This window comes from Lygodium microphyllum, chromosome 5 (assembly GCF_053477565.2).
Source record: "Lygodium microphyllum isolate KBCC chromosome 5, Lygodium_microphyllum_v1.1.10, whole genome shotgun sequence".
Classification (NCBI taxonomy): domain Eukaryota; kingdom Viridiplantae; phylum Streptophyta; class Polypodiopsida; order Schizaeales; family Lygodiaceae; genus Lygodium; species Lygodium microphyllum.
Window position 1 is genome coordinate 155,388,588 of NC_141139.1, and position 72,089 is coordinate 155,460,676.

Here is a 72,089-nt window from a genome sequence, read left to right on the forward strand (position 1 = left end):
ACGTACTAAGCCACATTGGCACATGGATGTACTACAGAGCATTTGGTTTATGTAATTGAGCTTGAACTTATCATAGTGAGACAGTGAGATTCATTGTGACATGTACATGCTCTCTTAATATTTATTGGATGTAGTTACCCTATCATGGGCTGATTTGATCTCTTGGCTTGGACATGGTACTTGTATCTGTTAGGGTAGTGTCAGTGGTATTTATATGCTTCTAGGTTATATATTGAGATTTTGCTCAATGGGTTATACATGTGGCAGTTCTTTTCATTTACCCTTGAGACCTACCATGTACATGACGTCTATGCCTACTGCATATATGGTTTCTGGCACATTGTACTTGTGACAGTCTTCAATGTTGCCCATGTCTTCTTCCTTCTTGGTTGTTCATAGTTGGTTGTTGGTATATTATTGCACTTTATTACAACAGCCTGTCATTTTAGATTTATGCATGCTATTTGAGGGTAGTCACTTGGACTTGACAATCTTTTGCTTACAATTTGTGGATAGCTCATTACTTTGGTAGTATCTCATGTATCCTACTTGATTTAGTAGAGGTTTTAGGGCTGATTTGCAAAGTATTACAATAGCCACATCTTAAACTAGATGGGATTGATTATAGTTATTGGAAGACCCAAATAATGATAGGGTTTAATGCAAAAATCGTAGGTTAAACCACTCAAAAATAGGGGTGCCAAACTCAAAAACATTGCAAACAAGGATTGGGATGAACTAAATGAGCTATGTAAGTCTACAATCATTTTACCACTCTCTAAGCAGGTTCATTACAATGTTGTAACTAGAAATCTGATTACATATGAGCTTTGGACACAGATTAGGAATCTTTATTACCAGCAGAGTCCTACATCTCAAATGTATTGGCTGAAATAGTTGATGGACCTTCGCATGAAGGAAGGGACTTCTATGTCTACACACTTGAATGAGTTTCACTCTATCATTGGCCATTTAGCTTCACGGGAGATTTAGTTCAAAGATACTTTACATCCTTTATTTTTGCTTGGTACTATACACCTGATTCATGGGACACTTTCTGTATGGCTCTTTGGATGTTAAGAGTGCCCTCTTGACTGAAGAGGTGAATAGAAAGAATGTGAATGCTTCCCATACATCACATACATTGCCTATAAGAGGCCAGCAGGATGAAAATGGCTGTGGTAGAGTCTCTAACAGGTCTTAGTCTAGGACATGTAGATAGTCTCGTAATAAGTCACATGGCCATAAGTCCATTCTTACTTGTCATTATTGTGGGAAAACAGGTCATATTCAGCCACTATGCCATAAAATGTGTGAAGACAAGTGCAAGGAAAAGGGAAAGGGTAAAGTGCAAGACAAGAATGATAATCAGAGCATTGTGCCTAGCAAGTCCAGTGTCAATATTGAGAATATTAATGTGGTGCATCTTGATATATCTGATGATCTTATCTTGGCAACTTCTTCTTTGGATGCTTCATAGCTGACTTATGCTTTGTCAGAATATATTCGGTGTCAGTTAATAGATGCAAGGGCTTCCTTTCATGTGACTCCTCATAGAGAGTGGTTTCACTCTTATCATAGTATGACTAGATCTGTCCATTTGGATAATGACCTAACATTGGAGATCATTGGTATTGGTGATATCTAGCTACATTTTAGTTCAGGCAGCAACATGTTCATTGTTCATGATATACATCATGTACTGGCTCTCACGAAGAGCTTTATCTCTGTGATGCACCTTTGGCACCTTGGATGATGTAGGTTATGTTGTCTCGTTTGGTGATTTCTCATGGAAGATTTCCCGTGGGAATCTTGTTATTGCACATGGTGCTAAGTCTAGTACCCTCTATCCTTTGCTTGTATCAAGGTCTGTTGACCATGTTTTGGCTATTGCTGCAATTCCACATGTATCTCTTTGGTATCCTCACCTTGGGCACATGTCTTTGAAAGGAATGAAAATGCTTACCAATTTGCAATATCTTTTGCCCCTAGACTATAAGTGTTTTGAGTCTTGTGATCATTGTTTATATAGTAGGCAAACACATAGTATGCATAAGAAGTTTGGCATGAAGTGCATGGGTGAGCCTTTAACTCTTATTCATTCGGATATATGTGGTGACATGCCCTATAGGTGGTACGAAGTACTTTGTCACATTCATTGATAATTACTCACATAAGGTTTGGGCTTTCCCTATCAAGCAAAAATCAGATGTCTTGTCTATCTTTCAACATTAGCTTGCTCTTGTCGAGAACCAATCTAGGTATAGGATGAAATGCCTAAGGTCAGATAATGGGGAGGAGTATGTCTCAAAAGCTTTTGAGTAATTTTGTGATGAGTGGGGTATTAACCGTCAATTGACTGCCCCCTACAACCCTCCCCAAAATGGTATTGCCGAATGCATGAACATGACAATTTAGGAGAGAGTCTACAATATGCTTAGCTAGATAGGCTTGCCCCAATACTTTTGGGCTGAGGTAGATACTACTGCTATACACTTGATTAACATGTCCCCTTACACTACTATTGATTGCCAGGTTACTAAGGAGGTATAAATTGGAAAACCCCCATCATATTCTCATTTGCGCATCTTTGGTTGTGAGATATTTTGCCATGTTCCCAAGGACAAGCACAATAAGCCAAATTCTAAGTCCATGAAATGCATCTTTCTTGGTTATAAGGATGCAGGAGGTGAGATGGGCTATTACCTATGGGATCTGCAAACTCACAAGGTTATCCGCAGCCATGATATCATTTTTCATGAGAAAAATATGCATAAGCAGCTTGATAGGTGGTTGAGGTACATAGGGTGATCTTTTAAGAGGAGCCTCCTGCTCTCGTATAGCAAGCTAGATAGCCTGCATCGCGGCTAATGCTCTAGTGGCCCAACTCCCACCTATTGCGCAGGATCGGCTTGCTTTGAGATGATCTAGACATACACTAGAGCACTTTATACCCTCCATAGATTATGTTATGGTGATACATGTAGGTGAGCCTCTCTCGTATGTTGAGGCCATGCAGAGAGATGATAATCACTCATGGGGCATGGCTATGTAGTTAGAGTTTGACTCCTTACAAACTAACCATACATGGAATTTCATTCCTTTGCCTAGTGGCAAAAGGCACTGCCATGCAAGTGGGTATACAAGCTGAAAAATATCCCTGGACGCTCCAAGCTTGCTTATAAGGCCAGATTGGTAGCTAAGCATTTCAAGTAGGAATATAGTGTTGACTTTGATGAAGTCTTTTCTCCTCTGCTCAAAATGATGACCCTACGCTTAATGCTAGCATCAGTTGCTCATCTAGATCTGGACCTTTATCAAATGGATGTAAAGACAACCTTTTTGTATGGGGACTTGTATAATGAGATCTATAGGTAGCAACCTAGGGGCTTTGAAAAAAAAAGACAGGGAACACCTAGTATACAACTTGAGAAAGAGCCTTTATGGCCTTAAGCAAGTACCTAGGGAATGGTACCACAAGTTTGATGATTTTATGCATTCATTGGGATATAGCCATAGTGCTATGGATCCGTGCTTATACATGAAGAAGGGTCGTGATGGCAGTCTTATGATTTTGGTACTCTATGTGGACGATATGCTTATTGTTGGGAGAGCTGATGATGAGCTAGATGCCTTGAAAACTCAGCTCAAGAAGAGCTTTGAGATGAAGGACATGGGACAGCAAGCCTCGCATATTCTTGGGATGTGTATCACGTGCAATCGCTCTAAGGGGCTCCTTTATCTACACAAGAGTATATCTAGAAAGTCATTGAGCAGTTTCATATGCAAGGTGGTAAGCCTATTGGCTATCCTTTACCCTCTCATGTGAAGGTTAGTCATGCTGATTGTCCACAGTCTAATTAGTAGAAGGCCGAGATGGCCAAGATCTCGTATGCATGTGCCATGGACATTTTGATGTATACCATGATAGCCACTCACATTGACATAGTATTTGCAATGGGAGTTGTGGCATGCTATATGGCTACACCTAGCAGACAGCATTGGGATGCCATCAAGGGTATTAGGAGGTATCTAACGGGCACAGCAACCATGTGCATATGTTATGGTAGCGAGGATACGGGAGTCGTGGGGTACACTGACTTTGATTATGTAGGACATGTAGAGAGTAGGAAGTCCACCTCTGGCTATGTCTTCACCTTTGTTGGAGGTGATGTTTCTTGGATATCCAAGGTGCAGAAATGCACAACTCTCTCTACTATTGAGGCTGAGTATGTTACAGCCACCACTGAGGCTTACAAGGAGGCTCTTTGGTTACTAGGCCATTTGGTGGTGGCGGACCTTGGTATTACTGATGTGATCTCTACATTGCATTCAAATTCTAAAAGTGCTATCCAACTAGCTAAGAATTTGGTATTTTGTGTGAAGACAACACACATTGAGACATGTTACCATTTTATCAGAGAGGTCATTGAGGACAAGTCTATTTACCTTGTCAAGATCTCAACTGACTAAAATCCTCTAGATCTGCTCACAAAAAATCTCTAGCGGAGCATTTTGCCCCCTTCAGAAGTTATGGGTATTGGATGAGATGACGTCTTTTCTCATCCTATTGTACTTATGTACATTTGAACTTTGTCACCTTTTTCTTGTTCTCTCCTCACTAGGGGTACATTTGCCTTTAAGTGGGAGGTTGTTAGGGGTAAGGGCGCATGTGCCTAACCGCTTGTATATTAGTATACTAATAGTACCTATACACCTATACATTGCAAATGGTAGGCTCCTATTATTGTCACTTCATTCTTTATTCTTTCAGTGACATTTGAATAAAGGGAAGGCCAATCACACATTGTGACGGTTGGAGTTCCCACATCTTGTGTCTCTCTCTCTCTTGCTCTTGCTCCTTCCACCATAGTGTGCGTCCACTCCAAGCTCACTCCCTTTACAACCACAACCAATCAACATTTTTATTGCTAGAAAAGCAATCAATAACTTTCATCTTCGAGTTCATTGTGTGCTCAAAACTTACAAAATTGGCTGGTAAATTTCATCTTCCATGTGCTTAAAACCTGAAAAATCAATTGGTAAACATCATTTTCCATTTGCAATTTCACTTAATAGCCATAGAACCTCACATGCTAAGGCTCTCTCTCTCTCTCTCTACCATGACTATGAATATCTAAGGAATTCATCAATCATATTTACTCATAGAATGTTACACTATGTACTTTTATCTACATGCATAGGTGCACATACACACACTCTCTCAAAATTTTCCCTCTTTTCTTTCTTAAAATTCACCTCTCTCTCTCTCTCTCTCTCTCTCTCTCTCTCTCTCTCTCTCTCTCTCTCTCTCTCTCTCTCTCTCTCTCTCTCTCTCTCTACATATACATAGGTATATATATATATATATATATATATATATATATATATATATATATATATATATATATATATATATATATATATATACATATATATGCCTATGGCCCAATTTCAATGCATCTCCTCTCTTCCATGCCTATGCATGTTGTCATTCGCCATTTCTCATTATTTGCATGTTGGTCTTTGTCTATTACTCTACCCCCAATGCTTTTGCACTATTTGGTTGGAGAGAGAGAGAGAGAGAGAGAGAGAGAGAGAGAGAGAGAGAGAGAGAGAGAGAGAGAGAGAGAGAGATGTGTGTGTGTGTGTGTGTGTGTGTGTGTGTGTGTGTGTGTTTCATTGCTTTCATTGTGACAAGGTCTCAAAACTCACACACTCTCTCTTTTTTTAATAAGACATGCAAATTGAATATCTATCATTGTTGAAAAGCTACAATTTGATGCCATAACCAAAATATATATAGTGTACTTGCACCCTCTTGCCTCCAAAACATGCCCTACACTAAGCTCTCACATTATTTAATAGGGTATTGCTTGCAGTAGCAAAAAATGAGCTCCACTACCTAGTTTGAAAATACTCATGATGACTCACATCTTGCGATCTCTTCTACCTCCCTATTCCTTGTGCTATTAGTTGGTATGAGTGTCACATCCTCTATGTGGCCAATCTTCATGCCATATCAATCTAGAACTTAGAGAGAAAACTGGCCACTTGGTCCTAGAGTCTTAGTTTTATTACCACCAATTGCATGAAGCTTAATGTTAATGTGTAAAGCATTGATATCAACATCCTTGCACTTCTCAGTCATGTCTTGGGTAGCAAACATTTATGGTTCTATCAACATTCACCTTCATGCCTCCCATCACTCGGACAATAGTCTCCTTCTAGAGAGATTAGTCATGTGCACAAATGTATCATTGAAAGAAGCAAAAATGTGTGCAACTCCAAATTAGAGTTTCCCCTCCCCTAAGATTAGGGCCATTGAGGGCGATAGTCTCCTCCTTCACCTCTTTGGTCTTCCTCTTCAATATTTTAGTAGAAGAAGGGAGAGGTAGGACCTTGGCAACTAGGGCAAAGATGAAGAAGATGTAGAATGCTTACACATAGTGCACCCCCCCCCCCCCCCCCCCAACATCATGTAAGATGGAGGGAGGGACATTTCAGTGTGTGACTTGGAAAGGGTCTCCTCCTGCAAATTGTTGATGAAAGGGAAAAGACCTCCAAAAGGCTGACAACAATCACGATTTGAACCTTCCTACATCATGCAAGAGAGAAAGAGAGAGAAGAGATAGAGAGGGGAGGAGACTATGGTCATTGTTCCAACCCAAAGATGGAGGTCACAATTCCAACCTTCTTGTGCCATGGAATAAAAACAAAGATGGAGGAGAGGGAGGAGGTAATGCCTAGAGAGAGAGGGGGGGTAATGTCTCATGAGCCATTATGTGGGGAGAGAGCAAAGAAAAGAGAGAGATAGGCCTCTCTTTTTAGTAAAAATTTTAAACTATTCATTTTAATGAAATAAAAAGTACAAAAATTTGTGAGAACTTCCTCAAGTTCAAGAGAGGTTTTGATGCTTTGGTGAAGAGAGGTTCAATAAACTTTTTAATAATATATAGAATAGATGAGCTCCCAAGCCTAGCTTTATTAAACCTTTTTCCAATCTCACACACATGCATGAGTATGCATGCACACACACACACACACACACACTCTCTCTCTCTCTCTCTCTCTCTCTCTCTCTCTCTCTCTCTCTCTCTCTCTCTCTCTCTCTCTCTCTCTCTCTCTCTCTCAAGTGAAGCTTGAAAGATTTTAGCTAGGGGAGAGAGGTCAAGAAAGCAACATCTCATCAAGGAAGGATATAGGAATATTATGGTGCATGAGAGGGAGGTATAAGTAGTATTGGGAACCATGACTTTGAACTTGACATTCCTTCACCCCTTGTGTTGTTATTTGTTGCCAATAGCCTACCTACCACATCACCTTTCATTCCCACCCTTTGCATTTTTGTGTTGCCCCGAAGTCATCATGCAACTCCACCCACCCCTATGTTATCCTCCCTCTTTGTTGCATGCATCCTTACTACTGCATGCTAGCCCCCCCTTAACGCTAGGTTTTTGCTACCAATCCCCCTTGTTGGGAGCTTCCCAACAATCATCATGTTTTGTCGGCCCATCCACCTATGCCACTTACTCTCACTCCATGTACTCTCCTAACCACACTGTTTAAAAAGGTGCTTGGTCTGTTGCCTTCAACTCACCAATGGAATTGCTCCAATTAGTACCTTTATTATTTTACATCACTCCCCCCTTCTTCTCTCCCTTATCATGAGCTTCCCGACAATCATCTTATTACCACCACATTCACCTATGCCACCTACTCTCACTCCATCCCCTCTCCAATCCACACAATTTAGAAAGGTGACTGGTTTGTTGCTTCAACTCGCCAATGGCAATTGCTCCAATCAGTACCTATATCCTTTTATATTGCTCCCCCTTTCTTCTCTCCCTTGGCTATGCAAAAGGTCACCATCAATTGCTTCCTTTCTTTGCACTAGCATTCTTTTCGAAAGAATATAGATCTCTAGAGCAGACATACAATGGAAACCTCTGGTGTGACAACAAAGCACTCCATGGGCACCCCTAGTCAAAAGCCTTGCATGTCATCAAAAGCCTAGCTCTAGAGAAGACACACAATGAAAACATCTGGTCCAATGTCAATGGTCCAATGTCAAAGCACTCCATAGGTGCCCCTAGTAAAAATCCTCACATGCCATTATCAGCTAAAAGGTAGAGCCCAAGTGGAAGCACGTAAGAGAAAGCAAGAGAAAAGCAAGAGCTATGGTGGATGAAGCAAGAGAACAAGAGAGGAAGAGATGAATAAAGTGATAGTGATGGGCACCTACCACCTGTAGTGTATAGATGTACACTCATGGTGTGTGAAGTAAATACAAGGTGATGTAGGCACAGGTGCCTTTACCCCCAATAACCTCCCACTTAAAAGCAAATGTGTCTCTAATTAGGAGAGAACAAGAAAAAGTGATCAAATTCAAAGTACATAAAGTATAACAGGATGAGGAATAGATATCATCTCATCCTACATTCATCATCTTCCTAAGAAAGGCAAAATATTCAACTTAGAAACTTTTAGTCACTAGATTTGTAGGATTCTCATTAGTGGAGATCTTAAGAAGCTCAATAGAATTGTCATCTACCACCTCCTTGATGAAGTGATAGAGCATCCCAATGTGCTTTGTCTTCACATGGAATACTAGACTCTTGGTCAATTGAATAGCACTCATAGAATCAAAATGCACTGTAGGAGTAACTATAATATCAAGGTCTACCACTAGAGGCCTAACCATAAGGCCTCCTTGTAAGCCTCAATGGCTACAATATACTCTATCTTAGTAGTACATAAGGTCATTCATTTCTACACCTTAGACATCCAAGAAACAACACCTCCAGCAAAAGTGAACTTCCTACAATCTACATGTCTTGCATAGCTAGAGTCTGTGTAACCCATGACTATGGTATCCTAATCACCATAGAAAATGCTCATATCTATAGTTCCTTTCAAGTACCTCATGATACTCTTCACAATGTCCCAATATTGCCAACTAGGTGTAACCATATAGCATGCCACAACTCCCACTACAAATGCTATATCATGGTGAGTGGCTATCATAGCATACATCAAACTTTCCATTGTAGATCCATAAGGGATCTTGGTCATCTCAACCTTTTACTCATTTGACTAGGGACACTTGACTTGACTAATCTTTACATGGAAAGGTAAAGGACAACCCATAAGAGGCTTAACATCTTGCATATGAAATCACTCAAGCACCTCCTATATGTATGCCTACTATGATAGGTAATGGAGTCCCTTAGAGCATTCACGTGATGCGCATACCAACAATATGAGATGCCTACCCCATGTCCTTCATCTTAAAGCTCTTCTTGAGATGAATCTTCAAAGCATCTAGCTCATCATGAGCTCTCCTAGTAATCAACATATCATCCACATAAAGTATCAAGATAGTAAGGCTATCATTGTGAGCCTTCTTCCTATAGAGACATGGATCTATATCACTATGGGAGTAAGACTGTGATAGCATAAATGCATTAAACTTATGATACCATTTCCTAGGTGTCTTCTTAAGACCAAAAAGGCTCTTTCTCAACTTTTGCACACTCGATGTTCCTTGCCCTTATCGTGAAAGCCCTTAGGTTGCTACATATAAATCTCATCATGCAAGTCCCCATGTAAGAAAGCCATCTTAACATCCATTCGATAGAGATCTAGATATAACTAAGCAACCAAGGCAAACACCAGTCATATTGACTACAAGAGAAAAGACCTCATGAAATTTAGCATCATGCTCTTGTTTGAAACCCTCAACAACCAATCTGGCCTTACATGTTAGCTTGAGGCATCCAAGGGTAACTCTTCAACTTGTACAGCACTTTCTTAATTGCTTAGGAAATAGTTTGGGGACTGGAAGGAAGAAAATTATCTGTGTAAATTCATGCATCCATATGGGTAATGCATATTTTCCATTGGGCAAAGGAATCAAATCCCATATATGGTTTTTCTGCAATGAGTCATACTCTGATTGCATGGCCCTCTCCGTGAGAGTGATTATCACATATGCACATGGCCTCCTCATAGGTAAGGGGCTTACCAAAATCTGTCACTATAACATAGTCCATGGAGGGCTCAAACTGATCATATCTCTATTTGACTATCTCAAAACAGGCTATGGGGCATGTGTATCATGTCCAATATCATGATCATGGGCCATTGGAACATGAAGTATAGGCTATCTAGTTGGTTGTATAGTAACAATAGGCTCCTCATGAAATATCACCCTACATACTTCAACTACTTGCTTAGACTACTTATGCATCTTCTCCTTATGAAAAGAAATATCATGGATCAAATGACCTTCTAGCCCCTACGGATCCCATAGGCAATAGCCCAGCTCACTGAAATCCCCATAACCAAGAAAGATTCATTTCATTGACTTAAGATCTAGCTTACTGCATTTTTCATTGGATACATGGCAAAAAGCCTCACATCCAAAGACTCTACGATGTGCATATGAGGAAGGTTTTCCAAACCATATTTCCTTTGCAATCTAACGACCGATAGCATTGCATGGGGATCTATTGATCAAGTCTATGGCAGTAGTAACTAGCTCAACCTAAAAAAGTTATGATAAGCTTGCGTGGCTAAGCATACTATGGGCTCTATCCTGAATTGGCATGTTCATGTACTCTACAATACTAATCTGGGGTGGCGTATGAGGGGCAATTTTATATCTTACTCATCACTAAATTACTCAAATTCTTTAGAGAAATATTCATCCCGATTATCTGAACTTAGGCATTTCAACTTCAAATTGGTTCTAAACAAGAGCAAGTCAATGTTGAAAGGTATCCAATACATATGATTTTTTCTTTATGAGATATGCCCAAACCTTATGTAAATAATCATCAATGAAAGTCACAAAATACTCTACACCACATTGTGACTGATAGAGCATGGGACCACAGATATCAAAATGAACAAGAGCCAGAGGCTCACCCATGTGTATAATGCCATACTTTTTATGAGAACTGTGTGTCTACCTCCCATAAAGACAATAATAACATGAATCGAAACATTTGTAGTCAAGGGGCAAAAGATACTGCAAACAAGAAAGCATTTTCATTCCTTTTAAGGACACATGCCCAAGGAGACGATACCATAAAGATATATGTGGTATGTCAACCACCATGGCAAAACATGGTTAATAGACTCAAATACAAGCAAGAGATAAAGGCTACCAACCTTGGCACCTCAAGCAAAGATGAGATTCCCATGGATAATCTTCTGTGCGGAATCACCAAAAGATACATGATATCCCACATCATTCAATTGTCCATAGCCAAAAGCAGGCTTTTGATCAAAGCCGAAACATGGCATACATCATACAAAATAAAATTGTTTCCTAGAAGCAAACTATAGTCTAGCATTACCAATGTCAATAATATACAATGCCAAGTAATTTCCTAGTCTCATAGAGCTTATTATGTTGCAATAGGAATGAAACCAATCCCTATGTGAGCAGTGATTTTTGACTCCGAGAAGCACTTAAAAATAGCCAAAAAATCAAAATTTCAACGGAAAAATAGACTTCGTCGAAGGAAGGCGGTAGCTACAATCAGTACGATTTTAAGCGGCAAGCCCCTAAAGTTCTTTAAAGACCCACTGAGCGACGGTTGGGAAATTTTCATAATTTCTCAGCATGTCATATGAGATTCTAGGAGATGCAACAGTGCGGGACTTCGAGACGAGTGTGCAAAAATTTTAAGCTTGCAAAACAGACACCGGACGCGAGAATGGGAGTGCCCGGGGTCCAAAGCCCAAAAGGAACTTAAGTGAAAAAGGACTTAAGGGATAGGGGGGTGTGACACTTGGGGTCTCCACCCCCCAAATCGATTTCGTGAGGGAAGGGGGGGTTTGTATACATGGCAGAAAAATGGCACCATACTCCCCTCAATGGAAAAAAAATGAGATGGGGGGCTGAAGGACAACCCCCCCACTGATTACAGCAATGATCTTGTGCTTCTTTACGCTCTCCATCACCGTCTCTCACGCTTCTAATGGCTGCCTGGATATGGAGAACTAGATCTACTCTTTCTCTCTCCTCCCTCTCTCTCCCCTCTACGGGTTGTTCATGCACATCATCTTGAAGGAGGAATTGGGAAGGAGATTGAAGCAAATGATGATGGAGATTAATGGAGATGCTAAAGATTGATGTGTAGCATGGAGTTGAGAGCAATGGAGGCTCTGTTCTCTGGTCACACAGTCATTTAATGCATCTCGGGTTTCATAAAAACACGGTATGACTATTTTTTATGAAGGAAATGAAACTTTTTTGGCATTTTATTATGGAAATGATGTTCTTATGCGATGAAAATTTGTGTGAGTGCTACTTACATTATGTTTAATTGATGTACATCGGAAAACTCTGATTTCATAATGATTTACATGCGCCATTTAAATCCTGCAAACCCGAAATGAGGTCTTTAAGGGTAAAATGATGATTTTGTCATTTTGGGTGGGTGAAATGTGTTCCTATGGGGAAAAATAGAAAATAAAATTGAATTGTAGTACATAAAATGATTGGCATGAGAAAATCAAAAAATAATAGTGATTATTATCAAATAAATGCATAAAAATAAGAGAAAATAGAAAAAAAAAATAGAAATACACTTCATAAAAATAAGAAAAAATACAATGAGTGTTTATGAATGTATGGTAGTGGCGGAGCATGAGGTTTAGCCTCATTTTCCCTTATCTTTTTGTCAAAGTTCGTGATTTATCACTTTTCTTACATCAAAACATGAGAAAATGAACCCGTACACCTATGCAACGGAACCAATACCTAAACATAGGGGGTGGGGTGTTTGAGTGATGCAATTTAGGTGTTGTTTATTGCTAATTTTACTGATGCATATCATAATATAGAGTTTGTTGTATTTTGATTAAGAGGATAGTAGCATGAGCGTTGTCTCGGTGCTATCCTTACATTGTCGCAACGAGTTACTGAATGAGCATTGGAAAGCCTGGTTATGCACGACGCATTTCTGATTGAAAATTATATTTGATCACATTAGGATCATCCATTTTTGCATGTGCATATCAACCATGGTATCAGAATATGAAGAACTGGATGCTTAGCACCTGTTTTTCGTTATGATGACCTACACTCGAGAGTGTGAGAGACAACCTAATCCGTAGGCTAGTCGATTGGGTTTCTTGGGGAATTATTTGGTAAGGGCACATGGTATCTCCTGACAAGAGGGAGACTGGTGGTATTTTACAAAATTTTATAAGCGCCTTTGCATTATAAAATGCACCTTTGCCTTCAACTTGACTTTTGCGATCGCCCTCGCACTTTTGGCATTTCCTCTTTTATTCCTTGCATGGCTGCATTTTTTTGCATTATTCAATATTTTTTCATTTTCTTTTTCCTATCTTGTATTGGAGTTAGCATTACCCCCTCCTAGAGGAGTGCCAGTCCCATGGCATTTGCAGGCCTTGAAGGGTGGCCGTGTGAATCAATGATGATGGGCCTCTTGGAGATTGGTCATGGAGAGAAGCTAATTAAATGATTGAGGTGGTGGAGACTGAGAGCGAATTGAGTGGACATCGGGGCCTTCGAAGTTGGTGGTTTGAAACATTTGTATTTACCTAAAAAGAAAAGAAGGTGCACTACCTAGGGGGTATGTCTACCTTAATGTGCGGTGGTCGACTAATCCAAAAACATGTCACAAGATTAAAAAAATAGCGTCACCTAAAGCAGCTCGTCATCATGATCAAGATTATGGATAGTAAATGGGCGATCACTTCATTAATAAAGTGTGTGCCTTGATTACTAACTAGCTTGATGGGATAGCCGAATCACAAGATCACTTGCTCGCAAAGGAACTTAGTCATAGTCCTAGCATCATTTTTCATGGTGCCCCACCTTCAACCCATTTTGTGAGATAATCCATCAATACAATGGTGTACTCTGGATGTAAATAGTATGTTATAGGGCTGATTGGCCCAATAAAATCAATCCCCCACTTTTCAAAGGGCTCTCATACTATTATTAGGGTCAACTCCATCTTGTCCTTTGACATTCATCGCAATGCTTCATGAACATAGCAACATCACAAAATAGGGTGGCCACCACAGCTGAGATTGCACACCTTGCATAGTATAGCACCTTTGGTGAAGTGTCCTCCAATAATTCCACCATGTGCTTCAACAAGCACATCATGCATTTCATGCTCACACACACATCTTCGCAATAACTTATCCTATCCTAGTTTCTATAGAGTTGGTCGAAAATTAACTAATAGGGCTAAATCTTAAGGATAAGGTGCTTTAGCCTAGCTTTCTCTATAGGTCTCTCAGCAAGCCATGCTCTAGGACTTGGACTATGTCATCTACCCAATATGGCATTAGATCAGCCCTGAATAGGTCTCTCTCACTAGACATGCCAAACATGTGCACATGAGGCAAGTTGTCTACAATGCCCTATCTAGCAACTTCTTCTATGGGTATACGCGACATATGGTCTGACATGTAATGTTTCTTAATCTTACATATAACCACATAGAAGTCGAATTCTAGAGGCAAAAGTACCCATCTAGCTATGTCTCCTGTAGTGCAAGGTTTGTTTACTAGATAAAGCAAAGCTTGATAGTCAACAAACAAGATAAAGGGCATAGCCAAAAGATAATGATGAAAATTCTTTATAGCAACTACCATGGCTAGGCCTTCCCTTTCCATTGTGGAGTAATTCATCTCTGTATCTGTGAATTGTCTACTCTCAAAGCTCATAGGATAATCAGGATTATGTTCACTAGGTTGGCACAATACAACTCCCACGGCAAACTTTGAGACATCAATGTGCACATCGAATGTTATGTTCCAATCATGGGCTCGTAGGATTGTGTGGTCATGAAAACCTCTTTTTAGTTCCTCATAGACACATTAGCATTCCTCAATCCACTCGAGTACGATCAGCAATTTGTAAACAAGTCTAGCAATCAACGCATAGTTAAAAATAAATCGTTGATAGTATCATGTGTGTTCCAGTAAGCACTAAACTCCCTTACAACTCATGGGTGGTGGTAAATCAATAATGACTCTAACTTTGGAGAAGTCAGTGGCAATGTCATTCTTAGACACCATGTCTGCTAGGATACATCCATGTTTTACCTAGAACTGGCACTTCAAGGCATTCAAGGAGATATCATATAGCCTACACTATTGAAAGACTACACGAATTTTATCCAAGTGTTCCCTCCAACTAGAGTGAATGCATAGGTCATCAACAAACACCTCCAATTCTAGCCTAAGCATATCTTTGAAGATGGCACACATGAGGCACTAAAAGGTATTTCGTGCATTCGTCAACCCAAATGGCATGACTATGTAGGCAAACCTACCCCATTTTGTTGCAAATGTTATCTTATGCCTATCATCAAGGTGTACATATACACCTAGTTATAACTTGAGAAGCCATCCAAGAAACTATAGGCCTCTTCTACCACTACTCTCTCAAGCATGTGCTCTGTGTAAGGTAGTGGATAGTTATCTCTCTTTGTCACAACATTGGCATTTTTATAGTTTACGCACACTAAAAATTTTTCATTCTTCTTTAGGACAATCACTATGGGTGATACCCAATCCATGTGCTTGATTTCATAGATAAATCCAGCCTTCAACAGCTTATTTATCTCCTCCTTGACAACACGTGGGTGCTTTGGACTCATCAAGTATGGTTGTTGTTTAACTGTTGTTGCATTAGGAGTCATCGAGATGTTATGGGTCACGACCCTTGGATCACCTTCTTTGAGTTCATTTAAGGACCAAGTGAATGCATCTATGTATTCTCGCACGAGAGTGATGAGATCAGCCTTCTCTTGCTCATTCAGGTCATTACTTATGAGCATGAGTCAAGGCTTTTTCCCTCCCCCTATCAAGTTGACTTCCTTGACCTTAGCAGGCTCCTCTATTGGTTCATTTGCTTGTCCTTACCTCTTAGCTCCTAACAAGATCACTACCCTGTCACCCTTTTTAAATTTTGTGAAGAACTTAGGTAGGTCTTGGGGCTTCCATTGTTCTTTGGCTTTCTATCCCTTTGGCTACTTTCTCTTTTCCGCCTTCAACCGCCTGCACTTTAGGTGGATTGGCATGTCTCCTTTGGTGCATTTGGTCTTAGGTGGTCGGGGTATTTCTGGGTTGCTCTCTGAGCTCGCTTTTGACTCAAAGTTACCTCTACTAGTGGTTGTAACTTTGAGGCCAATTTTGTATTAAGGAGTAGTGCGATACTTAGTTGAACTAATCCAGTTTTCTTGAAGTCTATCACTCCTAGGCAGTCCTCGCATTCCATTCTAAAGACTCCTCTTTTGATCCTAAAGACATTGGCTTTTCATGGCTTGGAGTCTATCTACTTGTATCTGTTCAAGTCCATGTCATACTCTATTATCTCAGTCTCTTCCTCACTTTCCCCATTTGGAGAGTAGCAGACTTCATACTCGTCATCTTAATCATTACCTTTTGACTACTCATCATCTCCTAGGTTTCTATTCTCAGTCCCCTTCTCATCCGTGTGATCAGTGCTCAATTGTACATTAGGTTCAAGTTGTGTAGCACTTTGATTCACTGCCACTTTGTCTTGTCCATGAGATCCTTGAGGGGTTTAAGATTGGCAGTTGGGTTACTACCTGCTAGCTCTGTTGTCAAGTATTCAAGGATCCCTTGAAGCTTGAATTTGTTAGATAGAATCTGGAAAGGGACAAGTGTTGCTAGAGCTCTTGGTCATCATGCAAAGTGGTATTGATGGTGGCATGGTCTTACCCTTCAACAGCTGAGATGTTGTGGCTTTATGAGATGCATTGGACATCCTTGTAGCCTACTTATAATCCTCTTCATCATTTGGGAATGGCAGGTTGATGGTGGCTAGCACATGCATCCAATCCCACTCATCCTTGGGGCAAGGGATATACTTTGTTAATGGCAAGTTGATGGTGGCTAGCACATGCATCCAATCCCACTCATCCTTGGGGCAAGGGATATACTTTGTTAATGGCATGTAAGAATTCATAACCTATGAGTCTCCTTTCAAGATAGTAGAGAAGGCATCTAGGTCAACTCGCATGGTCTTTTAGGTATCCATCTCGACTCTTACAACCTCCAATATGTTGCCTAAGGGTATGAGACCATTGCCCCAATCTTCTATCACTCATGTGTTTCGCATCTAGGGTTAACCTAGTAGGATGTCGTAGTCCACTCCCTTCATGACTATGAAGTTCATTGAGAATTGTACTCCCACTATCTTCAAGGGCCAATCTTTCAATACCCCAAATGGTCTAACTTTCATCATGTTGGCCAGTGTGACATTAAACATTGTTGTCTCCACAGGTGGATTACCCCAAGCGTACATGACTACATGGCTAAGTATGCTGACTCCTGCTCTCTTGGGTCTATGATTCCCTTTTTTATGGCATCCCTTAATGTATGACAAGTAGGACTGCATGCATTTTCATGCCTTCCTCCTAGAAAGCATTCACATGTAAGGGCTTAGGCAATGATTTTAGATTCAAGCTAGGTATCTGCATGGTTGCATTGTGGTCGGCGGGCAAGTTGATCCCTCCAAGCTAGTTTGGTCTTTCTACCCATTACTTCAACACTTGCCATAAGGTTGGATTCTATCTAAGTAGTACTCCCAAAGGTAAAGTCATAGGGGCCGATATTAATGTTATGAGAAAGTTTCCAATCATCTACTTTTTGTTAGTCTCTACGCTCTTTTGCCAATGATCTTAGGCAATCTACATACCTATGGCATCTAGGCTCTATCTATGTAGTGCTATGTGGGGTGCGGATGTGTTTCATGATCTTTACCAAGTAGGTGAGACCGGTGTGCTCATGCTAGAGAGTTCATCGATCTCATCTTTGATAATGGGTTCTACATCCTTTAGGTGCACTGTCACCCATTCCTTAACCTTATCAACCACTTCTAGTTAGTGTCCCAGATCAAGATATTCTCCAATCTTGGCACTTCAATTTTCTATTGCCTTAGAAGCAGATATCTCTACTTCTGCATCTATGACTTGCTTCACCTTTGATAACGTGGTGGCACTATCTGTCATAAGCATAATCTTCAACTTAGCCCTCTTTCCCCTTCTTCTATGCTTTTCTTCCCTATTGAAGCTATGTCAAGGTTGCTAGGTCTAGCTAATGAAATACTGGCCTTCTTTGCATTTGCTCGGGTCATGACATTCAACAAAATTGGCATGGCTTCACCATCAAGTGTCTCAACTCTGAACATCCCCAATGGTATGGATGGCATGATAGCCAAAACTAGTGGAAGGTTTCCACCTAGGATACTTGGCGTACATGTGATCCCACACTCAGGGCATCTCAAGTCTTGTCTTTTCTCAGTTGGCTTGCTCCCTTTTTGGGCATCAAGATTAGATGTGCCCTAGCTGACTGCAAGTCCAGCATCTTGGTTTGACCCTCGTAGACCTCTATCTCTTCTCTTGCCCAATGGCATCACCAGCACTAGTCTAAAATCCATCGAGATGGGATTACCTTTTTCGTTGTACAAGATGTAAGGGTTCACGCATGTTTTGTCCTCGTTTGACTCCTCTATGTAATGTATCGAAGCATTGCTCTGTGGATGGGTCACAATGGGTCCAGGTGGTCTAGGTATCCTTGTGGGGTTGATATCCATCGTAGGGACAGCTGACTTTGAATCATTGGATGTTGGTAGGGCTAGTGAGCTCCCCTTATAAAATGTTGTAGTCTATTTCCTAGGTAGTAAGGCTAAGTGTATGGCTGTGAGTATGGCAATCTCTTCAATAATCGACAATGCATTACATCGTGGCCAAACCTGCCACAGTTGGCACAAGGTCTGGATCTAAGATCTATGCACTCAACCTAGGAGGTGATTCCCTCCACAATGCATGCATTGCACATGAGGTCGGTTAGGTCTCCTTATCATCTCTTGGAGCTTGGCCAACTCTAGCTTTACGTCTGCCAATTCCTGGCTCTGGTCGACACTCTTTCCCTTGTCTTGGGTGCTCTAGCTAGATCTTTTACTAATGATCATAGCTCTTTCTAAGGTTCTAAAGGTAGTGATGTCTTAGTTTGTGGGTCTTGAGCTTCTCTCCTTGAGGAAGTCATCCACTCATATGCCTTCTTTGAAGACCCTAGCTAGCACGTCCCTTTGCAGGTTTGAGTTTGTTGAGATTCAAGCTCATGATCATTGTCATGGACTCTATCTTGACAGCTATAGTCTTACCTATCATCACCTACTATATGTGATGTAATAAATGAGTTAGAGACTCAACTATAGTTAGTGACATAGTCAGTTTGTGACTTGGATTCTTATGTAGTATGTGGGTTTCTCTCAATGATTGTGTCTTTCTCTCTCCCTCTAAAACTTTGACATGGTATCAGAGCCATGAAGCAATGAAACCTTGAGCTTATGAGCATGGCATTGGAGTCAAGAAAGTCAGAGCTTAAAGAGGAGAAGACTAAAGTGGATCTGCAAGAAAAGGAAACCATAGCCAGCACTTGAAAGGTATGCATCAGAGTTGGAGCTCTTGCAACTACCAGAACTTGTTGATGCTTGCATAGATGATCAATGGCATGTGTTAGAGCTTGTCAATGAGCTCATTTGTAGTAGATTAGAAAACATGATGCTCAGAGATTGCGCATGTTTCTCTTGAGGGTGTAATGGGCAGCATCAACCATCAAATGCCATACTTTAATGCTCAAGAATGGAGATCAATGTTACGTAAAGTTAGGCAAGCATTATCTAAGTGTTAAAACATTGTGGTTGCTAGTTAAAAACCAAATTTGAAGACATCAATAGGCTGCTTGATTAGGCCTGGAACTGTGCCTATATGTTGGCCATTTACTTTTGCTCAAAGTCAGACTTGGATAGCCACCAACACACTCCACGCTAACAAACAACTTGTCAGGGATTAAAGAAGACCCCATAACATTGATATTGAGGCTCTCAACTCATTTGTGGAATGATTGAGTCAAATATTGGCTGTAAAATAGAGCAAGTATGTTGTAGTTATACAGGGATAGCATGCAACTACTTGCCTGTAGCTCATTGGAAACTATATTGAACTCTAGTGTGCCTACTTATGGTTGACAATGTATATGCCCTTACTCTCATCCATTTTGGCATGGTTCTAGAGTGCCTAGTGCTTAATTTTTTTGAGAAGTATAACAAGCTAAAATCTATCCCAAAAATGGACAACACATATTTTGTGGTTTGCTGAAGCCTCTTGGAGCATTGGTTGGCACATGTAGGTGCTTGGATGTTGATGCATACATGTCAAAAGGTTTATGAACTGAAGTGAGTATTGAATGCTCAAATCTGGAAAGTTTTTAACCACTAATTTTGTAGTGAACTGGTTGTTTATAGCATATGAAGAGTGTGTCTAACATTGCTATAGCTCATATGAATCACTATTTATGCTCCTACATACCCGTATTGAACCCTAGAGGTTATGGTGTATGTCTCGGATATTTTGAGGTAGACTTGAGCGGAAAATACTTCAGTTTATGCATAGAATTTATTATTGATTGCTCACATACTATTGTCTATCATAAGTTTTGGAAGATATCTACATCAACTATATGCTGCAAATGCTATCTACTTGGCATGCTATTACATCTAGATGTTCTACTACATGATTGGGGATGTATTTGACATGCATGTAAGCTAAAACACACTGGTTACTATAGATATTTACTGTTATAGGTTCTTGGACTGAAACTATCATACACAACTGAGTGGTTTGTAGAGAGTCGGGCATTTACAAGTTGTATACGGCACTGGATACCATAGTTGCAAATATGGCAAATGCTCAAGGCACTAACAATATCACTCAAATTGTGGGAGAGAAGCTTGATAATAAAAACTTTGCTTTGTGAAAGTTTAGGATGCAAAATTTATTAATTAGCAAAGGCTACTAGGATTTGTGTACGAGGGTTGAAGCAAAACCTGAACTGCTTGAATGGAATTCGACTCATGATCAACTAAGAGCTCATCAATAGTGGTTGGAAAGAGCAAGCAAATTGTTACACTGGTTCTCATTATGCATTTTTTATGTGATAGCTATGCAAATTACAAGATGTTAGTCCCCAAAAGATGCTTGGGATATTCTCATGAAGAATTATGGTAATGTTACTCATGCAAGGAAGATACAGCTAAAGCAGCAATTTAATAATATGTCTAGAAACGGCAAGAGCATTCAAGCTTATATGACATAGATAAAAACCATAGTAGATCAACTTGCTACTTTTGGTTCTAAACTCTCAGAGGATGACATGATTGTAGTTACATTGAATGGATTAGGCAAGGAGTACAAATCATTTGATACTTTGATTTCTGTGAGAGCAGATCCCCCTGATTGGGATGAATTACTTCCATTGCTACTACATGAGGAAGCCAAGATTGGCTTGAATACAGATTTGAGTACCTCTTAAAGAGTAGAGATATTATCTTTTACTCTAGTCACCGAGCTACATGAGGTAGAGCTCATGGAGCCTTTTGAGGTTGTGGGGACACTCGGAATACATATGGACAATAACAACAAAATGCATGGCAAAGCTCAAATGTGTAAGGACAATGAGGATCTGGAGCCTTTAGAGGCAAGGGAGATAACCTAGAGGCAAAGATAGCTCTTGGCAATCAGATGACCAGCCTAACAGGGATAAAGGCTACGATTCTTGTGGAAGATATGGACATATAAAGGGTTGTCATAAAAAGCAAGCAAATATAAAGGTAAAAGGTAGACAACCTGGAAATTATGCATCTTCCAGTGGTACACATGATGATTAGGGAGATAGATTGTTTGCTATGCAACATGTTTCTAAGAATACATCTAAGCAAGGCAAGGATGTCAAGTGGTATATAGACTCAAGAGCATCTAATCATCTGACTCCACATGGTGAGTGGTTTAATGAGCTAACAGCAAGTTCCCATGGACATGTATGCACTAGTGATGACATAGAGTGTGATATTAAGCATACAAGTGTGGTTTTGCTAAGCATGCCTCTAATGGAAAAAATAAGGTTCTATATGATGTACTACATGTGCCTTCTACTAAGAACTTATTATCAATTGGAAAAATGGAAAAATAGAATCTACAAATCAAATTCAACAAAGATGGCTGCTTTACTGAGGAACGTGGAAATGGTTGCAAATTGATTGCTAAAGGCAAGAGAGATGGCAGAATATTCACTTTGGATGCATCTATCCCTAAATTGAAAGCAGCCATGTTTGCCCATGATAATGGAGCAGTTTAGAATGTAAAAATCTCACACAAATGCATTGGTCATGTCAATATTCAGAGGCTAAAAGATATGCATCAAAAGTAGGTTGTACTTGGTCTACCAAATTTTTACACTGATCTAGGACATGTGTGTTCCACCTGTTAGTTTGGGAAACAAGTAAGGTTTCCATTTATGCGGCATGTTATTCTCGACCTTTGTAGTTGATACATTTAGATGTATAATGCATCTTTTGGTGGTGCCAAGCATTATGTGTCATTTAACCCTGGATAAAAACAAACGAGAGGGGAGAGAGATGAAGCACTCAAGAGTGTGCACACACACCAAAGCAACATAGAGAGATAGTACTAAAATTTTCATCTTCTTCTTTCTTCTTCTTCCACACAAAACAACTAATTCTACAACATGATAAAAGACTAGTATGAAAGTACCACATAGTAAGTACACGTAGTCACTAAGTGTGAACCCACTTGGAAAAAGGAGGTGTCACAATAAATGTGCCATAACCAAGGATGGACTAAGTGGGTGTAGTCCAAATGTAGAATCAATGGCATATCTTCATGTCAATCACCTAACACACCAATGGATAGTATTGTGTCACAACACCAAGGAACCTATTGTACAATTGGGTACTAATCATGAACGAAAAGAAGGCTAAGAGTGGAAGCCTAGGAAATGATGAGCAATCAAAATATGACAATTCATTCGATGAGTACAAAGACTGCTACTCTACAAATGAGAAAATTGAGGAAGAGGCCGAGACCATAGAGTATGATACATACAGTCACTCGTGAGAAAAGTGAGAAAGAGGCTGAGACAATAGAGTATGATACAAATGATTGAGTGATTGAACAGATACAAGTGGTCTCCAAGCCATTGAAAGCCAACATCTTTAGGATAGAAAGAGGAGACATCAGGGACAGAATTCGACTTGGTTGGACCACCTAGGTGTAATAGAGTATGAGCAAGCCAGATTAGTTCAACCTAATACCACACCACTCTTTAGAACTAAATCGGTCTCAAAGCTACAACCACCAGGCGAAACTCCTTCTAGTGAAGGTTGTGATTTTAACTCCGAGTTGTCAGAAGTAAGCTTCAAAAGTGACCCGAAAATTCCCGACCACCTAAGACCAAGTGCACCAAAGGGGACCTACTAGTCCACCTAAGGCATAGATGGTCAAAGGAGGAAAAGAGAAGGCAATCAAAGGGATCAAAAGCCAAAGAGAAAAGGAAGCCCTAGGATCTACTGAAGCACTTCACAAAGTTCAAAAAGGGTGACAAGGTAGTGATCTCGCTAGGAGCTAAGAGGTAAGGACATGCAAGCAAACCAATAGAAGGGCTCACTAAGGTTCAGGAAGTTAACTTAGCAAGGGAAGGGAAAAAGCCTCGACCCATGTTTATAGCAAAAAATCTGACTGAGAAAGACAAGGCTGATCTCATCGCTCTCCTACGAGAGTACATGGATGTGTTTGCTTGAACTAAAAGGAGTAGATTCGAGGGTCATGACTCATAACATCCCTATGACTCCCGATGCAACACCAATTAAGTAACGACCATATCCGATGAATTCAAAGTGCACACATGCCGTTGAGTAGGATATAGATAAGCTATTGAAGGTTGGATTCATCTATGAAATTGAGCACATGGACTGGGTGTCACCTATAGTATTTGTCCTAAAGAATAATGGAAAGATTCGAGTGTGTGTGAATTATAAAAAGGTCAATGTTGCAACTAAGAGAGACAACTATCCACCACCTTACATGGAGCACATACTCGAAAGAGTAGTAGGAAAAGAAGCCTATAGTTTCTTGGATGACTTCTCAGGCTACAACCAGGTGCAAGTACACCCTGATGATAGACATAAGATAGCATTTGTGATCAAATGGGGCGTATTTGCATAGTCATGCCATTTAAGCAGTTGACAAATGCACTAGCTACCTTTCAGTGCCTCATGTGTGCCATCTCTCAAAGACATGCTTAGGTGAGAATTGGAGGTGTTCATTGATAATTTATGTGTCCACTCCAATTGGAGGAAACATCTAGATAAACTTTGCATAGTCTTTGAGCAGTGTACATTGTATAATCTCTCCTTGAACTCCCTAAAGTGCCAACTCTAGGTAAAACACATATGTTTCCTAGGGCACGTAGTATCTAAGAATGGCATTGCCACAAACTTCTCCAAAGTCAGAGTCATTATCGATTTACCACCACCCATGAACTATAAGGGAGTTCAGTGCTTCTTGGGACACTCAGGGGTACTATTAGCAGTTCATTCTAAACTATGCATTAATTGCTAGACCCATTTACAAATTGTTGATTATATTTGAGTGGATTGAGGAATGCCAATGCGCCTACGAGGAACTAAAGAAGGCTATTATGACCGCATTGATCATACGAGCCCCAAATTGGAACATAACATTCCACATACACATTGATAAATCAAAGTTTGTTGTGGAAACTAGTTTGTGCCAACCTGGTGAACATAATCTCAATCATCGTGTGAGCTTTGCTAGCAAACAACTCAAGGATACGTAGATGAATTACTCCATAATGCAAAGGGAAGGTCTAACTATGGTGTTTGCTATAAAGAAGCTTCTTCATTATCTTTTCGTTGCACTCTTTACCTTCTTCATTGACCATCAAGCTTTTCTTTATTTGGTGAAAAACCATGTGTTATAGGATGCATAGCTAGATGGTTACTTCTACTTCTAGAATTTGACTTCTCTATGGTTTTATACAAGGGTAAGCAACATTACATGGTAGACCATATGTCCCGCATACCCTCATGAGAAGCTGCTAAATAGGGCATCATAGATAACTTACTTAATGCACACATTTTCAACATGTCCAGTAAACAAGACCTATTTAGGGCCGATCTAACACAATATTAGGCAAAGATAACATAGTCCAAATCCTAGAGCATGGATTGCTTGAAAGTCTATAGAGAAGGCTAGGCTAAAACGCCATATCCTCAAGATTCATCCCTATCAATTAATAGTTGGCCAACTCTATAGGCTAGGACAAGATCCATTATTGTGAAGATATGTGTGTGAGCATGAGATGCATGATGTACTTGCTGAAGTGCATGGTGGAATTGCTGGAGAATACTTCAGCAAAGATACTACAGCATGCAAGGTGATGCAATCTTAACGTGTGGTGGCCCATCCTATTCTATGATGCAACTAAGTTCATGAGAAGCATTGCAATGAGTGCCAAAGGACCAAAATCCCCATTCGTAGATAAGATGGAGTTGACCCAGTAATAGCACAACAACCATTTGAAAAATAGGGAATCAACTTCATTCGGCCGATCAACCCCACAATGCAATGCTCATAGGTGAAGTACATAATTATAGTGACACACTATCTCGTGAAATGGGTTGAAGCTCGGGCCACCAGAAAGAATGACTCTAGGACCACAACTAATTTTCTTTGGGAGTAGGAGATCTCATGATTCAGCTGCCCCAACAAACTAGTTAGTGATCAAGGCACGTACTTCATCAATGAAGTGATTGCCCATTTACTCTCCACCTTCTTGATCATCCATAGGGAATCCTCACCATACTACCCTCAAGCTAACAATCAGGAAAAATCCACAAATAAGATCCTAGTAAATGTCATGACTAAGGCTGTCTCCCCACCTCATGCACTGATTGGGACAATAAGCTCATGGCAACATTATGGACCTATAGGACAACTTATAAGATAGTCGTAGGGCAAACACCATTCAAACTGGCCTATGGTACTAAAGCACTCCTACCATTGGAATTCTTCATTCCAAGCTTGAGAGTGGCAGTCCAAGAGAGATGGGATGGAAAGGAAGCATGGGTAGAATGGTTGGTAGAGTTAGAATGCCTATCTGAGACTTGATCCTAGCGACCCATGCATTGACCTGCGAGAAGGCAAAACACAAGAGCTGGTTTGACAAACATGTCAAACAAATCGACTTTGAGTAGAGCAACCTAGTGCTACTATACTCTGTAAAGGACCATAAGTAGAAGATGAAGTTCAGAGGATTGGAACCTTTCAAGGTCCACAACATTAGTCAAAATGGCAATGTAGAGCTCAAGACTCTAGAGGGAGAGGGCATAGGCTTCTTTAATGGCAGTTTTCTCAAGAAGTACTACCCTCCAACACATCCACTACACGAGCCTCCAGTGGTGGAACCACCAATGAATGTAAGAGTCGCCACCATCACTAAGATAGAGGATGAGAATAAGGAAGCAGTAGCACATGTCTACCTGTGCATACCAATCATTGCCCAGAAGACACATGCCTTTGATGCACTCATTGATGAGGGAGTTGACTTTAATATCCTTACACATGACCATTGGACCCTCATTGGCCACCAATTGCAATCTATTAATGCTAAACTCATCTTGTTTGGGGGCAAATCTTACTCATGGTTGGGAAAGTGCAAAGTAGTGGTTTCTATTGAGACTAAAAGCCTACCAATGATCTTCTACGTGTTTCCTAACACTAAGGCTACCAACAAAGAAATGCTACTAGGATATGCATTCAAGAAATAAGCACACTACAATGTTGATTATGACTCACAACATGTTCACCTTGCCATTTTCCATGTTCAAATAGTGACAACTTTTCTCAGCAAGGGCAATGCAGCTCCATCTAAACCCAAAGTACCATTGGTAGAGGAACCTAGTGCCAAGCCTAGGGAGGAGGGTTTGTGACTTGTCCCACCCCACCAAAGCAGACCGACCATACATCCTAGTAGACACACCCATGACCACTGACTCATTTGAGTAGCAACTCTGGGTATCCAAATGACAATCGCCACCATCTTTGAGCCAACTTGCACAAACTCATAATCCCAAAACCTCATGCCCTAGGCTTAGGGGACAAAGCTGGCATTACAGAAGCAAATGAACAACCAAGCCATGATAGGTCCCCAAAGCCCTATTGCATCCTTAAGGCTACTATAAAGGCAAAAAATGAATTTGGTTGTTCAAGGCCACAAGTGGCACGTGTGTCCCTCTCAGACACCACTTTCCAGCCTATCTCCACAAGATAGTAAGCAAGCTAGGAATGAGAAACCAATTGATCCAAAAGGTACCAAACCCATAGGACCACAACAGATCTATAGAACAAAATTGTAGCCCTCTACACCAAAACCAAATCAACCTAACACTTCTAGTGTCCTAGCTATTCCACAAGCAGAAAGTAGTGCACCAACTGAGCCACAAGACCAACCCATCAAACGTGGCCACCAACAAACGCCCTACTAAGACCAATCCATGAAGTAGGCATCAATTGCTAAGTTATCTAATCTAGTCAAAACCCAACCTCCCATAGGCCTTAGACCCTCCTATGAGTGGAGATCTATCCTTACTTTGGCCGCAAACCTAGCCATAAATACCAGGGATGACCTGGTCACCTGCATCAAAAGCTTGGACACCACCTTCAAATGTTTGCTAAAAGCTATAAACAGTTGGATTTAGACCTCCTAGACGAGCCATTAGCAATAGATGTATGCTCCTTGCCATGCATTTGGGAAGAATATGAATTCATGTTTGTTAAGATTCCCATGGTAGCCAAGGAATTGATCGCCAATAAGATTTTTCAAGAGCAATCTCTCAAACAAAGGGCTACCAAATTATGACCAATGTAGGAGCAGGGACATACAATTAAAACCTATGAGTATGGCCCAACCTATGTCACTCCTACCTCATTCATCATCAAGGTCTTGGCCATCACTCGCAATCAACCATTAGAAGATTATATTATGGCCCACCCCTATTTAGATCGAATCTTGACTAAGAAAGAACTGCACATTTGCTATAGCATGATGAACATTGGTGACTTTCTAACTAATGTCCTAACCCACATTACATACGTAGGCAAGCATTAGACTATATAACATGGATTGTCACACCCACTTAGAGTATAATCCACAGTTCTATGATTTGCTAATGAAGAAATAAAGCCCAACTAGTCGGTGCTTAATGTCCTTAACCCTTCATCCTCCAATCCTAGGAAAGATCCTCATCATTCCCGAGGGGAGGAGGTAAGGTGGACAAGAAAACAATACTTGAATATCAAATCGGATTTCAAAAGCAAAAAATAATGGTTAAAGAAAACTTGTACTTGAGAAAAAATTTCATGAAATTCTTGTTGGAATTTGTGGACTACTTGAAGTAAAAATTTTCATTCTATACTTGAACATTTCACCATTCCATAACATACTTTTGTAATCCTCTTATCTTTTTGCAAAAAGTCATTTTAACTGAGCTAATATGAAGAGTAGAAGTCAAGATGAGTCCTGAACTAGTGGAAAGGGCTTTGGGACTTTTCAATGAGCCGAAGAAGTGGCCAAAGAGAGATGTTTACATCATGTTCAAGACAAGGGCCATGTGTACACAAATGATGGGATCAGTTTAGTCGACATCCCCAACCCCAACATTAAACTGCAAGCAAAAATGGTCCACATATTGTTCTACAGCTAGAGATACAATGCTTTGATGAGCAAGATTGAAGTACCACTTCTCGAAAGCCTTGGAGCTAGGTCCTTGTATGAAATCAACTAGAATGGCTATGTGTGTAAGACCATCAATTCTTCAGCAAAAAGCACTAGCCATAGTCCCTAAAGCAACATGTGGGGATTGTTCGACTTCCATAGCAGAGATAGCAAGAAAGAAACCAACATCCAACAGTTTAGGGGCATGCCAACCACCATACTCCAGGGAGCTGTGGGAGATGTAGAGAGGGAAGAAGTGGTGGAAGAAACACATGAGCACTCATTAACCCATGGGTCACCAATGCATTCACCCATTAAGGTGAGCACCCCAATTTCATTGTCTACCAAAAACTTGGGGGATAAAGAAATTGTGAGAGTACAAAAGGAAGAAGTAGAACAAGCTGCAAAGAAGAAGGAAGCTCACCTCCATGCACAACAACAACAAGAGGGTTTGAGTGAAAGAAATGTTAGTGAGTGAGGTGAGGAGGGGTCTGCCCCATCAAGCTAGGGAGAAAAGGAAAAGATTATGTTGATAATTCCCTTGGGGGGGTCACTCATGAATATATGTATATATACGTGAGTTCAAAATAAGGGGTTTTTAAAACAACATTTTTCTACAACATGAGGGGAGAAAGACTTAGAAGCCGCACAAAAAGAATCAAGGAAGCTAGAAGAGGAATGAAAGACGAAGCAAGAGGAAGAGGAGAAATGCCTACAAAAGGCTGAAGAAGAATCTAAAAGGGCTAAAGAAGAATGAAGAAGGAAGTAAAAAGATGAGGGGGGAAGGCTAAAAAGATAATATAATGAGCAGGTAGCTCTCACCCTTAGATTGTCAATTGAGCAAACCTCCCAATCAGAAGAGTTGGCAAGGATGAGCCTAGAAGATGCACTAATGCCGCAGTAATAGGAGTAGCTCAAGGACCTACTGTGGGGCAGGCAAGGGAAAGGCCCCATTATATCCACAACAACCTATCATTGTTGCCACACCTACCACTACACAGGAAACCGCAGAAGTCATAGTGAACCAAAGCAATGTGATGGCTTGGGTGCAGTACCTAGTCGGCATAGTATAGCAGCTCTATGGGAGTTCACACTCAACCGCCAAGACCCACCCATGATTGCTTATTGTTTCAAGCGTTTTAAGCCAAGTGCAATGGATACCTCTCAAATAGCCGTGTGCACTCATGCCTACGAGTGTAGTAAGCTTACCTTCATGTCCAATATTGAGTTGCCTCCTCGTATGAGCTCTCAGGTAGCTCCATGATCCAAGGTGCAAGCTAAAACAAGCTTGATCCTCAAGCTCTAAGCTCCAAGCTCCATTGTAGCATGTGTGAGATAAGAGAAGAGAAGAAGGAGAGAGGAGAATATGGAGAGCTTCTCCACCACAGTCCCCCACACTCACACACTCCCTCTCTCAAGCACAAGCACAAGCAACAACAACAACAACAACAATAAGAGAGCTAGTTTTGGCCACACAAGAAGAACCTACTCATTCACTTTTTTCCTTTTATACATACCCTAGCTCCTCCTTGGGCACCCATCCCTTTTTTACATGACCGACCATTTTAGCCTAGGTCCTCTTTCCTTATTCCTTTTCTATTTACATTGTTCCTTCACCCATGCTCGTCTATATTTACAAATTACATAGGAGGAAGCCTCGCACTCTTTGCCAAGTGGAATAGGGATGAAGAGGCTGGTCACTGTAGATGTAGAGTCAAGAAAAGACCCTAAGAATCCCAAAATAAAAGCTTCAATGACATCCATACCCTCGACTATGCCAGTGCCAATGAATATTGATGAATATGTAAAAGAGCTTCTAGTCCAATTGAAGGAAGAGAGGAAGGTAGTGTTGCAAGAGCTAGAGGTGGAAAGAGATACAGTGTTAGCTTATCAAGATGAAAAGATGAGACAAATAGCCACCCAAAAAAGACAAATAAATGGCCTAAAGGAGTTGGAAGCGCAAAAGAAAGTGGAGGAAAATAAGAAATAAGAGAGCACAAAATATCCCTGTGATGCAAAGGTAAGGGAGGAGATAGGGCTGGAGATGGATTTCTTAATCCTTTTACAACAAAATAATAATATGGAGGAGCGCCTCAAGCAACTGAAGAAAATAGGGGATGAGCTCATCGAGGAGTTGGAAAGAATGAAAACTCAGGCCTATATAGAGTTTTTGTAAGGAGAAACAAACAAAGGAACTGCTACTCACAGAACTACGTGATGCTAAGGCACAAAAAGATGAGGTGTTAGCTAAAAGGCTAGTTGAGGTGTAAAATCAACTCCATGTGACTAGAAGAGTAGCTAAACTACCATAGACAATATAAGGAGAAGATGCTCGAGACCTGGAAGGAGCAAGAACAGATTGTAACAATGCTATCTCAATACCAGACTTAGAGCATAGAAAAGATGGAGGAGAAGGCTAGGACTTGGGAAGAAAAGAGTGATGGAAGGCTCAAGGACCGTGTTGAATTCCTTGCCTTGGAGAAAAGTGAATGAATCATGGCACTAGCAAGGGCAGAAGTAGTGGAGGCAAGTATAGAAGTCTAGTAGGCAAGCCTTTCTTAATACCATGTTGCGTGTGACCCAAGCTGAAGGTGAGGACATAGTAGAAGGGCTAAAAAGGAAGGTTAAAATTATAAGAATAGCCATAAGGTATGATCTCCAGGAGTGCACCCCTACAGCCAACACTAACTTAAATGTGAGCAACAACGATAGTACTTGAGGCAAGCTAGGCTCTCGAAAAAGGAGCTGGTGGAGCTAGGGTTTGGAGAGCAAGGATAGCATATGAAATAATCTACTGAAAATCCAAGAGAGCCAGTGCAAGAAGAGGGGCCAAACTTTAAGCAAGGCCAAGATGAGGAGAGCAACCATGTGAACCTAGCCCACCATGGTAGGAGATACTACTTGAAGATCCCAAGAGAAGTGTGGTTCCAAAAAGGGTAATGGAAGCAAAAAGGAAGAGAATAGAGATGGTGGAGCAAGCAAAAAGAGGGCTAAGAGCCTAATTGTAGTAAGTTCTTGAAGTCCAGATCCTGCAAAGAGAAGAATGTTATCCCATAAACTAGGCCCAAGAACTAGCTCTCTGGGAGTAGTGGGAGAATAAATGCCGATCTTTTGAGTTCTTCTTCCACTACCCTCACTCCTTAGATAGAGACTTATCTCTAAGAGTGGTGGAGCATGTGATCAGGCTCACACAATGACTAGGAAATCAGTGGGGGACGGATGAAAGAGAAAAATACCCTACAAGGTGGCAGAAAGAGCCTACAAACTATTGGCAAGGCAAGGTTTGGAGATCCCAAAGATCATCAGTAGATAGAAGCCCAAGCGAACTATAACACCATACTAGAGGAGCACAACAATCCCACCTACATGCCATATCCATAGAGAATAGGGCTAGACTATAACCTGGATGTGCATGGCATGTATGATTTTCCCAAGATCTATAATGTGAATATTGGGAGTCTAAAGTAGTGCTTTATCTTCACTGAGTGGGACATATGCCCATCCATCACACACTTCCTTGACAATTTTTCATCCTGCCCCGGCCCCACATTCATCACTACCTATAATTATCTTAGGGTACTCAGGATTTTGCTCAAGCAAAAGCCCGCAGTGGAAAAGGCTCAACTGTCGCCACTCTTTTTTATCATCTGAATGCAAGAATCGATAGCTATGCAATGGCCTACCTCATGATGAGGGCTATGCTCCTACCTTCCGTTTGTATGGCAATCCTTTAAAATATGAACAACAACCGCTTCACCAAGTGCAGTCACCCCTTCCTGTCAACCACACCCCTAAATGTGCATATTAGCATAAAAGGCTACTTCCATAGCAGACCCTTCTTACCAAGTATCTTAGGCCTCCTCACAATGTTACAGTAGCTCCTGAAGAGCATTGAGATGACGTATAGCGTGCTCCCTCCTAATGTATTAAATATATACTTTTTAAAGGAGGAGAGAAAGAAAGAAAGTGAAGAAAAGACAAAGATGAAGCATAAGAAAAGGAATTCTCATGCACCATTAGAGTGCCATAGACACTATGCCTAGAAACAACAACATTATATTGAAACGGGTCATAATCGAGACGAAGACCAAGCACCACAAAAAGAATTTCTATAAGAGACCTAGTCTAAATGAAGCCACGAAGACCAAGTATAAGAGACCTTCCATTAGCAAGCCACGAAGGCCAAGTATAAGGCACCCGAGTGTTTCCAAGTACCATAGGCAAATGGCCGATTCCAACAAAAAAAGACAATGTTCCCAAGATGTTTAATAGAAAGAAAGCTTTCTCTTCTTTGAGGAATTATTAACAAAATCTTCCTCCTTGATCAAAACATGCAAAGATGAAGTAGGAAATGATCCCACAATTTCCATTGGTAATTGCATGGGTGATGCAATAGTCCTACCTCTCTCTTTACCACTTGCATTTGAACAAAAATCACAATATAAGTACGTGGAGCAGCTAACAAAGATCATTTCATCCCAACAATAATAATACCTAGTCAAACATTTGTGAACCATTTAGTAGATACTGACAAACATTGATGCAATGTCACAAAATAACATAAATCCTTGAACCCATACTTAAACCAATGCTTCGGTATCTTATCAGTATGAGAGCGTTGAAATCTCTTATTATGGTCAACCTCGTACATATGCACCCGAAAACATCGTGTGTATCCACAATGTACAACTTCAATAAAAACTGGGATCTTGATGTCAACATTAACATCATCATGTAAATGCTCAATGACACTTGTAAGTGTCCTTCTTATGATCTCATCACTCATTACTGCGCGCAATGTGCAGTATAGAAGCTGGGTAATAGTGCCACTCTAGGGTAGGCATCTATAAAAGTTAAATAAATAGCAAAATATAAAAAATAATTTACTTTCAAGAGAGTATATGCCAACCAAACAGGGCACATAGAGCAATTCACATATATGCAAAACCAATGTCCCTACATGATCGTCAATAACTACATCTCTGCAAAGAAAGCAATGCACATTACTGCACCTTTCGAAGAACATCCTTGTATACAATGTTTGTGGTCATATCCCCATCCTTTTCACCCAATAGTACTTTCACACCATGCAAAGATTTTACCCTTGAAAATGCAACATACAGATGACCATGTGTAAATATTGGCGCCTTTAGATAAAGCCCAACAATGGACAAAGTCTGTCCCTGTGACTTATTGATTGTCATAGCGAATACTAACTGGATAGGAAACTACCTCCGTTTCATAGTAAATGGCAATTGTGTAGCATTGGAAATAAAAGTAATCCGGGGAATAAAAGCTCATTCTTCCACATTTTTCCATGTTATTATCTCAGTATCTATCACTTTTCTATTGAAAGCTCTACATATTAACCGCGTACCATTACACATACCCCTTCTTGGGTTTAGGTTTCTAAGAAGAATAATAGGTGCATTTATCTTCAACAACAATAAATGAGAAGGAAATCCACCTCCAAGGTCCAATCTATTTAAATACTCAATAGAGTACAAAAATGAGGCGTCGATCTCTGCAATCGAATCTGCACTATAATACTGTTTGTCCTCCCCTAGCATCAATTGCAATGCATGATCATTCAAAGTAGCCACCTCTATATTCTATGAGAAAAGTATAGCACGCTCACTAAAATATGATGTGTAGTCACCCACATTGGACACGTCATTACCAATCAAGGTTTTGATAGACTACCCTTTCAACACCATGCTAGGTGGAACACACAACTTATCACAACTTTTGGTAATACCCACTCTATCTCCTATTCCTTGAATCCAACAAATGAACCCATTGTCCACTACACTACTAGTTGTTGACACTCGCATATTCCTAGATAGCCTTAGCACCCTTATGTAATGCCACAAATCAGAGTAACACAATGCAGCATTAACAATATTCTCACGTGTTCCCTTTACCACAACCGGCAAGACCTACCTGAAATCCCCTCCAAATAAAACAATTTTTCCACCAAATGGCTTATCACAACTCATAACATCTCCTAGAGTTCTATCAATTGCTTCAAAGGCGTATCGATAGGTCATAGGAGCCTCATCCCACAAAACAAGACTCGACTGTCTCAATAACCGAGCAAGGTCACTTTGAACAGGAATGTTACTTGTGTATCGATTATTTAATTCTACTGGGATTTTAAACCATACCATAAGTAAGTTGTATGACCACCTAGTAAAAGAGCAAGGCAGCAATGCCACATGATGCTATTTCCAGTGTTATACGGCCACCACTATGCACCTTTGCAGGTAAACATTTATACAGGAAAGTCTTCCCAGACCCACTAGGACCATCCAAAAAGAATGTATCCCCAATATCTATGTCAACAGCATCCATAACTGCACTAAAGGCAATTCTTTGTCCCTCATTCAACATTTCCTCCATGGATTCAGAAATCCTATGTTGTTTCAATGTGTTATATGCATATTCATCTTGCAAAAGAGGGTTAGCATGCAGTTGTGAGTTTGGTTGATGAGGTTCAAGCAACCCATCAAAATCAAAGATTCTTCACCCTACATGGTGCAAAAGATCTTGCAGATATAACAAAGCCATGTTAGATGCCTCACGCTGTAGAACACCAAGAGAGGCATGCACGTGCTATAGCTACAATCTATACATGATATCCTCTACCAAAAATCTTTCCCATAGATGGCCAGGCCGAGCTGGCTCATAAAAGACCAAAATTGCAACAAACAAAGTATTGAGTTGAGCACTAGTTTGTACAGAGGTAGCTTCTTCCAAGCACACAACATTTTCATCATCACCCTCCAACATGCCTCTTGCATTGCAAGCATCCCTAAAAGTATCATAGATCACATTATCAACAGTACACAATTCTTCAAAAGAAGTACATCCCCGACACTTTGTTAAAAGCATCCGCAAATAGTAGAGCTTACCACAGGTACGTGCCACAAAATACATCCGACCACATGTATTCCCACGCTTCCTCCTAGTCCACATCTTATGTCATGCATTCCACACCCAATACATTGGAAAGACTTGATAGCGAATAGCCCTAGCCTCTGGATGAATGTGGTTGCACACAAACCATTCGGTAAGAGTACTTTTTTGGAGGTCTTCATTCTGCACAACATCAAGTATACTATCCGTATCTCAAAACACCACATAGTTCTCACCAGGTAAGTGAACCTGCAAACATTGTATATCACGTTTTTCATCATGTAATGCATAATCATAGATCCGCCAACATGCCTCAGAGGTAGAAACATATCGTGCATCCAAATAACTTTGAATCTTGTCCACCTTGCGAACATCGACACCATTCTGTGCTAAATCAACCCCAACAGAAAATGTGACAGTTGCACAGTCATGCCTCTTGTACACATACTTATACAAATACTTAACAGTCACAACCATTGAGCACACCTCCACATTTATGTGTGCATTTTATTTCTTACTTGAGAAAGGATTATATGGAACAATCCATTCATTATCAATAACATTACCATTTATGATCACAGAGTTTCCATCATCTCATCTTCGATAAATGGGATAACTAGAACTATCAACTGTTGTCATGTCAACTAATTTTTGCATGTAGTCTTTAGTACATCTACCCTTATCCGTACAAGGACTCTTGGGGTTCAATCCTTTGAAAGGGACATGAATATTGCACTTTGAAATTGTCTCAAATAAGTCTAGAAACTTAACTCTATCCAACAAGTCAACACAAACCAATCTATCGTAGTGACATGCTTCAAAAAGGTTTGAAAGACGACTCTAAAATTAGCAAAGTATGAGAATGTGGTAGCCCCCTCTTTTGGAATTCAATCACAGTAGCATTGCCTACAACCTTTCTAAAGAGGTTCTTCCGCAACAACATGTACATTAAATCAGCATGTTTTTTTATGAAACACATGAGCAATCAAATCCAGATGGTCATAAGCACTTTGTCCAGGAAACAAAGCATTAGTTATCTCCAACCACTTTGGATTGCATGTCATTGTTATAAAAAGGTCAAGTTTTCCCTTGCATCACACTATAGCCATGGCATCCTGATATAATTGATACATGTTCCTTGGCCCACCCATGAATGGCGACAGTAAAACTATCCTCTTGCCAACAAAGGCACCAACAATCTGCATTGGCCCATTATCATTTTCCCCCACCATGTCTGTCGAGCCTTTGTAGGCCTCCAATCACAACATTGATTGATTCCGGCGACACCAAGTTAACCTATAACTACTCTATACTACAATAAGCATCAACAATAAATTGTTGCAATAGCCAACCACTGCGCAATATGCACACCTAACTATCTTCGCACACCTGAAGACGGAATGCATAAAATTGCATTTGGGTAACACAATTTTCATTAGACAATTCATATATGTTAACATGAACACTGGAATTACTATAGGGAACCTTTACATGCCAATCATCATCTCCTATAGGAAAAAGGAGGACATATAACATTGGCATATATGCTCTATGCAAGTTTGAAATAGCAACACGTCGACCACCCTGAGTGTAAACATGAATATCCCAATGATTAAGAGTATCCTTGTCACCCTATCCCAACATGATAGCTGCAACCTCAGTTTTGCTACAAGAGTAGAGTACTATTTGTTGATTCTTTAAACACCAAAAATACTCGTTCTTAGTTCTTGTGCGAGATTATTTTGTAGTTGCAAACCCACAGACCTAAAAGCCAGTGCATATATGTTGTGTCAATGCATCATACATTGAAGCTCCCCTAGCAAATTTGGTAATAAATCATGCATAATCCCCAACCAATTAAGCAACTCATGCTCGAGTTGTGAAAATCTTGGCCTTTCTTGATGTTGCACATCAGGAAGCAAAGTACCTATACGATGATAAACACAAAGCCATGCACTCTAAAGGTGTAACCATTCCCGACAACATGTAGCTTGTCAACATTAGCTCCGAGTGATACAAATGCAAGAGCATTGTTGTATGCTCTTATGTTATTTTTAAATATCCTACTCTGAGGGTGCATACCATGCAACAAATCATGCAATGGCTATGGTGGACGTTGCAATGGTAGCAACATTACTTTTCCATTTCGACAGCAGTGCCTTCCAAACAAAATTAACCCTTGCACCCAAGTCTCGCATCTCCACAACTTAGCTAAACACCTCTCACACATTTCAGAAAAACTTTCCATGGAATGCACATCCAGCTCTTGAAATAGCAGTACCGATGTTGGTGGATGAACATCCGTTGTGGGCAAAGCATGTAAAACGGAGCACAATCCACCATTTTGGGCATCAAAAATAGCAATATTATGAACACATGACTCATTAACCATGGAGTTTTCCACATTGTGGTGATTCCCAAAATCACAACCATCTAATTGATGTAAAAATATCAAGCACAACACGATCAACATGCATCATAGCCAAATCTATACCAACATGATGTTCAACTGGCTCATTATCCCCATTTACAATTTCAACATGGCGAGACACACTCTCACAAACCACTTCATTATGATTTTTCCCATTCTGGCACTTAGATATTGAAACGTTAATAACGTGTGACTCGATAATCACATGCTTAAGACCATTGCAACCACCCACCGATGGCAAAGCATTCATCAAATCCACACGACTTGAAATCCCCTAATGGTTTATCTGTTGATGGCAAACCATTAGCCAAGTCTTGGCCTAGTTCATGATGACCACTTAGAATCTCCTGATGAAGAGGTAGGTTTTCAATATCCCTGAGAATGGGTCTAGCATGATCTAAAATCCCTTTCCGAGCCCTGTGCCTATCGCTCATACCTTGTGGATGTAAGCACATCCCTACGAACACGCAACACATAGTCTCTACCAGTTGCTCGATGCGAATACCCCATATTGATTAGATGGCCACAAAATCTATTATCAACTAATTCCATCAAAGGCATGGCTCAACATATATGTACAAACACATTTAACATTTAAATATTTAAATATTAAAGATTAAATATCAAGACACACAATACCAAGTCAATGTATTTGAGTCAATGCCTGCAGTCATGTTAATGTATCTATCTACAAAGACATTGGTTGGGCTTGCCCATGAGAGAGAGAGAGAGAGAGAGAGAGAGAGAGAGAGAGAGAGAGAGAGAGAGAGAGAGAGAGAGAGAGAAACTTTTTGCTGAGATAGAGAATTTAGATATAAACACATGCATAATTGATCCATTTCAATTAACTAACAAAACAAAGTAAACATGCAACCACAGAAACGGTTATCAACACACTTTATCAAAGGCATGGTTTGATTTCAAAACTAAATGTATTGTGTACATTCGATGTGCGCAATACATCGAATGTAAATATACTAACCATCATCGGATTATCAAAACTGCTCCATATAAACCTCAAGAAAGACATGTCACGTTATACACACTCAATACATTTTACTCAAATATGCTTTGTTATATCAAAAGTGTTGCACATCTTAGCACATTCCACGTAGGCTTTACATAAAAGAAGTATATATTATCACAAAAAGTGCTAGCCCAAGCACATTAAAATATGCAAGACAATCCGAACCTATAAGTTCCACCCTAAGCAATTCTTTCTCCTTAGATGCAATCGACGGCTCAATTGTTGCAGCAAGGCATTAAACCTACTAACATTCATTTGAAACTGCAAGAATGGCAACTAATAACCCCTCTGGCAAATCACAGGTTCGTGGTCATCTCCAAGCCCCTAGAACAAAGCCCACATATCATTCACCAGTAGATTCATTAATCTACTTGTCTTAGAAATAATTGTTGAAAGTGCCCTTACTTCACCACCCACATCGATCAACACTTGCTGGAGAACACCCTATGTGTGCTTTGTCTCACACACAACACCATATAGACCTTTAGCATGTTCATATAACTCCATTGAGTACATGGCAAGTGCACGATCAACATGCGCACATAAACCTGTCTGCATTTCCATCGACTCATTCATCCTAGCCTCAAGATTTTTAAAGTCCAAAGCACTTGAAGTAGCCCTCATGTTTCTCCGAATCTTTGTAGCTCTTGTACATTTAGCAACATGTGTCCCTTGTCCCCTTGCCACCTCTTTCATTTTTCACACATTTATTCTATTAAAGCCCATATATTGGATGCAATGAAATATATAAATGATCATCTCTAAAAATATATATAGCACTTTGATGCAAGCGCAATTAAAGCAACTATCTTTCATACCCATGTGAATGGCTCCAAGCTGGCAAGCATCAAAGAGATGATGTCGTTGCCATTTTGTTTAATTCAACTGAATCCACTACATTCAATGGAGTCAAAAGCAGTACGTCGAGAATATCTCCCATAGCTTCGTTTTGTTCCATGGCTACACCAAACTTTAAAGAGAACATAAGAGTCACACAACAAATAAATCTCAAAGCTATTCAATACATAAGCAATAGACACATTCGCAACCACAAACCCTAAATGCATGAAAGAATGTATGTATGCTATGCATGAATGCCATCATGCACACATGGCGCTCACCAAGTTCAGCCAAGCATTGCCTAAGGCCCTGCTAATGGATGTTCATTCATGTATGTCTATATATTCTTGAGAGAAAATAACATGTCCTACAAAGGCAGGTGTCCCAAGTCTCTAAATACTTATTGGTGCCAATCCCATAGGACTATATTTTGAGATGGCTTACAATAACTTACCAACTCACAATAACAAAGAGAGAGAGGCATATGTACCCTGATTGCAAAACCAAACTATACAAAGCATCCCAACATGACAAAGAAGAGGAAAAAAAACACGAAGAAGAATGAGAGAAGAGAGTGTATCTGTATGCGTGTGAGAGAAGAATGAGAGAGAGAGAGAGAGAGAGAGAGAGAGAGAGAGAGAGAGAGAGAGAGAGAGTGTGTGTGTGTGTGTGTGTGTGTGTGTGTGTGTGTGTGTGTGTGTGTGTGTGTGTGTGTGTGTGTGTGTGAGGGGGAGGGAGGGAGGGAGGATATGTACCCTAATTGCAAAACCAAACTATACAAAATGTCCCAACATATCAAAGCTTCAATCATTCTATGTATCTAATCTAATCTAAATTACAAAAGCACATTAGCAAAATTGTATAGTAATCGAGAGAGACAGAGAGAAAGAGGGACTATTAAAATGGTTTAAAAGTAGTTTTATAATTTGCAAGAGACAGACAATGTGTTTCAAAATGGAGATTCTCATCAAACAACTCATTTAAGAAGTCTTGTAGGGATTACATATACCAAGCAAACTATGGCAAAGAAGCATTGGTTAACATTGTCAAAAACCTATTGTGATAAACTTTCAAAGAAGTAATGTTCTCTAGTGCATATCAAGGGCAATGTTCTCCAATTCCTGAAGATGATCCTGCATGGCGATTCATCTGCGTTAACATTGTTGAAAATCTATTAAGTTAAGCTTTCAAAGAAGTAAGTTGCACATCAAGAGCAAACCAAGCTCTCATTTTTGTGAGCAATCAACTCACATACTCCATCCTCCATATGGCCCACACTATTAAGAAGGTCTTTCAACTTCTCTTCTTGATCATCCAAAGATCTAGCACGCGGCCACCAATTTTTCTGGATATGTTCATAAATGTCACCTATATAATCCTTGATCTCTTCTAACTCGCCATGTATAGTTACTCCATCAACAAGGTGCCCTTCATATTTCTCTTCCAACATTCTCTCAATCCACTATAGACAATCACCAATGTTCTCACAACAAAAATCGAAGCTTTTTTACGTCGAAACAGTGTCTTCACTTGCTTTTCAATCCCATCCAAGTGATGAATAAACCTCAAGGAAAAACCAATGGAATTATCATGCCCTCCAATACGCTAGTGCACGACGAACTGCCTTCTTCCTTGTGACCTCCTTTATTTGCGTATATTCATGTTGGGGTAAAAGGCCTCTGGGCCTACCTGTGTATACTGTGACCACCCATTCTTTATTCATATATAATATGATAGTGCAATAAGGCTGTCAGTTCGGTTGGACAGCACCTACATTGTGTGTGCTCTTCTCTCCCACTGCCATTGCATCCCCTTCAATTGGTATCAGAGCGGGCCTTCAAGAGCTCATTCCAGCCTTCCACACGAGGTATGAGATCTTCATTCTCACTCAGTTTTTAGCTCAATAGGGTTTTCACAGGTTGTGGGCAACCACACCTCTTGGAGCTTCCTTCACCTGGATCTTGCTTCCAACCTATCAAGGCTTGCTGAGGCTTGGTGTAGGCCTTCTTTGGCCCCCATTTGTGTCCCCTCTGGGCCCCATCGTTGACACGTGGGACATTAGACCCCCCAACTAGCTAACGTTTTTTTTGTGCCTGTTTCAAAATCTGGCCCAAAAATCACTCTTTTTGTCATATCTCGGGCATTCGGAACCCGATTCAGGCAAGGTAAGAGTCTAAGTTGGGATTTTGGCATGCTTCGGACGCGATGGTAATATCCGATTTGCCAAATTCTGATGATAGAATATTCTGCAACAAATTTCAGGTCTAAGGCAGCTTGTATTTGTATGCCTATGGCTTATGTGATGCTTCTGCTGATGTCTATTGATACCAGATCACTTGTGGATGTTATGCTTCTTATGTGACATGCATTTGGAGCTGATTTAGCTCAGCCATTGACTATTTTGAACAATCCTAGATCTGTCCAAAACAGGACAGCCAGTTGTTACTTCAATTTTATGCTTACAAGTCTTGGCATTTGATGCCCGATTATGCCTGGCTGGTGCCTATACATACGAGAATGTATGCCTATGGTTTGCCTATGGATTTAAGCTTGGATTGAGCACTGATTTGCTCAGTTTATAGAGGTTATATGCTATTGGAAACTTCAGGCTGAAGGTATTTATGCTACGCTTAGGTTATGCCTATTGGTTACGGGGAGCTCCCAGCTACTCGGTATGATGTCATGATGTATTTGGACTATGCCACATGTCTTGCTTATGCTCCGAAATGCTTTTGAGCTGAGATTAGAGCTTGATTTGGGTTTGACTGTCACTTCTTTGCAGCAGCTGGCATTTCATCTATGACATGGTTTATGCCTAGGCTACCCAGTATGGGTTATGATGTCTTGGTGAATGCTTTATGCTTTGGCTGTGGATGGCAGTTGTTTGAGCTCATCTCGATATTCATTTGTGTATTCCCTTGAGCAGTTGAACATTGACTTGGCTTTTTCCGTTACGACCTTGGATGTTATATGGGATTTGATGCTCCGATTATGGATCTTGGCTATTACTTGGATGCACTTACAAGTATTGAGTAGTGAACTGCTCCCTTGTTTTGGCAATTGCCTATTGAGTTGTAATTGCTCGTTTGCATTTGATATGCAGGATACTTATTGATCAGTGGACTTGGATAGTGCTTGGGATTTATAATTATGGCTTTCTTGCTCCTCTGTTGTCTAGCTTCTATGCTAGTTGGGCTCCTGTTGCCTGTCCATGTTAGAGAGCAGATGCTATATATGCTTACCCGTCTATGCACATAGTCTACTGTTGTATACCTTACAGAGCCACTTATTTGGATGTTGTTGTATAAATGTTTGGGCTTCACCTGGAGCTTAACTTTTGCAGGATGCTTTGCCACTTGTCAATCTTTACTTGACTTGGATGTTCCTTGGTGGCATGATGTACTGCAGAGCTATGCGTATGCATATGGTTATGGGCTGATTTCATGGTTGAATATCATATGCTCTTATGATAGATGTCTTATGTTTTACTGTACTGTGATTGGCTATGTCATGCAGTTGGCTACGAATCTTCTTCATGTGGGAGCTTTTGCATCCTTGATTGATGCCTTTATGTCCCCCCATCCATTGAGGTTTCATGAGCATTTGCAGCATGCTTGTACCACTAATGTATTAGCAAATGATTGTCTTTATAAGCAGGTTCCCTATGTTGGGACAGCCCTCGACTGCTTGAGCTTCGTGGATGCTATGGATAGCCCTGTTCATGACTTGGATTCCTTGTCATCTTCTACAGGTTCTTCTACGGATTAAAGAGCAACAAAGATAGAGAGGGACTCGACATGAGCAGAGAGTCAACTATGCAACAAGTATTACCACTCTTTCTAGTGGTGAGACATGTAATTACCCATGATAATGTAGTTGAGCATGTCCTCCTGTCATCTAGTTTTCCTATAGCTTACTTGCTCAATGATTAGGCCCATGCCTTTGATTGGCTTTTTGATTCTGGCATCTTGTCATGTTACCCCTCGTAGAGCATGGTTCTCTTCTTACAAGGAGGTTAATGGATGTATTGATTTGGGCCTTGAGCAAACTTATGCTATTGTTGGTACAAGGAACATACACCTAACTTTACTTAATGGGACTTCTCTTATGCTCAAGGATGTTCTACATGTTCCCATGCCCAATAAGAGCCTGATTTCTGTCAGTCAGTTGCATGATGCAAGTTACTTTGTTTCTCTTCAAGATAGATCATGAAAGATCTGTCATGGTTGTTTGGTTTTGACCAGAGGTTCTCGAGTTGGTTCTCATTACCCAATGCATGTCTCTCATGTGGGAGATTCTATGGTTACAATTATCCACATACCACATGCATTGTTATGGCATTATCGCCTAGGCCATATGCACCACAAAGAGATGGAGATCTTGTCTCGTTTAGACTCATTGCTACCTCCTATGTCACTTACAGATCTTAATGCTTGCCCTAATTGTACTCTTGGTCCTTGCAGAGCCCCCTTGGTTTATGGCGATCGTATGAGGCATGCTCCTCTAGATCTTATCGATTGTGTAGTATATGGACCTATGCCTTCCCAATCACTTGGTGGAGCATCGTACTTTGTGACCTTTGTTAATAATGCTACCCATCATCTTTGGGCTTTTCCCTTGGTGCAAATTGAGAATGTTACAATTATGCTTGATAGATTTATGGATTCTATTGGTAGCAAGCCTAAGTGCTTGCAAATGGATTATAAGAGTCATGCTCTCTCTTCCAGCTTTCGAACCTCTTATCAACAATATGGCATTGATTTCTTATGCCCACAACATTATGGGATTGCTCATGGCATGTGTCTAACCTTACAAATAAAGGTTGCTTCTATGCTTACCACAACTGGGTTGTCTTATGGTTTTTGGACTGAGATCCTTATGACAACAATCTATTTGGTTAATAAGACACAATGCTTGACCTTGGATGGTATTACACCCCATGAGGCATGGAGTGGCATGCAACCCTCCTATAATTACTTGAGGATGTTTAGTTGCCAAGCATCTATACGTATGCCAAATAAGCTTGTCACATAGATATATCCTCCTTGGTTATGGAAATGGTAACTTTAAGGCCTACAAATTATGGAATTTGAATGCCCAACATATCATACACAACCATCATGCTATCTTTTATGAGATTATACTTTAAAATTATATTAGCATTGTGCATTATATTACATGTTATCTTGATACTTTAAAATTAAGTTTATACTATCTAAATTCAAGGTATTACATGTTATTTAACAAAATTGTAATATATATCCTATTTTGTGCAATACATAAATATATATACACATTATATATAATATTGATTTAAAATATAATGTTCCCTTTAATATAATAATTTATGGTTATGTTACTTCAATACACTTTGAAGTTTTTAAGATTAGGTATACTATTCAATATTATTAAAAATAATCAAGTTCTTATAACACCTTGAAATTAAGTGTGCACCCTAAAAATATAACATTATATCTTAATAAAAGAGTAAGCTTATGTAAAGATATATGGCTTAATAAAGATAGGTACATCTTGCAATCTAGTAAAAAGCTATGGTAGCTTAACATTTGAAGAAGTATATTATTCAATGTTATTAAAAATAACAAGGTTCTTGTAAGCACCTTGAATTTAGATGTACATAATATCTTGATAAGAGGGTAAGCTTATGTAAGGATATGTGGCTTGATAAAGATAAGCAAATCTTACAATCTAGCAAAAGTATTGATAGTTTAACCTTGATTTTTCTCAAAAGATTAAGTATACTATTCAATGTTATTAAAAATGATATGGTTCTTATAATCACCTTAAAATTAGAGGTCTAAAGGTAGATAAAACATAATAAAGGTAGACACATCTTGCAATCCAACAAAAGCTATGGTAAGTTAACCTAAAATGAAGGTGATGCTAAATGCTATGGAGAGGATTAAGGATGGGGCTAGAGGTGGAGAGATTGCAATAAGCTTCTAATACCATATTCAAAGTTTCAAATATACAACCAATATCTAAGACATAAGAGGATGGCATAAGAAAATAAAGACAAGTGAGAGAGATATGGGTATACAAATGTACACTTGATGTGATTCATCATTAGTGTGTATGCATCTAAATAGTCTTACATACATCAATTAAGGTGTAGTACAACAACTTGAGAAGTTACCCAACAATCACATCTTCATATCTACTAAAATCAAGGCTCTACCCCTCTTGGCAACTACTCAAACAATGTGTTCAAACTAAAACTTCATCTATTACATCACTCATTGCATATTGGTTCAACATACTACCATGCATTGGAAATGAAGTTCTAGTGAACCATAATTTGTTCTGATCTCTAGCCCTTAGCAATCTTATCTCTTATCGATACACTTTCTATCACTACATGGCTAAAGTAGCTACTTACGCCCTAGTCACAACTCTACACCACACACCGCAGAGCAACGCACAGAGAGACAGATTCGGCAGAGAATGGTGGTGTAAAGATACACCGTTTGGGGATGCGAGAGAAGTGCAGGCCTAGGCACGCTCCCCTCGGATGCGGCGGGCGAGCTGGATGTCTTTGGGCATGATGGTGACACGCTTGGCGTGGATGGCGCAGAGGTTGGTGTCCTCGAAGAGGCCGACGAGGTAGGCCTCGGCAGCTTCCTGGAGGGCGAGCACGGCGGAGCTCTGGAAGCGGAGGTCGGTCTTGAAGTCCTGGGCGATCTCGCGGACCAGCCGCTGGAAGGGCAGCTTCCGGATGAGCAGCTCCGTGCTCTTCTGGTATTTGCGGATCTCCCGAAGGGCCACGGTGCCCGGCCGGAAGCGGTGGGGCTTCTTCACGCCGCCAGTGGCGGGGGCGGACTTGCGAGCCGCCTTCGTGGCCAGCTGCTTCCTGGGGGCCTTCCCCCCAGTCGACTTGCGGGCTGTCTGCTTCGTGCGTGCCATTGGCTCTGAGAGAGAGAGAGAGAGAGAGAGAGAGAGAGAGAGAGAGAGAGAGAGCGTGTGTGTGTATGTCTATGTGGCTTCTACGAGAAATTGCTTGCACAGACACAATCGCATCGTCTTGCTACACCCATGTCTTTATCCGACCCTCGTCCCAAATTTCCCCGCCTTCCGTTTTTTGAAATTTGAATTTTGAATTTTCGTATTTTGAAATTTATATAGGGTAGTCGGGCCAATAGTGTTCAAAAAGATGAATCATGACACCTTTCGTGGTACGATTCCAGTTATGCCACTTGGTGGGTCGTTTTTTGAAATACAGCTTGTGATACACCCACCACACACATGAATTCCACATAAGTGTGTGGTGATATGAGTCTCTTAGACCAAGTTTACCCTCATAAGTTCAATGTTTGCACACATGCTACTTAGGCTGGTTACACACCGACAAGAGGTGGAAAAAGAGGTGTCCGCCACACTACGTGTCATAGGGTACACTTTTGGGCAGGGGATCTCCCCTATCCTAAAATTCGGGCACACCCAACACACAAGAAGACTTTTGGCTTTATGCCAACGAGCTTCCAAACTAAGCCTTCAAAAAAACACATGGATTCTAAACTTCCAAATCTCCTAGAATGCTAAAGTTCTAATGGTATTTAGACCCAATGACACTATCTTGTCATTTCCAAAATTGCTTCCAAAAAGTATGAAATTGCTTGCCCTTTCTAGCATCAAGTTGTTTGATTAGGACAACCACAATTTTCCATGAAGGCTTGAAGGCTATGCTTAAATTCTAGGTTCTAATCCCATCAATCGCTATAAGAATGCCTCTTTCATAGTAGCAAACCAATGCTTTATCCTATGTACCCCTCTTTTGGCCCAACAAACTGCCTCTTCTTTGGAGCATTTGCACTAATGGTGGCTAAAAATCCCATGGCTAATAAACATTGTTCTTTAAGTGCATTGCAAGCCTTTTGCTAACAAGAGTACCTCTAATTAATATCTTCCTCCAATACACTAGCAAATGATGTATACGGCCTTATGCATGCACTTCCAACAGCACTTGAGTCAATAAAATATCAACTTCTTCTAGTCCCCAACTACCAGATAGCTTCGTGTTGCAATGGAAAATGTTTTCTAGCATCATCCTAGATTGGGGGTGCTATCAACTTTAGCCCAATAGCAAGGAAATATCAAAGAATTATGGGTCAATAACCCCTCGTTCATCTATAGAAAATCAATAAATCAATTGGCGCCAATTGACTAGACAAACCTTTCCATGCTTCTTGTTCCTCGCTGCAAACCTTGGCTACCTATGAAGAGGCATCAAAGTCATTCAAGTCCATTTTTAAGTCTTATGCTACCAATGCTTTGTCTACATCTAAGTTCCACAACCTCTACCATGAAGTTTTTATTAAACATGTATCATTATAGCCATGAGATATCAACCATATCAAGAGTGCCATCATCCCATGAAATACTCACTACTAAGACCCTTCCATCCAGGGAGTGAATCTTGAGAAAAAAAGGAGCTCTTACAATCTTGACAATAATGGCATATCCAAGCTTTCCACCAATCTCCCCTCAAAGAGGAAGGAACTATAGCTACCATGAGAGAAAATGTCTCCACTCCTACTACGAATTTTATGTTCCTTCAATATAATCACATCAAGAACTTCATGTAGTGTCCATTTCCACAACAACCCTCTTTTTATCACTCCACTAATTCCTTTAACATTGTATGTTGCAAGCTTAACACTTCTCTAGGTCATCATCATTCTAATTTTGTGCATTTGAATCCTTATTAAAACCTTTATTCCTTTCTCCCACACTACATGATCAACTAGCCAAATGCACTAATAGAGGCTCCGAAGCCTAGCTATCCAATACTCATTCAAGAAAAAAGTTAGAATATTGTCACTTGATTCCATAGAAATCTAAAGCCATATATACGTTGGCATTAATGCTAGGTTATTCTTGCTCCAACTATTCTTGTGGTGTCTTGTTGATATCCCCAAAGACATTAGCCCTATCTCAAATTCCTATGGGGATTGCTACTTTGCTCCATAAGGTGTTGTTGGAAATGGCTGGAGCTTTGTCAAGGGTTGATGGAGGAGCTTCTATGAAGGCTGTAATATCCCATATTGCAATAGTTAGACATGGTGGCTCTAATAATCAAGGATATGATTGCTTGGAAAAGATTTGCTTCCAATGCAATCATTAAACATGGCGGCTATGATAATCAAGGAGGTGACTCCTTGGAAAAGATATGCTTCAGAGATCCACAATTCCCAACATTGTTGGTTGTGGAGAGATGCAAAATAGACAAAAGACTAGGTTGATTGTTCCCCTAATGGTCTCCCTTCCTTCTAACAACTCGAAGTTGGCATTTTTGCCCCCATTTGTGTCCTTGACATTACAAATATCAGTACATCTAACTAAGGATCACAATTAGACATTTGTATATGCTTACCAATTGCCCAAGTTGAACTTCCTCGCACCTAGGGAACAATGCCCAATGGTGAAGGTGAGGAAGGGTACATGTGAGGATGACATAATTCTCTCTCTCTCTCTCTCTCTCTCTCTCTCTCTCTCTCTCTCTCTCCATCCATGCAAGTAGACAATTGAAAGTGTGTCATCAACAGGGTTGCAAGGTGATAGTATGTTCCTATGGGGGCTAACTTACAGTGGACAGAGGGTGCCTTATTCTCAACACAAACAATTGGATGATGGTGATAGCAAGTGGTTGAGTATCATATTTGTGGCTAATCTAGGTCATTAGAGGAGAAGCACTAGAATTTAGGCTCATAGAGGGAGCTCGCACTCGAAAGCAATTGGTGCAAACTATAGCAATGAAGTGGAGTGGTGCAATGGTGGTAGTGCAATAGGGGGCAAAGTTGGAGAGAGAGTGTGTGGGGGGGAGGGGGAGAGGGAGGGGAGAGGGAAACAAAAAAAGAAAGAGAAAAAGCATCGAGAGAGAGAGAGAGAGAGAGAGAGAGAGAGAGAGAGAGAGAGAGAGTGTGTGTGTGTGTGTGTGTAAGCATACTTATGTGATAGCAAAAAAATGAGCGTACATACTTGAAAGAGTTATTATGGGCAAGGATGGTGTCTCAAAGGATGACACCAACTAATATTGACAAGTGAATGTTGTTTAAAAAGGTCCTAAGAAAGTGCAACTTTTGATCAACTATATCACTTAATTTGTTGCATCTGCGAGTATGTGAAGAATTCATTGTCATGAAAGGGGTTGATAATGACTTGTTGCTTGGACATCCTTGGATGCATAACAAATAACTCATTGAGGTCTAGGAAAATGGTCTAGTCTTTCTCAAAAATAGGAAAGATATAGTACGAATAGAAATGAAGACATTAAAAACATTCCTAGTTGACCTGGATGCAATCTCTAGCATTTTGTAAGGCGATGCCAATTGTCCTCTTGCTCAATAGCCTCTCACAAACTACATTACATGCCTCAAAGATGAGTAAGATTGGATGCATATACTTGCTACTCTATAATTGCCTTTTATAAAGGAGCTTGAATATTAGGGAAGCTCATGTTAATAGTATTTGGAAAAAGCTAAAGTCAATGACATTCTTGGTAGGTCAAGGCATACTATTTTTTGGTGGATTACTATTGTTTGAGGACTTTTATTATTTTGTGGTACTTTGTTATTTTATGTACTTCTTGGACATCATATTATCATGGAAGTATTATTGTGTGAGAGATAGGCTCACCAAGCCCGTGCACATTATATTATCACTTGCATTGTATTTCTTGCACCTGCAACTACTGCATGGGTTGCACACATCTGTTTGTGACTGTATTGGTGTAGACTAGGTCTATTTAGTTTAAGGATCAAGCACCCTTCAAGGAAGGACTGAACTAGAGCCCAAAAAGTAGATAGAATGCCTAAAGAAAGGGTGTAAACTCTAATCAAGGAAGGACTGACCTAGAGCCCAAAAAATAGATAGAACGCCCAAAGAAGGGTGTAAACTCTAATTCATAGTGGTGGAAACCCTGAACACAAAAGGGACGCAAATCCTAACGCTAAAGTGGGGAACCACCTAAGAGAAGCGACCCAATCTTAACCCTAATTTTGGTCTATACAAGATGGGAAGTCTCAATTGTATTTACCCTTTTTGGTGCATTCATGCTACGAAAGCTTTGTTAGTGCAACTATTGAAGCTTTCTATTATTTGCTTTCATTCTATCATCTCGCTTCTATTTTTGAGAGTGAGTGACATGTGTGTTAAGCAAGGGTGTGAGGGAAGGTGAAGCTCTACATTACCTTCTTTCTCTTCTTCTTCTCTATTAACTTCTCAGCTTTTTGGCGTGTTTGATAGTGGATGCAAAGTAGCGATGTGATTGGATTGTGTTGCTTGGATCATGGAACCATCTTCCATCCTTTAAGCTTTTGGACTACAATGCAAGAAGGTAAGATAGGTGAGTTCACTACATCTTAAAGCTAGTATTGTATTCTTGATTTTTTGGTATAAAGAGAATGATATGTGGTTAGTTAGAGTGGAGTGTTGAGAGACAAGGTGAGAGGTTGTTGCCAAAGTGAGTTATAGCTTTTGAAAGAATAGAAGTCCATCCAATGTCCTGATTATTGTATGTTTGCCTCAACATTTTGATTCCATTGATGAGACATGGGATAGTGCAATCGTTGAGTTCTCATTTTGATTGTTGTGTGTTTGCCTCAACATTTTGATTCCTGATTGGCCAGGGGGATCGATTGACTATGTTTGCATCTTGCATACTTTGAAATGTCCATCGTCAGGTTAAGATAAGGAGTTGTGGAAGGAAAAAACAAGTTGAGCTAAATGCACAATAACTAGGACATTGGACATGAACTTCTATTCTTCTACAAGTTGCAACTCACTTTGATGAAAATCTCTCGCTTTATCTCTCAACACTCTGCATCTTCCTCTTAAGCCCAAGAAAGTAAGAATCCAAGACTAGCTTTGAGGTGTATTGAACTCACAAAAGAAAACATAGAAGGAAAATGCAAAAACAAATCAAATAAAAACATTAAAAACACAAAACTCAAAAAACACAAAATCTTAGGGGAAAGCCATATTGCGATGATTGCAAGTCATGTATCTTAGTCTTCTTTCATTTGATTTGTATGGTCTTATACTTCGTCTTCTTGACAATGCATAAAAATGTGCCGAACATTACAAGAATTTTCAACAAATTTGTATAAACACAACACATGATTACCATAATTTCAAATTGATTCCATGCAGATACAGTTGTACTTGTTGCCTTCGAAGGATGCATCTCTACAATCTAGCAAGGAAAGAAGGTGGGAAATATGAATATAATGTTGCCAAATTTAGAGTTGGGAAAGGAAGGAATAAAGCCAAAATCACAGGCCAAATAACAATTGTGGAATTTTTTATTGGGGGACTCTCTCAAGAGGGGAGGTTGCACTTACGAGTTAGCTGGCCATAGTAAAGATCCCTAAGTTTCATGCCTATACAAAGGACAATAAGGTTCCCTTAAATGATGAGTTGCAATTAGACTATTTTTTAAGGGTCTAAGACAATTACACAGGTTGTAATAATAGACTATCTTCACAAATTACCTTTGTTCATAGTCCATTTGTAGTATCTGTATAAATGAGACATCGAGGGGATAGTGTATGATAAGGAAGGGGGGAGAATCGTAAAATTTGAAGGTTAAAGGTTTTAAAGAAAAGGAAATGAAATAAAAGGAGGAAAAAAAGATATTGTTGGATGAGGGGGGCCATTAGCCATGTTTTTTGGGATGATAGAGAAGGGAGAGATAGAGGGCATGTGAATGTTTAGGGGAGGGAGAGAAAAGATCAACATTGCATCATCATAATCCTCACCCTCGCCATCATCATTGGCCTCATCATCACGATTCATCACCATTGTCTTCATGATTATCATTGTTATCAACCTCTTAATCATTTCCTTCACCCTCATTTCAATCGCCATCATTTCTCTCTCAGTCCCTCGTCCAAGTGTAGCCTCAAGTCACACATTCATGGTGCCAATTGTGGATACAATAGATTAGAGAAGAACATAATGTTTCTTTTCTTCTTTCAAACCTTCAGCTTAAAGATTCAATTTAAAGAACCACAAAGATTGATTCATACCTGGGGAATTCAAACGGTTCAAGCAAAGTGAGAGACTCACAGCGGGTAATAAGGGGAGGAAGTGTTGAGGGACCAAGTTGGTAGACCAATTTCCATTGTTGGACTATGGAGACGTATCTTCAAAGATGCAACTACAAATCCCAAAATTAGCAAGTAAGTACGTCATTTTATAATTAATTAAGAATATGGAAAACTCTCAATTTACTATGTTTGATATTTTTAATTTATGCATTGAAACCTAATTGTGCATCACTTATATTTGATATGATCTTTAGATCTTGTTTGAAATGCTTGAAAATGAAAAAATAAGAAAGACACATTAAATTAGGAATTAAAAAATCTTTTAAAATGTATAGAATTTTAAAAAATATACAATAGGTAAATTTTATATTTTCTTAGTATTTAAGAGATTGAAGAAAACCTTTTTTAATTTTTCTTTATTTTTAAAGAATCTACTTACTATTTTTTAAAATGAAAAAGCTAGATTTTTAAAGTATAATTTTGCTTTTTTATGATTTCATTATATTTTAATAAGCTCATAAAAAATAAAATAAAATTTTCTAGTTAAATTAAACACTTCAATAATTGAAACAAGAACAAGTAGTTATTTATTTGTTGTGCTACAATGTGTTCACACTGGGATAAAAGGGCTAGGAAAGTCTAGAGTGGGTCATACACTTTATCATATGATTTTATTAATAAATAATAATAATAATAATATATTTTAAATATTAAATATTTTTTGGTTATTTGAAATTCATATGTGAAAGACATAAAAAAGTGGCATAGGGGTAAGTGTAAGAAGTTGGAAGAATAAGGATTTAGTGTGTAAATAATATTGATGCCATGTCACACTAACATTGATATAAAAGGAGAGGACGTGTAATTTTTCTCATCTTTTTGACACATTAATACATTAATGTCCTTCTTCTCTTCACCTTGCTCTGAGCTTCAATGGCTTCTTTCTCTTTCCTGTCTTTCTCTCTCCATTTCTAGTATTTATCTCTCCTTGTCACTCTATTTCTCTCTCTTCTGCACTCCTTCTAACTCTTTTGTAGTCTTCTCTCTCCTTTTTCTCTCTCTCCAGTTCACTTCTTGCAAGTGGTATCAAAGCATCGATCTTTGATTCATTTTTCCTTCTATTTCAGCCTAATTTTCTTCCTAAAAACCAATTTCAAACAAGTACTACAGGTACTTGACAAAGACAGTGACTAGCAGAGGTTTGCAAACCATCTACAATTAGCAGGAGACTATATCTGGAGATTTCAAGGTGAGATCTTCAAGGTTAGATATGGCGGTGGAAGGCTAAAATAGCAGGTCATCATCAAATTTTCATGAAATTTGGAGGTAAATAATTAAATGGGAGTTAACTAGGCTTCACTAGGAGTTAAACTGTGGTTACTTTTCAAGTGGAGCTTCTCTTTCTCTCTCTTCCAAGCTTTTGGCTAAAGCTTCAATGATGGCTGCCAAGAAATCTTTCAAGTTTCATCTCTACTGACCATTTCTCTGAGGTAAACCATGGGGCAATGATTCCTCAAGTCTTGGACTACAGATTGAGTATCATGGTTAGGCATCTTATGCAGTTATAAGGGAGTAGCAAACTACCCGAAAAATGCACCGCAAAATTGTGCTAAATTTCCTACTCTAATCTTCTTCTTCCTCTGTTGTATATCTTCTACAGTCTGGTTGCATAACATTGAAGTATTCAGTAAGGCATACCTTCAGCAACTTTCAACAAGATTGAAGCTCTGATCTTCATCTTGTTTGTTGAAAACCCTAAAACACAGTATGGTAGCCATAATCACAGACCTGGAAGCTCAAATTTATTCAATCTCTAGATCTTCTTGACCTCCAAGGCTTCTCTAGTATCATTTTAAAGCTGAATGGACTCCAAGATTGAAGACATCGCAAGGATTTTAGCTCATTGAGGATCTTAGAGCTCATATTGAAGGTTTATTTTGGGGCTTTCCTTCAAGAGGCTTAAATCTTTGGTATTCAAGTATTCAAGCAAGCTTAAGGCATTGATTCTTCATGGATTTGATCATATTGGAGCTTATGGACTAATTTTATTGATATTTCAAGCCTTATGATGGATTCATGGTGGATTATGGAGGATTCTTCCATTATTTGGATTGGAGCTAACATTAACTATCTTCTTCATGCTTAATCAATGTATCTTTCTTGCTTAATCTCTGAAATCTCTCAATAATCCACTTGCTTATGATTTTTCACTTGTTGATGAGAGATTATTGATCAATTACTTCTCTGAATTGATCAATAGATCAGAGATTAGTGCTCTTCCTATTAATTAGAGCCCATTTCATTGAATTTCAACATTGATTCAATCATATTTCATCATAGATATCATTTACAAAGTTTGATGCATAACCTTGACTTGATTTGCTGAATTCTTTTATCCAAGCTTGAAATAAAGTAAAAAGGGTAAGTGCTAGCAATCAGTGAGTCACTGAATTGCATTGGTAAGACCCTCTTCCTATCCAATCTTTCAAAATTTCCATCCAATTGCATTTCATGAAAGGGCTGAATGAATATTTCAAACATACATTTCATGTTGATTGATTAGAATAGCATGCTACTACTATGTTGGTATACCCACCAAGGAAAAAGGTGGATGTTAGGGGAGGTAGTGGGACAAAAGAGAGGTGACCCTCCCTCACTATCAAAGATTTTGAAGGGGGTGCAACCAACTGACCCAGAGGGAACTTTGCCCACCTCCCGGTGATTCACAACCCGTGTAGGGAGCCTGTGCTACCGTTTTATCCCTCAAACATGTACAGTGAGTGGAGAATTGAAGATTGAAGTGTTCTCAAAGGCTCAAGTACCTTCAAGAGCAAAACAAGGTAAAACAAGAACTTTATAGGACACTACAGGCTATTTACAAGCCCTTACAGGTACAAACTTCATACTAAGATGTACTACAAGGTGCCCACAAGTCCTACTCAATTGCCTACAAGGTTTGGTAGACATTTGGAACTACTATTTTACCTTACAGGTGGAAACAGGGCATTCACTGGTTGAAACAGGGTGTAGGCTTGGATAGTTCAAATTCAAAGATTGAATTGCATAATTTTCTGTCCTAGACCTATTATAGTGTGCTATAGTTCATCTTAAAGAGGGCATCCTTGGCTTCAATTTGAATCAATTTTTTTTGAAATTGAAGCTTCCTAGCTCTAGTAATTGCCATTTTTCTGATAGGAGGTATTGCAAGACTACACTATTATGGTAGGGCATAAAGGCAAAAGTAAGGCCCAAGATGATTATGCACAGTAAATCAAAGATTCTATGCTGGAGAATATACCCCAAGAGAGTCCTGAAGAGCCCCAAGTGCATGGAGAAATCAATGCACTTAGTAATACCTTGTGTGCTCATGAAAGTAGACATGCCCAACGTCATGAGGACCTATTATCAAGAGTGGAGTAGATGGTCTTGTCTTCTACTAATCAAACAAAGTCTTCTATTGAGAAATTAATGGATTAAACTACTCAAACAAAGGATTCTATTGATAAGTTAGTAGAATCTAATGCTCAAATAATGACTTAATTCTCCCAATGGATGCAAATGCAAATGGGATCTAAAGAAGCAAAGGAGAAAGCTTATTCAAATAGTGAGCCCTCAGTCCCACTTCAGCCACCTAACCAAAATGGTCAATGTCATGGAATCATTGGACGAAGGGGTATCCCAAATAGCCAATATGAAGTAGGTGAGACTTCACAAAGACACGATGACTATTTAAACAGTTTGAATGGTGCCAACTCCCAAGCTTTTGGGTTGAATACCCAACTTCATAGAGGTACTCTAACAATGGAAAGGTTTCATACTAGTTCTCAACCACCTATTGGGAGAGTTCCATCACATTTTGGGGGTTCAATGCCTAGTGCTCATGACCAGTCTATTTTAGGACAACAACCCTTCCATGAAAGAGAGCTGAACGATAAGATCATTTTGGCCAAGTTCAATGGTCAATCATCTTCACCATCTGATCTAGAGGAGTGGACCTCCAAATTGGAATCTTACTTTGACATATTTCCTAAAACTAATGATATGAAGACTCATTTTTCTTATTTGCATTTGGAGGGATTTGGGCATACTCGGTGGAGGTATATTAAAAAGAAAAACATACTTGTAGAGAATTGGGAAGATTTTAAGTCACTTATGGCTAAAGTCTTTGTCGCCCCTCTTGAAAAAGAGAAATTGGCATGGAGATGGTATGGTTTAGAGCAAAGAGTCCTAAGTGTAAGAGAGTACACCAATCAATTCCTCAATCTGACCATATATGTAGAGAGCATAAGTGATGAGGCTAAGCTCCACAAGTACATGTATGGCTTAGAGCCATCCTTATCAACTGATGTCATGGCCTACCTCTCTTTTCAAAGCTATTGAGCTTGCGGAGTGCCATGGAAGGAAATATAGAAAGGAGTCCTCATTTCATCCTTGTTATGGATAGTCAAGGACTGTTTTAAAACATGAACAAGTTGGTAATGTTTATGGCAGTAATCATGCGCCAAGTGGAGGTTTAAGGGTGCCAACTTATCCACTGTTCAATGCTTCAAGACATCAAAGTAATTCCAAGACAACAAAGAGTCCTAGATTTGACTTCAAACAAGGGGACAACAAGCCTAAATCTATTTCAGAATCCCAAGTCTATTCCTATGGACCTCTACAAAGAAAGAAAGGAAAAGGGTTTATGCTTCAAGTGTGGGGAAAAGTATACACTTGATCATGCCACAAAGTGTGTATACAAAAATGCAAAAGCCAAGGTTCATAGTATGTTAGTCTTTGAGGATTCTGAATATGATATTGATGAGGCTAATGCAATAGCACCTAATGCTAAAAATGATGATCTTGAGGAAGAAGTTGGGCAAGAGTACTATTATGATCCGGCCGACTCTTTTCCTTTTGATCCAGGTGGGAGTGTTCCTTTTGACCTAGGTGGGATTTTGAGGAAGAAGTTGGGCAAGAGTACTATTATGATCTAGCCGACTCTTTTCCTTTTGATCCAGGTGGGAGTGTTCCTTTTGACCTAGGTGGGATTTATCATGAGCCACTTGCTACCACTAGTTGTTCCATTTCCATGGATTCTTGGACAAGTTCTAAGAGCCCTAATACACTCTGTATGAAGGGTAACATTCCTGGGAAGGCTATGTTCATTTTGATAGATAGTGGCAGTACACATAGTTTTGTGAATAAGTCCATTATGGACAAGCTGAATTGTCTTTCCACTGACTTATAGCAGCCCATAAGAGTTCAAGTGGCCAATGGTGAATAAAAAATTAGCACACAAATATGTCCACAGGTTTCTTTACAGCTGGCTGAAAATTTTGAAGCAAAAGCAAACCTGGTTACCTTGGAAATGGGGCCTATAGATATTTGTACTCGGTTGTGATTGGTTGATATGACATTAGGCAAAATCACTATGGATTTCTCATAGTTGTATATGGAGTTTGTCTTTTATGGATAGCTCATCCATTTATAGGAAATCCCTAGTAGATCATAGTTTTAGCTTATTACCATTCAACAACTCAAAAGGGAGTACAAGAGGCGTTCACAGATATTTGTTTTGCATTTGAATAAAGAGATTGAAGATTAGTCCATAAATTCAGCAAGTCATCCAGCCTTGAAAGCTCTTCTTGAGGAGTATAGGGATTTGTTTGAGGTGCCTACTTCATTGCCTCCCAAGAGAGTAGTAGATTATCCTATTGATTTGGAGCCCAACTCAAAGCCAATCAATAAGCCACCCTATAGATTATCCAAGTGTGAGCAAGAGGAAGTAGTCAAGAAAATCAAGGAGCTTCTTGAGATAGGATTCATTGAACCTAGTTCTTCACCCTATGCATCTCCAGTATCTTAACAAGATCATAGTGAAGAATAGGTATCCAATACCCATGATTGATGATTTACTAGATGAGCTTAAGGGGGCTAGATTCTTTACGAAGATTGATTTGAGGTTAGGGTATCATCAGATCTGTATGCGTGAGGTGATGAGATCAAGACTGCTTTTAGGATTTATCGAGGGCTCTATCATTTCCTAGTGATCCCTTTGGGCTTACAAATGCTCTAGCTACCTTCGAGAGTCTGATGAACAAGATTTTGTAGCATTTCCTCTTTCAGTTTATCTTAGTCTTCTTTGATGACATTCTGATTTATAGTAAGACCCTTTAGGGCAACCTATCACACATGAGGAAGGGTTTTGATGTATTGAGACATCATAGACTCTTTGCTAAGGAAAATAAATGCTCTTTCATGCAAATTGAAGTGGAATACTTGGGACATATTGTCAGTGAAAAAGGGATACAAGCTGACCCCAAGAAGGTGCAGTGTATTAAAGATTGGCCAATACCTATTGCTACTACTTCTCTTAGAAGATTTCTTGGTCTATCTTCATTTTATCATTGATTCATCAAGCATTATGCAACTATTGTAGCTCCTTTGACTGATAGGATGAAGAAGAAAGCTTTCTTTTGGGATGCTCTTACTGATAGTAGTTTCAACCAGTTAAAGAAACCCCTTATTTCCGCTCCTATTCTAGTATGCTCGGATTTTTCGAATGAGTTTACAATACAGTGTGGTGCTAGTGGCCAAGGCATTGGGACTGTTTTGTTGTAGGAGCTTGGAGAGTGATTGCCTTTGAAATCCATAAGCTTACAAACATAGAGATGACCATGAATGTTTATGACCAAGAGATGTTGCCTATCTTGCATGCAATAAAGAAGTGGAACCATTATTTGTATGGCAAGTGATTTAGAGTTCAAAGTGATCATAGGGTCCTTAAGTATTTCCTTACTTGATCTTATCTTACTCCTAAGCAACGTAGGTGGGTAGCTATACTACAAAATTATGCTTTTGACATCACTCATACGAGGGGTAAAGGCAATATAGTGGCTAATTCTCTTTCTTGTATGTGGGCTTGCAAAGTTTCAGCAATGACTGAGCTATATAGTGATTGGATTGAAGAACTACAGGAGGCTTATCTTTTGGATGAAGAGATCAACCATATTTTTCAGAAATTACAGCAAGGTCTCATGGAAGTTAACTCGCATTATTAGCTTAAAAATAGCCTTATCTAGTTAAATGGCAAGATTGTCATTCCCTCTATCTCTTCTTTTACACGAAAATTTGTGGAGGAGTTGCATTCTTTGCCTTTAGCTGGACACCTGGTTAGTTTCTTTTCCTCCGCTTAGTGATATGCTTAAACTCAGCGAGTAGCCTTGCCTGATTTGAGGTCTGAGTTGCGTTTCAGGTCGCCGAGGGCAAGCCCCGGCTCCGAAGAGCCCGATCCGACACGTGCACCTGGGAAGAGGCACCCGCCCTCGACGAGGAGACGAACCACCCTTGCGGAGCAACGTCACCGCACGGTGCTGCCGGTACATTTCAGCCAACCGCGGCATCACGTCGGATGCGCGGAAGACCAATTCCACCCTCTCCCCCGAAGAAGGGGAGAGGGTGTGGGGGAGTTAGGGATGCTCAAGCAGGCATGCCCTTGGACGAGCCGCGGGTGCAAGTTGCGTTCAAAGACTCGATGATTCGCAGAATTCTGCAATTCACACTATATATCGCATTTCGCTGCATTCTTCATCGTTGCAAGAGCCAAGATATCCGTTGCTGAGAGTCGTTGCGTTTTGTTTTTCGATCCTCCCAAGGGGAGGAATCTCAGACAAGACAAGGTTTATCAAGTTCCTCCTGCCACCCCCGCGTGCGGGGAGGGGCAAAGGGTTTATCAAGGCGGCGGCATGCCCGAACGAGCACGACGGAGGGGGATCGCCCCGAGCAAGGGAGAGAGGTCGAAGGCATCCCTCCTTCCTCCTCCACCCGCACAATCGCGAGACGACCCCGAAGCGAATGTGAAGTCTCTTTTTTAATAGACTACTTTTTTTAAATTTTCCCCAAGATTGTTAATGGTAAATATTAAATTGGGCAAGGGATATGGATTTTCTTGATGGTGATAGGTACTTTGGGCAACATTTATGTGTGGACATCGAACAATTATTGATCTAGAGTTAGGGTTATAGCAACTGTTCTGAAACAATTGCTTTATTTGTACCACATTTCAACTTGGTCGACAAAGTGCAATTAAACACAATCAACATATCCTATCATTTTGATTGTTATCATCATTTCTCTTACATAACTTTTAGGAGAATGAATTGGAATGATGTATTGCCATGGATCTATGTATCCAGAGGTCTAAGCATAGCCTTTGATACCAAATATGTGAGAGAAGTTACTAAAATTCTAGGCTTGATCTTGGAACAAGAGGAGAAGTTACCTTATGGTGGTAAAGTGAATAAAAAATTGCCATCCTTTCTTAAGTTATTGAGTACTCATGCTATAGTGAAAACCTTGAGCATGGAAGCTTAAGAAATAATCTATAAGGAAAATGAAGCTATGGAGATGATAGTAACCTATGTCCAATTTAAGTTAGTGTGAGATAGGAAGGAGTTAGATTGTGTATGAGTTTGGAGGAGAGAAGGAAACAACAAAATGCAGCTCAAGATCAATGAGCAAGGGAACAAGCAACTATGCAAAGCAAGAGGCTTGGTTATTGGAGAAACTCGAAATAGTCAACATGTTAGTAGACTTGGGTGGTATAGATGCAACATCTAGTTCAAACGAAGAACCTATTGGACCCGAAATCCAATTTGACAAAGCACCCTCGAGAGGAAGTATGGATAGCCTAACTAAAGGGAGAATTTAGCAAGTGAAGATCTAAAAGTGAGATTAATGCTACAATATGCATTGACAAATCCTCTACTATTTGGGACTTAGAGTCTACTTTCGGTTTAAAATAGTTATTTAATGAACCAATGGAGGCTCCATGGATAGAACGAGCATTAGATCTAGGATTACGATCCTTATTTAGAGTTTCCCATGAGAACCATTTTAAGATGTGACTAACTTGGGGTTAAGATCCCTATTTAAAGAGCCCAAGGAACTAGCATGGGTTGACCTTACTCGAGATTTTGGACAAAGGAACTTATTTAGGGAAATCATAGCTCGCAATCTTGTAAGACTAGCAAACTTTACCCAATTTGGAGGTCTTTGGAACAATGATCCCAATGCATATATACAAAGGTTTGAAGTAATATATGTAGCAAACAAGACAATGGATGCCGATTGGAAGCTTCATATCCTTCTAGCGATATTTAGATGAAGTAATGAGATGGTACAACAACTTAAGTAATCAATATAAGGGAATTTATGCTGCCCTACCATTCATAGAAATTTTTTGATGACAAGGGTCCAAGATCGGTTAGCTCTTCAATTGGATTATTTATCTCAAGGGACAATTGAGAGTGTTAAACATTATATTGAACATACGGAAACAATCATATGAAAGATGAATCCTAAGCCAACCCAAAAGCAAAAATTTGTAGATGGTCTTAAGCTAGATGTGCATTATCATGTAAGCCTGCTACATTGGTAGAAGCAAAAAGCCATGCTAGATGGTGGAAAGAAGTGCATCTTACTCAACAACAATAGAAGGACTTATTCAAGGAGCCTTGGATGGATTATCCTCATAGTTCAAGTGGAGTGCCCAAGAACTTGTCCTATGTGACCATTCCATTAAATCTAACTACAAGTTCTAATGTGCCAAAGGTACCTTTGAATCCTTATACTTTGATTTTAGCCTATATGATGCAGATAGGAATGCCATTGGTGCCCTAGACTCAGTCTACACTAGATGAAGCCAAAGTAGTAAACATAATCACAATGTCTCTTGGAAAATTAAAAGAGAAGATAATGGATGCAGTCCAAGCACCATTAAAAGAAATTTATTCAATAACAATGCAAGCCACCAATATATAATGACCTTCAAGTAGTTTGACTACCAATCCACCTAGATTAAATATATGGTGTGGTAATTGCCATGGGTATGGTCATGTGGCTATTGAATGTACAACTCCCTCAAGGTTAGTGCTAGACTATCCACCATTCTGTACCTTTTGCCTAAAGATAGGGCATTTGGGTACAAATTGTTGGCATAAGATAGGTTAGGATTAGAAAGAAGCACAAGCAATGTAGAAAAATTACAATTACATGGACATGAATAATACTACTTACAAGATTGAACCGCCTACCCAGCCGTTTAGGCTATGAGGTTTGCCTATCCAAGGAAGATCTCCAATGCCCTGAAATACTTATAATAGTGATTGGAATCATTGAAAATTTTATCATTTTAGGAGAAATAATAAAAAATTCCATAATACAATGGGGTAGAATGCACAACAATGGCCTAGAGGACCAATAATTTGTTATTGATGCCAACATGAAGGGAACATGGCTACGTATTGTCCAAGTGCACACAAAAATTAGAACTATATGCCTCTTTACAAGAAGTGTAGCGACAAAAAGTATTATGAAGAGAATTGACCCAAGCAAGATGATAACAAGATTAACAATAAGGGTAAACAAGTCTCTAATGACCCCTCAACTTCATTTGCAATTTTAGTCAAGGTAGATATAAAAGAGCAATAATGCAAAGTTAAGTTTAAAATCCTACCTCATAGGGTGAACTTTAAGGCTGGATCCCATGATTGGTGTCATCACTACAATGCAAAAGCAAAAAGAAAAAGAGCAAGGTGGTTTAGAGGAAGATAGTCCACAACCAAAAGGAGCTACAAGAGAAAAATTTATGTAGATCATCCTAATGTAGAGTTACCTGAATCAAACTCTCCTCCTCAACATTCTTTTGAACCAACTGTTAATGTGTGTGCCCTTGGTGAGCTCTAAAATTTAGGTGGGGGTAGCTCCATTCCCTGAAGGATTGGTATCTCCAAGGGGAAAAATTAAAGACCAAGGGGAAACAATGAATAAAGCCTATGATCTTTAGGAAGCATAAGAGGAAGTACACTTGACAAATAACCTTTGCCAATTGCTTGAAGTACCACCTACATGTTGAAGAGAACTTTATCATATAGAAGGAAAAGAACCAACACTAATGCCTCTAAAGTAAGTGCAAACGTATCCAAAATAAAAACAACTAAGGAGGTAAAAATAGTACATCTATTCGTGGATCCAAGAGCGCTAGTAATAGATACTACCATCAATGGCCATTTATTAAATGACGTACAATTAGATAGTGGATCAACATTAAATTTGATGAAATAGAACAACCCATGCAATAACTAGGACTGAAAAATCTAGAATCTACTCATATAGTTTAACATATGGCTTATCAGAGAAAAGTAATTCCTTTGGGGTTACTTTGCAATGTAAATTTTGTAATTGCTGGATTAGATTTTCATGTGAATTACATTGGAGTTCGTTCTTCAAATACCTCTTCATATTCTATGTTTTTGGATCAACCTTGGTTATATGAAGCAAGATGCAATCAAGAATGGTATAAAGGTTCAATTGTGATTGGTCCTTAGAATGATAAGGTCAAAATACAAGTTATCTCAAAGGGGTTTTTGAGAGAGTCAAGAGATGAAGTGGTTGGTGAAATGGATGAGAAATCCAAGAGCGAGTGCGTGTTGTATATGAAACGATGAAGAAAATTTTTGAGCAACATAAAGAGATGTCATAATGTCAATTTAGGGAGAGGTCATATTTAGAAGGAATTTCACTTATAGAAACGTGTGTAGAGGAGTATGAATCTAAATTAAATAGTGATCCTCTACAAATGGAACAACCCTTGTCTACATATAACAAAAATTAAGTTGAACATGAGTAAACAAGTAATTCTTGGAGAAAAGACAAGTCTACGTTCCCTTGTCTACATATAACAAAAATTAAGTTGAACATGAGTAAACAAGTAATTCTTGGAGAAAAGACAAGTCTACGTTCCCTAAGCACATCAATATCTTGAGAAGGTAGGATATGGTTTGGTTAGTAATCATCTTCTTCGTCATGAATTGTTATTGATTTTGAAACTAGAGTTTAAGTAAAAAGTCCTACCAGTGCTCCTTGGTTATATCAATCCCTTAAGTGCTCTCTCAATGTAGTACTTCCACGCAATTAAAAATTAGTTGGTTAGTTTGAAAGTTAGCTAGTCAATTAATAAGCTAGTAAGGTCACTAAATAAAGACTAACTAAAGTAAAAACTAACTAACATTAATAACTAATTTTTTTTGTTTAATTAAAAATATAAAAAAATTGAGAGTCGTAATTTGACTTTTTTTTTCGGATTGACAAGGTGTAGCCACCCTTCACGGAAGTTACAACGTGAATGAGAGTTATGAGCCATATTAATCACTAATGTTAAATGTGTATATGTGTGAGAGAGAGAACTAGAGAGAGAGAGAGAGAGAGAGAGAGAGAGAGAGAGAGAGAGAGAGAGAGAGAGAGAGAGAGAGAGAGAGAAGAGGAGAGAGAAGACTATAGAAGAGAGAAAGATTGTAGAAAGAGAGAGAAAGAGGAGAGAGAAAGACTAGAATGGGAGAGAGAAAGACAGAAAAGAGAAAGAAGCCATAGAAGTTGTGAGCCAGATGGGAGAGAAGGACAATAATTGTATTAATGTGTCAAAAGATAATGAAAAATTACATGTCCTCTCCTTTTATACCAATGTCAGTGTGACATAGCATAACATCAATATTATTTTTACACTAAATCCTTATTCCCAGCTTCTTACAATCCATCCCTTCCCAAAAGTTTTTGCCCTCAAAAACAAACTTGAAAGACTAGAAAAGAATGGATAGAACAGAGTACTACTATGTTTTTACAACTTTACAAATGGGAGAATTAATAATAAATGACCAATATATGGACTAAAATTGAAGAACAAGAGTAGGTCTTAGCTATATACATGATCTGGAATAAAAGTATATGGAACCGTAAAATCTCCAACAGATAATCTCAAAATGAAGTAGACAACTTGTTGTGTAAACAGACCCTACTGGACCAAATCTACCATAACTTCTAGTAGAAGTGTCCAAATGAGGCGTGCCATATATCAAAATGTAGCCCTTGAAGAGTACTTCAAGCCCATGTAGATAGCTTAATTCTAAAAATTAGGCACAATAAAAACTGTTCTAAAACAGCATGCTGTCCTAATCCCGTCTTCACCAAAACTAGCTCCATAATCCATAGGCTTCAGCCCACTAATGTATTCCTTAAGAAAGGAAACTCATCCAATATAGAATCAGGCCTCCAAGAAGCTTCCTTAGGTGGTAAACCTCTCCATTTGATCAAATATTCCATGATAGAATGAGATCAAAGCTTCTTCTCATGCTGACCTATAACAGCCTCTGGGATGTATTGAATAAGGCCTTCTTCATCAATAGGTGGCAGCTCATCAATTATATCCACGGGATCACCATAAAAAGGCTTGAGCTGACTAACATGAAAGATATTGTGAATCTTTGTGGAAGAAGGAAACTCTAATTGCCCCCTTTGAGGCTTTGTATGGTTACAAGGTGCCCTTACCCACAGTCATTTTTAATGAAAGGATCAACCCTCATGGGAAGGAAGAGTTGGAAAGAATGCAAACCCTTCTTCATTAATGTAATATGAATCTTAGGAAAGCTCAAGACCAAATGAAGATGTATGCTGATGAAAAGAGGCAGCCTTTAGCGTTCTAAGAAGCAGAGCTGGTCTTACTGAAGGTGCCCAAGTGTAGGTACTCTACATTAAAAGATGGATCTAGTAATAAGCTTGCTCACAAGTTTTATGGACCCTACCGGATCCTAAAGTGCATTGGAGTAGAGTTGTTATAAGCAAACTCAGCCAAGTGTAACCAAGAATTCCATAAAGTTTGGACATCATAGCAGAAATGGCGAAGATAAGTCTCCAACCATTTATTAACTCTTTCTATCTGTCCATCAGTTTGTGAATGATAAGCCGTGGATACAATTTAGTGCCCATAGATGTAAACACTGTGCCAGCCAAAAGTTACTCATAAACTTTAAGTCTCTATCATGAACAATCACCTGTGGTAATCCATGTAGTCTAAAAATCTGCTCCATAAACTAACTGGCCACTTGAGAGGCAGTAAACTGGATCTTGGTTGGAATAAAATGGGTTGCCTTGGTGAGTCTATCTACCACTACATATATACTATTCCATCCCTTCTTGGTTGTAGGCAAGTGAGTAATGAAATCTATAGTAATATGAGTCCATTTACATATATGAATAGGTAATGGGTGTAACAAACCTCTTGGCTTATGGGTGCTATCCTTATTCTACTGACAAGGCATACACTTCATGACAAAGTCCTTGACATCTTTCCATAGTCCTTTCCAATAGAAGCTTTTACTGATCCTGTCATAGGTCTTGAAAACTCCTAGATGTCTAGCTGAAGGAGAAGGATGTAGTTCCTCCTTTCTGTGTAAAAGAAGAGGTAGAAGGAATGACAATCTTGCCTTTCAACCAAATAAGGCCATTTTGAACTGATAATGCGAGTTTTCTTCCATAATACCTTGCTGTAATTTTTGAAAAATATGGCTGAATTCTTCATCCAAAAGATAAGTCTCCTGTAGTTCTTCAATCCAATCATTATGCAATTCAATCATGGTTGAAACGTTGCAAGCCCACATACGAGAAAGAGAATCAACCACTATATTGTCTTTGCCCCTCGTATGAGTGATGTCAAAATCATAATTCTGTAATGTAGCTCCACTGATGCTGCTTAGGAGTAAGATTGGACTGAGCAATGAAATACTTAAGAACCTTGTGATGATCACTCTGGACTCTAAATCGGCTGCCATACAAGTAATGGTTCCATTTCTTAATTGCATGCAGGATAGCTAACATCTCCTGGTCATAAACATTCATGGCCATTTCTTTATTTGTAAGCTTACGGCTCTCAAAGGCAATCACTCCATGCTCCTGTAACAAAATAGCCCCAATGCCACGGCCACTAGCATCACACTATATGGTAAATTATTTGGAGAAGTCCGGGCATATTAAGATAGGAGCAGAGGTAAGGAGTCCCTTTAATTGGTTGAAGCTACTATCAGCAAGAGTATCCCAAAAAAAAGCCTCCTTCTTCAACTTGTCAGTCAAAGGAGCTGCAATAGCCGCATAATGCTTGATGAATTGGTGATAGAATGAAGATAAACTAAGGAATCCTCTAAGAGAGGTAGTAGTAGTGGGTGTTTGCCAATCTTTTTATATATTGCACCTTCTTGGGATCAGCCTGTATTCCTTTTTCACTAACAATATGTTCTAAGTATTCCACTTTAGTTTGCATGAAAGAATATTTCTTCTCCTTAGCAAAAAGCCTGTGATGTCTCAATACATAAAAAACCCTCCTCATATGTGCTAAGTGATCTTGTAAAGTCTTACTGTAGATCAGAATGTCATCAAAGAACACCAAGACAAATTGAAAGAGGAAAGGCTGCAAAATCTTATTCATCAGACTCTGGAAGGTAGCTAGAGCATTTGTAAGCCCAAATGGCATCACTAACAAACGATAGAGCCCTTGATCAGTCTTGAAAGCAGTCTTGACTTCATCACCCTCTCGCATGCGAATCTGATGATACCCTGACCTCAAATCAATCTTTGTAAAGAATCGAGCCCCCTTGAGCTCATCAAGCAAATCATCAATCCTGGGTATCGGATATATGTTCTTCACTGTGATCTTATTAAGATCCCTGTAGTCAATGCACATTCTGAAAGATCCATCTTTGGGCTCTACATGGATAAAAAGGGCCATACCTGGTTTATTGGTCTTGATGCAGTTGAGAAGGCTTCATTCATAGCCCTTAAGACTCTCTTCATTAAGAGATTTGCAAAAATAGGCTATGGGGACAATCAGATTGTTTGTCTCATCATGAACATAGAGCAACAATATGAGTAGAGCATGAGAGATTATGTCTTTAGACTTAGAGGGCTATACAAACGAATCCCACTAGTAGAAAACTCACCTACCAAAGTAGTCACGAATGCTTTCATCAAGGGCATCCATGATGAGAAGATCTATGAGATGCTTGTTAACCCTCAAACAAACAAAGTGGAAAACCCAGAAAATCTAAAGTAGAAGACAAAGCCAAGGCAAAAGCGGAATGAAGAATGAAGGCATGCCAAGAAAAATTGGGAAACACAAGAAATGTGAAAGATTCATAAATCAAGGAGAAGCGCTCAAGAAAAAGCACAAGTCAATGCTTTTGCAAAAGAGCGCAAGACGCACCATAAAATATTTTAAAAAGTGCTGGGGGCCTTGACCTGTGCTAATTGTAAATGTAGATGGGCGATAGGAGGGAAACTAGGAAGATAGGAGGATAATGGAAAAAGGGCCTAGGCTATGACTAGCCATGTAAAAAGGGGATGACCGCCCAAATGGAATTTAGGGCTTTGTATATAAAGTTCAAAAAGTGAATGAGAGCTCATTCCTTGGTGTGTGGCCAAAAGTAGCTCTCTTCTTCTTCTTCTTCTTCTTCTTCTTCTTCTTCTTCTTCTTCTTCTTCTTCTTCTTCTTGCTTGCTTGCTTGCTTGAGCTTGTGCTTGAGAGAGGGAGTGTGAGAGTCTTGCTCGTGGAAATGGAGCTTGGAGCGTGGAGCTTGAGGATGGAGCTCGCTTGAAGCTTGCACTTGGATTGTAGAGCTACTGGAGTGCTCGGGAGAGGAGGCAACTCGATTGGGCATGGAGGTAAGCTCAATACATTCGTAGAGAGGCAAGGCGTGTCGGCTATGTGAGAGGTAGCCATTGGTACTCGCTTGGAACGCTTGAACAAAAAGCAGTCCATGGGTCTTGGCAGTAGAGCTTGTGCTCACCACAACATTTTGGTTCCGTTACCGAGACCACGAATTCAAGATTGAGTGCTTACGCGCTTTGAATCGAGCATCGAAGTAAGGGTTTCATCCCCAAACCAGAGCTTGAAGTAGATAGGAGGTTTTGGGTCTTTAATCCGTGCTACAAGTTAGTATTTTTGATATTTGATGGTTAGTGTAGTAGGAGAAATTAGTTAAGTACCTTGCTTTTGATTCTTGTTATATTTAGAGTAGATTAAGGTTAGAAAATCGATTGGAGAAGTGTAGGGTTTGTTGTTGTAAAACATGCCAAATAGGGCACAGATTTGTGAAAAACGGGAGGAAGGAGAGCTAAAGGGGGCTGAGATCGACCAACGAGGGGGCAAGAGTGGCAAGAACTTGGTTAAGGAGGGGTTTAATAGCCATGAGACTCAAGGGAAGCTCATTTGAAACCCTGGTTACATGAGAGAGAGAGAGAGAGAGAGAGAGAGAGAGAGAGAGAGAGAGAGAGAGAGAGAGAGAGAGAGAGAGAGAGAGAGAGATCCATTGCGTGGACTTGATTCAATCTCATCACCGATGAGGTATTCCCACACCTTCTCCTACATGTACTGTAGTTAGGATCTTGAGGTGCTCGAGTAGTGCGAAGACTTCGATTGCTCGACATGGCGAATTTTGTATCAACTCAATGAAAATGCATCGCAATTCGGCCCGTCCGAGTGATGACAATTCTGGGTTGAATCCCAGAATCGGCGGCCCTTGGCCCACTTGATATTCGACCACTCGGCCCACTTGACTCTGACACTCACTGCTCGGCCCATCTGAGTCAACCATTTGGACACACTGGATATTTGGCCCTCGATCCTAACGACTTAGCCCACCCACACTCGGACTAGTTGACATTCAGCCAAACTTACTCGAACGATCGAAAATTCGGCCCTCGGACCAGTGGATTCGGCCCACCACAGTTCGACCACTTGGCCCTTGGCCCACTTGATTCGGTCCTCGGATAACCACACTCAGACTGTTTGAATCCGACACTCAGGACAATTGCATTCGGCCCTCGACCATTCAGACGTGCCGAATTGGACACTTGGCCCCTACAATTCGGACATGTTGAACCGAGTTTGCTTTTTTAGAATTTTTGAACATTGGACCAGACCACCTAGGCACCGGCTGCCCTGACATCTAAAGATCATGCATGCACTAGAGAATCCCTTGTAGCACAAGGAACACAATGATCAGTAAGACTCAAGCATAGAGGCAACACTAGCCGACCATCTAGCAATTCTGCTCGATAGCAGCATAGAGTGGAGTCTAAAAGCACTACTGGGGTGGGGACACTAGCAATGAACCCCACAAATCAATAGAGATTGCAAAAAATCGGGCATATAGGCCTATTAGGCTAAACCCACGATAAGAGTTAAAGAGTCGTTTAGGGACTTGTCTTCTCACTCACTCTGAATTCCAGGCCACAAAGCACAAGGGAGAAAAGCTAAAAGCCTAATTTTGCACAGTGCACAGAAAAGAGCACACACACACACGCACACACACACAGAGTGAGGGTAAATTGAGGACTGGTTGTAACTACCTAGATGTAAGAACTTGAAGGAACCCACCAGTAAGAGAAGACCCAAGGACATAGAAGGGAGATCGAATCCCCAAGAGTAGGACCAAGCCAAGGACACAGCCTAAAATATGAACGCAACAAGGGCAGGAAATATCGAGGAAGTGGATCTACTCGACCTTATCAACTTGATCGACAACTTGGCAGAACAGGAAGCCCTAGACATGGAAGGAGGCAGCTCAAGCCGTAGAAGCGACGAGGAGCTTAACCTAAGGGACTTCCCTCAGGTTGTCCAACATTTAGTGAACCGATATGATGCTCAAACCCAGCTAGAACACCATGGTAGGCCAGTAGAGGACATTGTAGCAGACTTAGAGGAAGAGAGAAAACTAGCCCACAGGGCTCTGCAAGGCCTAGCTACGTACAACCAGGATCAGCAAACTAGGAACTTACACCAAAGTTTAGAAATGCGAGAGATCCAGAGGGTGCTAGCCCTAGTAGACAGGAATCGATCAAAGAGTGAGAGAGTGCTAGAAGAAGATCTCACACTGAGTGAGCTGCTGACAAAGCTACTGCTAGATAACCCGACTGCAAAATGAAGTGCTATAGCATTGGCAACATCGCTACTACTAACAGGGTTAGGAGTCAACCAAGGCTCTAAGAGCCAATAAAAAATCCATGTGGTAACAAAATAGCTGGAAAAATACAAAGCTACCGACGACCCATACAGCTTTGTGGAACAGTTCGAGCAGGTTTGCGAGGCCAACGGCCTCAATGATCCTACTCAACATTTCCAAGCCTTTGGATTGTGCTTAGGCAACAAGGGCCGGCAGACCTGGTACACAAGTCTAGATGCTATGGAGTGTGCTGATTTCAATGGCTTGAAAAATCACTTCATTAAGAGATTTTCTGAACTTGGATACTCTGA

At 39.8% G+C, this 72,089-nt stretch overlaps 1 protein-coding gene, 1 non-coding gene and 1 pseudogene across 2 annotated transcripts; all 3 read right to left on the reverse strand.

The window, feature by feature from the left end:
* Nucleotides 1–5,920: 5,920 nt before the first annotated feature.
* On the reverse strand, nt 5,921–36,084 carry LOC148036567 (small ribosomal subunit protein uS11y pseudogene; annotated as a pseudogene).
* A 10,088-nt stretch (nt 36,085–46,172) lies between these two features.
* Nucleotides 46,173–46,936, reverse strand: LOC148036568 (histone H3.2). Its single transcript, XM_087679166.1, has one exon. The coding sequence runs from the start codon at nt 46,827–46,829 to the stop codon at nt 46,419–46,421; it is 411 nt and encodes a 136-aa protein (XP_087535292.1). The 5' UTR covers nt 46,830–46,936; the 3' UTR covers nt 46,173–46,418.
* A 13,491-nt stretch (nt 46,937–60,427) lies between these two features.
* Nucleotides 60,428–60,580, reverse strand: LOC148036569 (5.8S ribosomal RNA). Its single transcript, XR_015691038.1, has one exon. It is a non-coding gene; the product is annotated as a 5.8S ribosomal RNA (ribosomal RNA).
* Between the last annotated feature and the right edge of the window lie 11,509 nt (nt 60,581–72,089).

Bases quoted from the DNA above. Each gene is read 5' to 3' on its own strand.
- LOC148036568 (XM_087679166.1), bottom strand. From the start codon at position 46,829: ATGGCACGCACGAAGCAGACAGCCCGCAAGTCGACTGGGGGGAAGGCC.